Here is a 60948-nt window from a genome sequence, read left to right on the forward strand (position 1 = left end):
TTGCCTGTCAGCCAGCCAGCCCAGGTGGAGATGATGCAGCCTGAAGCTGGGCCCTCTGGACTCAGAACTGCCCAAGGCAATCTGCAGTTTCCTCAATTGAAGCTCAGCAGTCTTTCACCACCTATGCTGCAACCACTTGGGAAGCATCTCATTGAAGCACTAGGATAGGCAAAGGCACATGGAAGACAAGCACTAAGGGAATGCAGAAGGTGGTTCGTTTAATTGTGCATGCATCACATAATGATTCAAGTTGAATTGGCATTTTCCAGGGTTTTTATTTTTGTGTTATCAGAAAAAGGATGATATAATGGTCAGTGATAGAGGAAAGGCAAAAATATCAGACAGTTGGTGAATGGGAAGGTGTGGTTGAGATTACTGGTGTCGCTCATGATTAATCTGATCATGTAGAGCCCAGGCAGAAAGGGTCCTCTATGTTGTAGCCTTCCTACTTCTTCCTCCACTTCCTTGTGATGTTGCTCTTCAGCTTCTCGCCTGATTGGTGGTGGCATGGGCTGTTCCCTCATAATGCCTGGGTGGTGCAGAATACAGTATATGACCATTAACCTCGACACCTGTTCAGCTGAATACTGCAGGGTGCATCCAGAGCAGTCCAGGCTATGGCAGCGTGCTAGAGGGCATTGATGGTGTGCTCTATAATGTTCTTGGATGCAGTATGGCTCTCCTGTAAACCTGTTGTACATGTGTGTCTGGGTTCTGGAACGGCATCACGATCCATGTCACCAGTGGATAATCCATGTCACCCAATAGCCAGCCATTGACTTGCTATGGTGGATCAAATACAGCTGGGACAGAGAACTGCTACACAATGAAGAAATTGTGACTACTGCTCTGAAAACAGGCATTTACCTATATGATGCGTTCCCTATGGTCAAACACCAGCGCACTTTAAGGGCAGTATTTAATGGGCCGTTTAAGATGGCAATTGTGGGTGGGGGGACCGTCCATCCAGAAATCCGGCACGTGACGTTGTTTCCACATTTTGTCAGTGGCGGGAAAGCACCAAGGCAGCATTGCCGTCCCGATGTGACGCAAAGCTATTTTAAATTGCTGAGCAGTTGTTTTTAATGCATTTACATCTAATTATCCTTGATTTAATGGTTGGCTCTTGATTTAGTGGATGGCGGGCGGCACGCCCATACTTTCAGCTTTACGACCGTTGAAACTTGGCAAGAGGCTTCATTGCTGCAATGGGGAGACAGCCCTGAGCATTGCTGCATAGGGGAAGAGGGGGTTTCGGAGGTCACTGTCGAACTGTGTTGCTGTGTGCTCTGCAAGGGGATTCATGATCTCTGGGGCTCAGCAAGGAGTTTAGGGTCTTGGGAGCTCTGCAAGGGGGCTCAGGGTCTCAGGGGCTCTGCAAAGGGATTCGAGGTCTCGGGACTTCCACAAGGGGTTGGCGTGGGTTTGGGGGGAGCTGTATTAGGTTGCCAAACTGCTGTGTAATATGTTTGGTCGCTCACGTTGCTGTAAGAGAGGGTCGGGTATCAGCAAAGTTGGGCACATCAGCGACTCCACCAGGAGATTTGTCAAAAGCTCAGTCGCCAAGGCAGGATCGCCTCTGCATCGACAGCACTCTGAAGGCCCACTGATCACCTGGCATGGGTGACCTACACCCTGTCTTTTTTGAACCCCGTGGCGTGATGCTGCGCCTCCAACGGAGGGAGGGCCAAGAAGCTACTGTGCCTGTCCATGAAGCTCCATGACGAGAGCAACAGCAGCCAGCCATGCCAAGAGAGTATAAGGGACTCATATGAGCTACCTACAAATGTCCAAGTGCCATTGTCAATGAAAACTACAGCTCTCCAAGGAGGCCATCACCGACTTATGCAACCTGCTGCAGGATGAGTTGCGATCTCTGGGATTTAGGGGTCACCCTATGCCAGTGACCTTGAAGATCACAGTGGCACTAAACCTCTACACATCTGGATCTTTCCAGGGATCCACTGGGGACATGCGTAGGGTATCCCAGGCAGCAGCCCACCGCTGCATCAAGGAGGTGACCAATGTCCTTTATAAGAGGGCTGGCAACTGTGTGCAGGAAATACCAACCCTGACAGTCAGACCAAGGGGACCAGCAAATTCGAGACCATTGCTGAATTCTCCAAGGTGCAAGGTGTGATAGATTGTACGCATTTGACCATCAAGGCTCTAATGGACCAGCCAGCTGACTTCACCACGATGTTGCCTGGTCTGGAGGGCATTAGCTATGAGGAGAGGTTGGATAAACTCGGATTGTTTTCACTGGAACGACGGAGGTGGAGGGGCGACATGATGGAGGTTTACAAAGTTATGAGCGGCATGGACAGAGTGGATAGTCAGAAGCTTTTTCCCAGGGTGGAAGAGTCAGTTACTAGGGGACATAGGTTTAAGGTGAGAGGGGCAAAGTTTAGAGGGGATGTGCGAGGCAAGTTCTTTACACAGAGGGTAAAGAGTGCCTGGAACTTGCTGCCGGGGGAGTTGGTGGAAGCAGGTACGATAATGACGTTTAAGAGGCATCTTGACAACTACATGAATAGGATGGGAATAGAGGGATACGGTCGCCGGAAGTGCAGAAGGTTTTAGTTTAGACAGGCATCAAGATCGGCGCAGGCTTGGAGGGCCAAATGGTCTGTTCCTGTGCTGTACTGTTCTTTGTTCTTTGTTCTACAGGAAACGCTTCCATTGAATCAACATTCAATTGATCTGCAATGATCGAAAGCACTTCCTGCAGGTGTGTGCCTGCTTTTCAGGGAGTGGCCACAATACCTACATAATTGAACAGCTTTTCAGGCCCCCCACTCACCTACAGGGATGGATTCTCAGTGACAAAGGCTACCCATTGAAGACTTAGCTTCTCATGCCAGTGAGGAATGCTCACAATGCAACGAAGGGGAGGTACAACAATTGCCACAGTTCCACCCAAACGATCATCAAGCAGGCCATTGGGCTGCTGAAGATGAGATTCTGGTACCTAGATCAATCCAGTGGAGCCCTGCAGTATGCCCCAGTGAGGGTCTCATGTATCATGGTGGTCTGCGGTGCTCTGCACAATCTAGCACTGCAGAGGGGGAAGGTCTTCCATGACGATGAGATGCCTAAGCAACACTCCTCCACCGACGAGGAGGATGCGGAGGAGGAAGAGGGGCAAGCAGCACTGGATGTTGAAGACCTTGCGCCTGAGGCCAGGCAGATTGAGAGACGTGCCAAGGCAGCAAGGGTCAATCTCATAATTATTCACTTCCAGCCACCCTGATGTCCACTCAGAGAATCCAATAAAGACTCACCTCAATGCATGTAATCTGTCGCCTCCTTTCCATCTGTGCTCCCCGACTTGTGCCCAGCTGCAGTCTGCACTGGTGCCCATGGGAGAACATATGTTAATGAGGTCCGTGGTAACATTGGGATTGTACTAAGGGGGAAGGGGGAAGTCAGCAGCTCACATTAAAGGCATAATAGAACATGCCTCTCAGACAATGATTCTTAATGATTTGCACAAGAGAACTTCTAATGAATCAATACGTTACATATTCCTACATCCATGAGTCCCCGAGTGTGGCTGGGTGGTTTTCTTAATACATTTGCAGGTGCTCCAATGTGATCCCTGCGACAGCAGCTGTGCTGGAGGCAGGCTGCTGATCAGGCTGCCCCTTGCCCTGTGATGACTTCGGTTGCCGTCCTCTGGCTGCTTGAGGTCTGGAGGGCCCCGGCTCCCTGAAGGTTTCCTGCACTGGTGCAGAAATTTCCTCAGGTGTCGTGGCTGCTGCAGATGGGCTCACTGGTGGAGGGACTGAGGGACCAGTGTCCATAATCGAAATGCCCTGAGGGGAGCCCCCAGATGCAGCCTCTCCTGCTCCCTTTCAAGGCTCACGAACCTTCATGCTCACCAGAGAAGGAACAGGAGAAGTTTCCAGGCTCCTGTTCCTTCTCCCACCTTGCCACTGCTGTGTTGAATTCATGGCCAGGCGATGGTATGCAGGTCTGCGTGCATCTGTGGGATCTGGCTTTTCAGGAGGGTCGCCAACCTCTCAATGAAGGAAGCCATGCACTCAAATGCCTGAGATATGGCAGCAGTCGTATCAAGAATGGATTCCTCCATCGTCCACTCAAGGCTGCGCATGGTCTTTGGCATCTCTGTCAGAGGTTGCCTTATCTCTCTCGGTAACTCCAACATGCCCTGTGATGTAGACACCAGAGGCTCGTCATAAGCCTGGGGCTCAGCATGTGCCTGGCCACCCACAGTCCTCCAACTGTCAGAGGTCTCGGCTGTCTCAGCATTTGCCAGCTGCTCAGGTGTGTGTACAATCCTCTCACCAGCTTGTGACCCTGATTCTAAAGCCGAGGGGTTACACACCAAGGTGAACGTGTCAGCGCTGCTGGGAGTTGCTGGAAAGTCATGGGGAGAATGCATCCTCTGTGTGGTCCTCCTCCTCAGAGGTGGGCGTCTGTCCCCCTGCAGCTGCAATCTCCTGTGTTTGCCAACCTGCATGGGAGAACACAACTGTGTGTGAGTTAGTCTGTGTAGATCTCGTCATGCCAATCATACGTGCTGTGAGTCTCTAAAAGTGATGAGTATGTCGACAGAAGCCTATCCTCACTCTCTTGCGCAGACAGTCCAATCTCTCCGTCTGAGATTGTGTGGCCTCCCTGGAACCCCACCAATTCCAAGGCCTCTTTCTCGGCGGTGGTGAGAGGATACAGGGAGGATACAGGGAGGACACACAGTGTCAGGGGAGTTAATGGGGGTGAGCTATGAAGGAAGGTGGCCTGTGGCTGAGATGCAGCCATGCATCTGTCAGGATAAGGTAATACCCTAGCCCCTCTGCCATCACTGTGGTAGTGCCACCCTCCCCTTGTCACACACCATCCCACATAGTCACATGCAATCCCTAAAACAGAGAGTGGTATGGAGCACTCACCTCGGCCGAATGTCTTTAATGCATCGGTGCAGACTCGATGGGCCGAAGGGCGTCTTCTGCACTGTATTATTCTGTGATTCTGTGATCTGTGAATGCAGGAAGTTGTTGACCTTCTTCCTGCACTGTGCCCAGTTCCAGTGGGTGACCCCACAGCTGCTCACCTCCTCTGCGATCTCTATCCAGGCTTACTTGGTCAGGCAGGAGGACCTTTACTTGCCATTGCTGGGTAAGAGAACCTCCTGCCTTTCACTTTTAGCCAGGAGGAGAATTTGTAGGGAGGCATCGCTGAACCGTGGGGTCACCCTTTGTCTTGCCTCAGCCATCCTGTGCTGTCCTCCTTGGAGGGTTGTGGGATCCAGGCACTAGTCCAGCAACGTTTTCAGCTGCACAAAGTTGATAATGACTCTGGCAGGAGTGAATGCAGGGCTGGCAGGCTTTTAAATATGGGGCCAGCACATGCTCCAGAGACAACTGACGCATCCCGCCCCCATCAAGTGATTCGGGGGGGCAGGTGGTGGGCCTTGTCTCTATACAAAATGACCACCCGCCGCATGATCGCGGTGGGTTGGGCCCCCACCTGACAGATGGGAATGGCATCCATTTCCGAGCCCACTGCCAATCCTGGTGGTGGGCTCATTTAATTCAGACCTAAGGGAGCAGAATCCCCCTCGGTTCATGAAAATGGCCAAGTTGACATGAGGTGCAAGAAAATGTGCCTGCAGTCAATGTGCCTGCCCCCCCGAATCACTCCTGCACCATGGGGAAGCCTGCAATCCAAGCAAAACCTCAATGCTCACTCCCCAGCAAGAAGGCATGAAATTAATTCTCTGTATACTAAGAGTGTGCAGAAAAAGAGGGGCCTGGGGGTGCACATACATCAATCTTTGAAGATGGCAGGACATAGTGAGAGAATAGTTAACAAAGCATATGGGATTTTGGGCTTCATAAGTAAAGGCATAGTGTACAAAAGCAGAGAGATTATGCTGAACCTTTATAAAGCTCTGGTTAGGCCCCAACTGGCATATTGTGTTCTGGTCACCATACTTTAGGAAGGATGCAAGGGTGCAGAGGAGATTTACCATAATGCTTCCAGGGATACAGTATATTATTTACAAGGTTAGGTTGGAAAAGCTGGGGTTGTTCTCTCTGGAGCAAAGGAGATTGAGGCGGGTATTTGATGGAGGTGTACAAGATTATGACGGGCTTAGATAAATTAGACAACAAGGAAAATCTGTTCCCATTAACTGATGGTACAAGAATTAGAGGACACAGATTGACGGTTTTGGGCAAGAGATGCAGGTGGAATGTGAGGAAGAGTGGTAATGACTTGGAACACTCTGCCCATGAGGATGGTAGAAGCGGAGATAATCAATGATTTCAAAAGGAAATTGGATGGACATTTGAAGAAAATAAACTTGCAGGGCTACAGGGATTGAGCAGGGGAGTAGGGCTGACTGGATTGCTCTGCAGAGAGTCGGCATGGACTAGACGGGCTAAATGGCCTCCTCCTATACTGTAATTAACTCTATGATAAGGAGCCTTAATAACCTCTCTTTTAGAGCAGTGTACTGCAAACTGGAATCTTCCTGACAAAGTGGAAAATTGCCCAGGATGTCTGTGAGAACAGAATTTTTAAGAACAAATTAATATGGGGACATTTAAGATGAAATAATTAATCAATCATGTATTGCTAACAAGCTAGCTTCGGAGCTGCAGAGACAGCTTATCAGAAATTCACAGTAGCCTATTCAGTGCTGTAGGACAGCTTATGAGTAGAAATAGACTAACCAGCTAACGCTAGCAGGACAGCTGCAGATGTTGAAGACTAACCCTTTTGTATGATAATCAACCCAACATTCCCAGGAAGATAGGGGAATAAGAAACTGCTTGAGGGAGAGGTGACAAGGCAGTGCCTCAATCAGACCTTAACACCAAGAAACTGCAGAGTTTGTAAACCAATTGGGAACATAAGGGGGGGTGTCACTGATTTGTAAGAATAACTATAATAAGGCTTGATTTGGCGTGAAGAGTTCAGTTCGGTTCGGGGGGTGGGGGGGGTTAGTTCAGGGTTAGTTTAGTGTGTGTGGTGCTTTAGTTTTGGGTAGTTCAGTGTTAGTTCAGTGTATCTGTTGCTTTTAGTTTTAGTTCAGTTCATTGTTAAGTTTTCTGAAGATGTAACAATTAAGTACTGCAATAAAGTTTCTTAAAGCTGCAGTCAGAGTTCGTCTCTTTTTGGTGTAAGCGATGAGAACAGGAAAATTGAGATCCAACAATGTCCTATCCACTAAAAGGACAAATCCAATCAGGCCAGTTACTGCCCCATCAGTCTATTTTCAATCATCAACAAAGTAATGGAAGGTGTTATCGACAGTGCTATCAAGCAGCACTTACTCAGCGATGATCAGCTTGGGCTCAGCCATGGCCACTCAGCTCCTGATCTCATTACAGCCTTGATCCAAACACGTTCAAAAGAGCTGAATTCCAGAGGTGAGGTGAGGTGAGAGTGACTGCACTTGACATCAAAACAGCATTTGACTGAATGTGGGATCAAGGAGCTCTGGCAAAATTGAAGTCAACAGTAATCAGGAGGAAAAGATCTCCACTGGCTGGAGTCATACTGAGCACAAAGGAAGATGTTTGTCGTTGTTGGAGGCCTATCAATTCCGCTCCAGGACATCACTGCCGCAGTAGTGTAGTGTGCTAGAAATAACTATCTTCAGCTGCTTCATCAATGACCTTCCTTCCAACATAAGGTCAGAAGTGGGATGTTTGCTGATGATTGTACAGCGTTCAGTTTCATACACAAATCCTCAGATACTAAAGCAGTCTGTGTCCATATGCAGCAAGACCTGGACAACATTCAGGCTTGGGCTAATAAATAGCAAGTGACATTTACGCTACACAAGTGTCAGGCAATGACCATCTCCAAAAGAAAGAGTATATAACCACCACTCCTTGACATTCAACAGCATTACCAGTGTTGAATCCCCCACAATCAACATCCTGGGGGTTACCACTGACCAGAAAGTTAACTGGACCAGCCACATAAATACTGTGGCTACAAGAGCAGGTCAGAGGTTGGGTCTTCTGCAGTGAGTGATTCCCATCCTGACTTCCCAAAGCTTTTCCTTCGTCTACATAACACACGTCAGGTGTGTTGTGGAATACCGTCCAATTGGCTGGATGAATGCAGCTCCAACAACACCCAAGTAGCTTGACACCATCCAGAACAAAGCAGCCAACTTGATTGGCATCTCATCCACTACCTTAAACATTCACTGTTCCCACCACTAGCACACTGTGGCTATAGGGTGTATCATCTACAGATGTACGGCTTTTTCAACAGCACCACCCAAACTCATAACCTCTACTGCCTAGACTGACAAGCGCAGCTGATGCATGGGAACACCACCACCTGCAAGTTCCCTTCTAAGTACACGCCATCCTGACTTGGAAATATATCGCTATTCCTTCACTGTCATGGGGGTCAAAAACCTGGAACTCCCTTCCTAATAGCATTGTGGGTGTACCTTCACCACATGAACTGCAGCAGTTCATGAAGGTGGCTCACCACCACCTTCTCAAGGGCAATTAGGGATGGAAAATAATTACTGACCTTGCCAGTGATGCCCAAATCCCATAAATGAATTAAAAAAAGCTGCAAGATAATTATTTCTCCAGCAGAAGCCTGAAAGGAAATTATGAACCACTGTCTCCTTGATAACCACAGGCAATGCTGTCCGTGACCTGCTTTGAGGCTGCAGCAGTTGACAGATTTCAGTCATAACCTCTTTCGTGAAGCGAAGACAGCCCATGCTCTTCTGCTCACTGAAGTTGAAATAATAGAATTACTCACTGAAAAGCCTCAGCAGATATGATCTATTCTGAGTGCTCTTCTCACCCTCCTCCCTCCTCTAGAAGCTTGTCCTGTTCTACGTGTCCTCACTTTACTCTCCCAGTCATGCTACATTTCCAGAGGAATCCCTATCAGACCCATGTCTGGAAGCAACTTCTTTCAACACAATACTTTATATGACTGAAAAAGTACTTCAGCACTAGCCAAACCACTCCCTGCAGACTATTGAAACTTTAGCCAAGTATAGGAAACCTCCAAACATGCGTACAGTTGCAACAGCAATCAGAAGACATAATCAAGCAACTAACTTGTAAGTACCTCATGGTCGCTTTAAATAGCACTGGTGGGGTAGTGATGGTCGTTCATTTTAATGTGTGTATCTGTATGAGGTTAAGATAGGGTGTTGGCTGAAATCTGGAGTTTGAAATGATAGCAGTGATTTCAAATCAGCGTAGCAGACTGATTCATGTCATAGCCTTGCTGCTCTGCATGTTGCTGGTGGTCATTAGGCACACACATGTGAGCTCCTTTACCAAGATGGTATCCCGCATACTCCTGTTAGAAGTGTGCATGTGCATCTTGAACCCCATCTTTGGTTGTATAGCTCCTAAAAAATGGGCACAACATAGCCCAATTTAGGCACTATAAGGCTGATTAATTGGCAACATTAAAATAGAAGGGCATCTCTATTAACTCCATTATATTGAGAAGACTATTAGTATCTATAGAACAATAAATTTTGGTATCAATGTTTACCATTTGACTGGATTCCTTTACAAATTGTAGCTTTGTTCACATCAGCTGCTGGGATCCATTGTCTTTGCAGCGCTACTCCATATTTCAGTACCTCACAGCCTCTGCATCTCACTGCTGGAGATTTATTTGATATCAAGCAAGTATCGCAAGTCCATATCGCTGATGAATTGGGAGAGTTTTTCTCATCACAGGGTAAACTGTTCTCTGGTGTGTGGACTAGCCTTTTACTGCAGTGAGAATAAAGCAAAATCCTTGGGTTTGTTTTTGAGTTGGACTTCATCCAGGTTGCAAAATGCTTACGCTTTTTTCTGGTCTGAATTGCTCTAAATGGGGAGATGGTATATCTGTTCTTTTGTTTTACACAGTTGTTGTTGGATTTTTGGAATCTTTGTGAGCACTTGGGTACTAAAAAAAAAAGAAAATTATTGTTTTGAAACATTCTCCACTCAAAAGTAGTAGTGTTTAATCATAGACGTTAATAGGTTTTTAATATGGTCACTGTCAAGACCGTGCCCTGACTCCAAACAAAGTCAGTCGGACCAGCAGATTGTAGGTCCAACAAGAAAAGAAAGACTTGCATTTATATAACCCCTTTTACATCTTCAGGATGTCCCAAAGTGCTTTATAGCAGATTCAAGTGCCAAGGTGTGAACCATACTAAACTTTTAAAAGCTGTTAGAAAACTAAAGCAAAATGGGAACACTCAAAACACCTCTCTAGTGTCAGTATGAATCCAAAAACTCAAGATTGTGCTCAACTTTAAAATCAGCTCAAGAATATGGAAACATAAAAACATGGTTAACTTTAAATCACCACAATGGCCCTGATGTTTATGGGCAGGCAGGGAGGGGGCAGGAGAGGCTGAAAACAGTCAAAGGACCTGGAAAGGCCGGAGATGTGGAGGCCTTGCCAAACTTATAAAATCATAGAATGATACAGCACTGATGGAGGCTGTTTGCCTATTGTGTCTGTGCCATCTCTTTGATAGAGCTATCCAATTAATCCCACACCCCCTGCTCTTACCCCATAGCTCTGTAATTTTTCTTCCTTCAAGTATTTATCTAAATCAATCTTTTCTTATGTTGTCTCTGGTTCATTTACCAATCACTTTCAATCTGTGTCTTTTGGTGATTGATACATCTGCTACTGGAAATAGTTTTTCCTTATTTACTCTTATCAAAACCATTCATGATTTTGAACACCTCTATTAAACCTCCCCTAACCTTCTCTGCTCCAAGGACAACAACCACTGTTTCTCCAAATAACTGAAGTCCCTCATCCCGAGTAACATTCTTGTAAATTTCTTCTGCATCCTCTCCAAGCCCTTGGCATTCTTACTTAAAGTGTAATAAAAGCAAAATACTGCGGATGCTGGAAATCTGAAATAAATCCGAAGAAGGGTCACTGACCCGAAACGTTAACTCTGCTTCTCTTTCCACAGATGCTGCCAGACCTGCTGAGTGGTTCCAGCATTTCTTGTTTTTATTTCTTACTTAAAGTGTGGTGCCTGGAGTTGAACACAATACTGGAGTTTTTCCAGCACTTTCTGTTTTTATGTTAGTTAAGTGTCCCACCTCTCCATGGCAGGACACTCCGATATCCACCACCATAAACAAGGATGCGCAATGGTTGGGGATGTATTCCCCATATTTAAACCTGTAACCTGCCCCACTCATCATGGGTGGAGGGGTGTTTAAAATTGAGCACAGTATTAATATCAATTTAGCTACAAGTCCCATAAAGAGTTTGATCCTTTTCTGCAACTAGTAAACATTTGCTTGTGATTCGAGCTACCATTTGCTGATTGTGACCCACCTCACCTCCTCAGGATTGTAATCAGACTGAAAGCCTCAAGAAATAACCAAAATTGACCACGAGGATACCCACAATTCTGAAGTGCAAAATATTAACCATTACGAGTTGTTTAAGGAATGATTTCAGCCAAACAATTCAGGCTTGAAAGGTAATTACAAAAATATAAAGCCTTGGAATACACAAAACACACATAAAAATACAAATACTTAATGAAATGGACAGATTAATAAACTCCTTTGGAAATGTGTAAAAATAAAAGGAATGGAGTGATAAAACATATACAGTCCATCTAGCTTGGCCCAATGAGGTCCGTACATTGGATCTAACCAGAGCATTTTCATTTGTCTCCTGCCTCCATCGCAAGTAGCTGTTAATAGATGTTCTATAAAAACCTGTTACCTTTTGAAAGGTAACAGTGGAGTTGCAGACAAATTGATATAGCTGCTATTCCACACCATAACTGATCCTGCTGACCAGTCTACACTTTAAAAAGTAATCTACCTTGTAATAAACTTCTGATACAGTTGGAATGCATTAAAGACACCAATGATTCATCTGTGGGGCAAGAAGGTCCATACAAAAGAACATTCCATGCCATTATCTCCATTTAGTTTGAGGATTAGCTTGCAACTTATAATCACACTGACTTTTCAAAAAGTTGTTAAATAAAGTTTACCTTCTTGGTAAGATGTTGGAACAAATACAGTACCCACAGATTGGCCATCTTTCTGTTAAAGAAGGAGAGACAGAATTAAATGACTGGCCTTCTGTCAGATCCGGGCTACTTCAGCCGTCAAAATCCATCTTCACCACATCAGCTATGCTCTTCACATCTGACTAATATTCCGTGACATTGAACATTTAGTCCAATACCAATAGGATTCCTGCTTACTTCACCAAGTTCATCTCTAGTCTAGGATCTCATTTTATCATTTGCCTCAATATTAAATACATAAATATTTCTTCAAAGGTAATTTTTAAATGAAACCTGCTACTCCTTAAAATATAGTAGCAGGACTCTTGATAAAAACAAATACATGAATATTTTACAACATTTTTAATTCATTTAAAAATGCTACTCTTTTCCATTTTAAAAAGGATCTATGCATCCATTTTAGACGTATATTTCTTACCTTTTAAAACTGTTAATGCATTTGATTGTTTTTATCAACACGTCCTGAACAGCAGGTTTTCATTTCAACCTTTTCTCTGGAATAAACCTTCAGGTAGTATTATGCATATTAAAGCAAACAGTAAAATGAGACCAAAGTTACTTTTAAATATTTACACGCAATGCCCCACAATATCCATAAAGAAGCACTGGCTTGGCTCTGCCCCGCAGAAATAACACTCAACCCAGCCTGGGAGTGCTCCCAACTGCACCAATATGACATATTCAATTTACACATCATCTAACCACATGGATTCATTGAGTTTTTTGTTGAAGTTCATTTTTGGAATGTGAGCAATGCTAGCAAAGTTGGCATTTATTGTTCATCTTTAGTTGTCCTTGAAAATGTGGTGATGGGCCTTCTTCTCGAACAGCTGCAATCCATGTGGTGAAGGTACTCCCACACTGCTGCTGTTATGTGGGGAGTTCCATGATTTTGACTCAGCGCTGATGAAAAAATATGACCAGGTCAGGATCAGTGGCAAGGATGGGGCACTTGGAGGTGATGGTGTCCCCATGCACCTGCTGCCCCTGTCCTTCTAGATGATGGAGGTTGCGGATTTGGGAGGTACTGCTAAAGAAAGTTTGGTGAGTTGCTGCAGTGCATTTTTTTTATTCATTCATGGGATGTGGGCGACGCTGGCCAGGCCAGCATTTATTGCCCATCCCTAATTGCCATTGATTAGGGATGGGCAATAAATGCTGGCCTGGCCAACGTCGCCCACATCCATGAATGAATTTAAAAAAACGTAATACACACTGCAGCCACAGAGAATCAGTGGTGGCAGGATTTGATGTTTAAGCTGGTGGATGGGATTGCAATCAAGTATACAACTTAGTCTTGGAGTGTTTTTGCATGTCCACCCATCCAGGCAAGTGGAGAATACTCCATCATACTCCTGAATGATGTTGTGTAAGTGGTCGAAAGGCTTTGGGGAAACAGGAGGTGAGACACTTACTACAAAATACCCAGCCTCTAACCTGCTCTAATAACCACAGCGTTTACGTGGCTGTTCCAGTGAAATTGCTCTGGTTTCTGCCAATTACAACAGAATTAGAAGCAGTTTTGTGTTTTTGAACTTCAGTCCATTAAGATAACTATACCTTTGAAGGATGAGTTGTGTAAAATCTTCAGATTTAAACAATATGAGATTTGAAACATCTGTACCCAAACTAGAATTTATAAGTAAAAAAGCTTTACGTAGATTAAAAGTCTGTTTGTAATTTTTCCTTTTTCTCTCTCCAAGTCACTGCCTTCTTAACTGGTGTATGTTCTGTGGGAAAAGGTGATTCTCCGACACTTTGCCCAACTTCATCGGTCGGGGCTTAGAGTATAATAATTGACAAGTCATGCTGCAGCTGTACAGAACTTTAGTTAGGCCACACTTAGAATATTGCGTGCAATTCTGGTCGCCACACTACCAGAAGGACGTGGAGGCTTTGGAGAGGGTACAGAAGAGGTTTACCAGGATGTTGCCTGATCTGGAGGGCATTAGCTATGAGGAGAGGTTGGATAAACTCGGATTGTTTTCACTGGAACGACGTAGGTGGAGGGGCGACATGATAGAGGTTTACAAAGTTATGAGAGGCATGGACAGAGTGGATAGTCAGAAGCTTTTTCCCAGGGTCGGGAGAGTCAGTTACTAGGGGGCATAGGTTTAAGGGGCGAGGGGCAAAGTTTAGAGGGGATGTGCGAAGCAAGTTCTTTACACAGAAGGTGGTAAGTGCCTGGAACTTGCTGCCGGGGGAGGTGGTGGAAGCAGGTACGATAGCGACGTTTAAGAGGCATCTTGGCAAATACATGAATAGGATGGGAATAGAGGGATACGGTCCCCAGAAGTGCAGAAGGTTTTAGTTTAGGCAGGCATCAAGATCGGCGCAGGCTTGGAGGGCTGAATGGCCTGTTCCTGTGCTGTACTGTTCTTTGTTCTTTGTACACTTTATTCCTGTGTGACGGGATGCTCGACAGCCAGTACCAGCCAGCTATGGAACTGTAGAGGGCAGCACAGTTCTGCCTGATCCTGTCCTCACTTGACAGCCCTCAGCATTCACATCCCTTTGGTTGCCTGTCCTGCGATAAGTGGGAATCCTGACTTATTTTCCTGTTGTGACCAATTGTGGTAGCATTTCTGTTGCACTTGCTGAGACTAGCTAACTCAGCACAGACTGTTGATTGAACATGGGACCTGTCTGGCCTTTCTTGCTCAAAACCAGACTGCTTGATTTAAATCTGAGCCATCAGGATAGTTATTAACATACTATTCAATACATGGGAGGAACTAGTTTTTCTAACCGAAATGCATATTTTGCAAATATCAGTTATTAGCTCATGTTTTGGAACACAGATGCATGTTCCACCATTGAAGTGAGCAAAGTAAAGGTGACACAGTCGAATACTGATTCAGCTTCTATTGTCTCGTATACCTGCATGTAGTATAGGATTTCACCATCCTCTACGCCCCATGCTGAGAAGTGACCAGCACTCATCCGATTTGGTACAAGCCTGCACTTTATCTCGTCCAGACAGCCTGTATTGGGAGTGTGTACACATGATACCCTGGAACAAGGGATTGAAAGATTCAGTCCTCTGTAAAATATTTCCAGCCAAAATTAGTGTAATTATTGTAGCATATCACAAGGCTATTGACAATAATGAATGACAAGAAATGTGACAGTCGATACTTCATCCCATGCAAAATGCAATATAAAAATCTTTTGTACGGTAAACCTCAATACAAGAATACCTGGTCATATTAGTAGCATTAGATTCATGACATTAATACACTCTGCAATAAAGATGCACTTAAAAGTGACGTTAAACAGAGTTAAAACAACGACAGCTTCATCAGTAGTTGACAAAACATGCATATAAACAGGTGAGCAGAGAACAGTAAAAACCAGGACATTGAGAGGGGTGGAAATGTGATTTTCCAATACTGTTACAGACAATTACAGTGCTGATATTGATTCCAGAGTGACATACCACCAGATAAAGTATAAAATTCAATGATTCTAATGTACAGAGCATCCTTATTCAGCGATTCACCACATTCTGATGAAATAAATAGATTTCAAGTAATATAAAATTAAAACAATGTAATTGGACATAATTAAAATAAATGTTCTCAACAAGCTAATCATGCAAATGGTTGCATATCTCGTAGAAAAATGAACATGTACTTTATAAGCGTTATCTTTCAAAAGCTATTAATATTTAAATGTTACTCAAAATGAGAATTGAAAGGCAGTACCAAACCTTGTAGGTGGGATTTCATTGGTCGGTGTTTCAGCCAAACGTTTGCGCTGCACCTGGTCAGTTAAAACACAAGTGGTGGATGTTGGATCCTGGAATTAGACACAAGTGGAATGAATTTTCTCTGCATTGCTGTGGATTTCCAGTCCAGGAAAAAAAATAATTGAAGTAAAATCAAAGAAAACCCAAAGAGGATAACTAAGAGTAGGGCCAATTAAAGACGAAAAAGGTAACTTGTGTGTGGAGGCAGAAGACGTGGGCATGGTTCTTCAGGAATGCTGAAGGCTGTTTTCATAAAGGAGGGGGATGAAGCAGACATTGTAGTTAAGAAGGAGGAGTGTGAAATATTGGATGGGACAAACATAGTGAGGGAGGAAATGTTAGCATCCTTCAAATCACCAGGCCTGGATGAAATGTATCCCAGGCTGCTAAGGGAGGAAAGGGAAGAAATAGTAGAAACTCTGACCATAATTTTCCAATCCTTTCTGGCAACTGGTGTGGTGCCGGGATACTGGAGGACTGCTAATGTTGTACCATTGTTTATAAAGGGAGAAAGGGATAGCCTGAGTAATTGCAGGCCAGTCAGCCTAAACTCGGTGGCAGACAAATTATTGGAAAAAGTTCTGACAGGCAGTATAAATCGTCATTTAGAAAGGCACAGATTGATCAAGGTGAGTCAGCATGGATATGTTAAGGGAAACCTAACTTGGTTGAATTTTTTAAGAAGGTAACTAGGAGGGTCGATGAGGGTAGCGCATTTGATGTAGTCTACATGGATTTTAGCAAGACCTTTGGTAAAGTTCCACATGGCAGACTGGTCAGAAAATTAAAAGCTCCTGGAATCCAAGGGAAAGTGGCAAGTCAGATCCAAAATTGGCTCAGCGGCAGGAAGAAAAAGGTTATGATTGACTGGTGTTTTTGTGACTGGAAGGCTGTTTCTGCAGGGCTCAGTACTGGGTCCCTTGCTGTTCATGGTATATATCAATGATTTAGACATAAATGTAAGGGGTGTGAATAAGAAGTTTGCAGGTGATATGAAAATTGGCCCTCTGGTTGAGAGTGAAGAAGAAAGCTGAAGATGGCAAGAAGATATCAAGAGACTAGTCAGGTGGGCCGAAAAGTGGCAAATGGAATGCAATCTGGAGAAGTATGAGCTAATGCATTTGGGAAGGACAAACAAGGCAACAGAATACACAATAAATAATAGGATACTGAGAATTGTAGAGGAACAGAAGGACCTTGGAGTGCATGTCCACAGATCCCTGACGGTAGCAGGACAGGTAGATAAGGTGGTCAAGAAGGCATATGGGATACTTGCCTTTATTGTTTGAGGCCTAGAGTATAAGATTTCTATGCTAAGACCGGGGAGGTTATGCTAAAATTGTATAAAATAATAGTTAGACCACAGGTAGAGTACTGCATACTGTTTTGATCATGGCATTAGAGGAAGGATCTAATCACACCAAAGGAATTGCCAGGACTGGAAAACTTTAGCTATGAGAAAAGATTGGATATACAACAAACAAAGAACAGTACAGCACAGGAACAGGCCATTCGGCCCTCCAAGCCTGCGCCGATCTTGATGCCTGCCTAAACTAAAACCTTCTGCACTTCCGGGGTCCGTATCCCTCTATTCCCATCCTATTCATGTATTTGTCAAGATGTCTCTTAAACGTCTCTATAGTACCTGCTTCCACCACCTCCCCCGGCAACAAGTTCCAGGCACTCACCACCCTCTGTGTAAAGAACTTGCTTTGCACATCCCCTCTAAACTTTGCCCCTCGCACCTTAAACCTATGCCCCCTAGTAACTGACTCTTCCACCCTGGGAAAAAGCTTCTGACTATCCACTCTGTCCATGCCGCTCATAACTTTGTAAACCTCTATCATGTCGCCCCTCCACCTCCGTCGTTCCAGTGAAAACAATCTGTGTTTATCCAACCTCTCCTCATAGCTAATGCCCTCCAGATCAGGCAACATCCTGGTAAACCTCTTCTGTACCCTCTCCAAAGCCTCCACGTCCTTCTGGTAGTGTGGCGACCAGAATTGCACACAATATTCTAAGTGTGGCCTGACTAAAGTTCTGTACAGCTGCAGCATGACTTGTCTATTTTTATACTCTAAGCCCCGACCGATGAAGGCAAGCATGCCGTATGCCTTCTTGACTACCTTATCCACCTGCGTTGCCACATTCAGTGACCTGTGGACCTGTACGCCCAGATCTCTCTGCCTGTCAATACTTCTAAGGGTTCTGCCATTTACTGTATACTTCCCACCTGCATTAGACCTTCCAAAATGCATTACCTCACACTTGTCTGGATTAAACTCCATCTGCCATTTCTCCGCCCAAGTCTCCAACCGATCTATATCCTGCTGTATCCTCTGACAATCCTCATCACTGTCCGCAACTCCACCAACCTTTGTGTCGTCCGCAAACTTACTAATCAGACCAGCTACATTTTCCTCCAAATCATTTATATATACTACAAACAGCAAAGGTCCCAGCACTGATACCTGCGGAACAACCCTAGAGGTCCTGTCTTTTAACTTTCTACCTAACTCCCTAAACTCCCCCTGCAGGACCTCATCACTCTTCCTGCCTATGACGTTGGTACCAATGTGTACTACAATGTGAACAACCTCTGGCTGTTCACCCTCCCCCTTCAGAATGCCTCCTGTCTGTTCAGAGACATCCTTGACCCTGGCACCAGGGAGGCAACATACCATCCTGGAGTCTCTTTCACATCCACAGAAGTGCCTATCTGTGCCCCTGACTATAGAGTCCCCTATAACTATTGCTCTTCTGCGCTTTGTCCCTCCCTGCTGAACAACAGTGCCAGCCGTGGTGCCACTGCTCTGGCTGCTGCTGTTTTCCCCTGATAGGCCATCCCCCCCAACAGTATCCAAAACGGTATACTTGTTAAAGAGGGGGATAGCCACAGGGGATTCCTGCACTGACTGCCTGCCCCTTCTAGCGGTCACCCATCTATCTGCCTGCACCTTGGGTGTAATCACTTCTCTAAAACTCCTGTCTATGACACTTTCTGCCACCTGCATGCTCCTAAGTGCCTCCAGTTGCCGCTCCAACCGATCCATGCGGTCTGTGAGGAGCTACAACTGGGTACACTTCCTGCAGATGTAGTCGTCCGGAATGCTGGCAGCGTCACGGACCTCCCACATCTCACAGGTGAAGCACTTCACCCCTCTAACTGACATTTCTAGCACTAATTAATTAATTAATATAAAATAAATACTTATTAAATCCTTACTAAATTGTTATAATTAACTATATGGTCCCTAGTGCTAGATTCCTACTATAAATATTAAATGGTAACTAAATACAGTAATCTCCTCCCTCTGGTTTAGTTATTCTACTTATTAATTAGTTAATTAGGGTTTTAATCAATTTTTACCAATGTTTTATTTTCAAATTCAGTACAAATTCCCTGCCAGCCAATCAGGTCACAGCTTTCCTGTGATGTCACTTTTCAGTTTTTTTTTTACCAGAGGTAAGTTTTTTATACTTACCGGTCCGGAACTCTGCCCTCCGAGTCTTCTCCGTGAATGTCGGATATGCTGGAGTTGTTTTCTTTGGAGCAGAAGAGGCTGAGGAGTGATTTAATTCAGGTGTATAAAATCATGAGGGGCCTAGATAAAGTGGATGGGAAGGACCCATTTCCCTTAGCAGAGAGGTCAACAACTGGGGTCATAGATTTCAAGTAATTGGTATCAGAATAAGAGGGGAGTTGAGGAGTAATACTTTCACCGAGAGGGTGTTGGGGTCTGAAACTCACTGCCTGAAAGGGTGGTAGCGGCAGAAACCCTCATCGCATTTAAAAAAAACACTTGGATATATACTTGAGGTACCATAACCTAAAGGGCTAGGGATTCGGCTGGATAGCTCTTTCTGGGCTGGCATGGACACAATGGGCTGAATGGCTGCCTTCTATGTTGTACATCTTTCTATGTTTCTTGCACTGCTATGTCAGAATTTCAGAATGGATTTGAGAGGAATATCCCTACATAGTGCAGTATGAAAACTGAGTTCATTGTCTCCCTAAGACAAAATTATTTGGAGGGAAGATTCCTCTATTGGTGAGGGATGGAACACACGTTCACACTGAACCAGGCTTCCATCCGGTCTGCACATGATATGCTCACAGGTCCGGTACAGCAAAGCTAAAAGAATAATTTTAACCCTTAACCTCACAACAGTACCCCAGATTGTGCAAGTGCAGCATTTCCATTTCAGATTCTATATCCCTGTGGTTTTCAAGTTGGCCAACTTGATGCTTTGGGCTCTCATTCACCAGGAATCATGTTGAGACTGTGCAAATGAATTTCAGGTAGAATGCAGCGCAAGAAGTTTCTCATCCCATCAATCAGGATTGGGAGGGCTGTGGGTCGGTCTATCTGCGACACCCAATCAATTGTTACTGTTGGCCTTCATTTACACTGAATAGGTAAGTTGCCAGCACTAATCGTGGTGTTTATAAACAGCTCAATAATTGGGAGGGTGGGAAATCTGGCAGGCAGAAGAGGGGGGTTTTGACGCTTGGGCAACTCTCAACCTCCATACATTCGCCCAGGCATGCGCCATGGAGAGGTCACTTCATAGTTGCCTCGCAGCGACTGACACCACTGACCACCTCCAGGTGCTTACCCATTGTCTCTCGAGACAAGGAGGCCAAAGAAGAAGAAGAAGAAGAAGATGATCTTAATAGGCCTACTGCAGCAGCTCAAAGGGGAGGGCTGGAAGTGCCAGGAAGTGAAATCGAGCAGCAGTTTACAGCAGCAGGAAAGTTTTTGCAAAACCAACAACAACAAGGAGGTGACAGATTGGAAGCTGTTAAGACTCAAAAAGTATAAGTGACCTCAGTAAAAATAAATGCCAGGCTGACTTTGAGCTTTCCCTGACTGTAGCCAAGGCTCCTTCCCCAGACGTGAACCACCCATGTGTGTGTATTGAGGAACTTGTGATAGTAATGTGGACAAGGATGAAAGTGGCACCCATGGTCCTGAAGCAATTTGCACATATAACTGAGATTTTCGCTCATTTCTGGCAGAAGTGTTAGCTGCCTATGTCAAGGTCCTGCGAAAATTGGAATGGGCAGACCTCCAATGACAAGTTGGCAGCACAGTTTGTTGTGCAATTTTGATTCAGCTACCACGCAAGCCAGAAGTTTACATCTCCATCCTGAGAGGGGGCTGGGAAGGCGGGTGGGTGGGGGGGGGGTGGTGTGTGGTGATGGGTGGCGGGTAAAATAGAGTGTGAGGCAGGGGGTGCTGTTCCTGTCACCTACCCACCTCCATTGCTGTTTTACCAGCGACAGGGGAGGTGCAGATGGCTCACCCAACCCTGGCCAATTGAGGTCCTTAAGTTGCCAATTAATTGTCACTTAAGAGCCTCCTCCTGCTGCCACAGGGATGGGAAATTCCCCACCTGCAGATGCTGCCCAGTGCCCCTGTGCCTCACAGAGGGCCCACCCCCAGCAGCATGGACCACTCCTGCTAAAACTACGCCCTGCCCTACAGTCCGACCATCACCCCTGCTCGCCGGGGCCCAGCTAATTGTCCCCGGCGAGGCCTGATCTCCACTTACCTTTTTGAAGGAAAGCACCCATTGTCCTCTTCTTGCTGCGTGCAGTCCCAGCAGTGGCCATCTCGCCCGGTGGCGCTGCTGGGACTGAGGAGCTGTCAGCCCTTTGATTAGCCAGCAGCTCTTGGAGGCGGGACCTCCTGCCTCAGAGGGACAAAAACCACAACCAAGGCTAATTAAGGTCAAAAATTGCCGCATGGGTTCCAGGCCCAGCGGAGGCGGGCTGCCCAACATTTCGGCCAGTGGGCGGGGCCACTGCCTCAACATAAAAGTCTAGCCATTGTTTCTGCCTAAAACCAAGGCAGTCGAGGGAAATCAGCCCCAATATATTTATACAGCTGCTACCACCCAATGCCTGAAAGAGCCTGGGGTATGGGAATGTACTGGACGAATCCACAGAAAGTGCAAGTAGGTTTGACATTGAAGCCTTTTGAACAACCAGGATGTTTCATCCTTCCCTGCACCATACTGCCATCACTCCTACAGTTCAAAGCCCTTTTGTATGTCCTAAATCCTAACCCTAATCCTAATACTGGCTACATCCACAGAACTTCTCCAGCTTACCTGCACAGGCATTTCCTTTGTCAGCCCCTCTTCCTGTGGTTCACATTCTTTAACTTCCACCATCTTCTGAACTGCAGAGGTCACTGGGATTGGCAGGTCTTGAAAATTAGCCCCAACTGAAAGCAACTGCTGGGAGCGTGTAACTGGGTCAGCTTTAAATTTTTCTTGAAAGACAAAAAAAGACAGGAAACATACAGTGAGACCTGTACACACATACACCTGCAATAAAAATGCAGACATTTATTGACAGTCCCAAATAACTTACATTGTAACAAATTCAAGCTGCACCTTGAAACAGTAACACTCTCCAATTACAAACTATGGACACCCTTTAATTCTCCAAGTCCCTTTACAACTTAAAACGCAAGATATGCAGGTCAGCGCAAGGTGACAGCAGGTGAAAAAAAATGGTGTCCTTTACCCAGCATCATTAGCAACACAGCACCCTCCCTATCTCTGGGATAAAGCGGTTTCTCTGCCGCCATGGATGTTGCATAAAGAACTCCCCATTTGACAAAAGCTGGTAACTGCACCACACATCACCATACCTCATTCCACCAATATGTCAGGTACTGATGAGCTTCTAATAGCCCCTACCCATGCCTCGCTCTTCAAGCATTAAGAGCTGCAGCACAATGGGCGAGGGGTTGGGGGGTGTGGCGGTGGGGGTGGGGGTCCTGGACAGAGATCAGTGTGTCATTCATCCCTCCAATTTGGCTGGGATCTTCCAGGCACTTTGGCCCAATAGCACCACATGCAGGCTGCCAACGCAGCAGATCCCAGGATTATGAAATCCCTCCGTCAATGGAAAAGGAGCCTGGGATGGCAATGGTCTTGGAAACCCAATGACCAAAAAATGAACTGAAATCACTCTTGCTGGCAGGCTACAGATTTAGCAACAATCCCAGGTGAGGAGAAAGAGAGAGAAAGAACACTCCAGGAGATAAAGCCAATGGCCATATATTTGGATTTTTTTTGTGAGCATCACTGCAAGACAAACATTTATTTCTCATCCCTAATTACCTTTGAGAAGGTGGGTTATGAGCTGCCTTCTTGAACAACTGCAGTCTGTGTGGTGTAGGTACACCCACACAGTGCTGTTAGGTAGGGAGTTCCAGGACTTTGACCCACTGATGATGAAGGAACGGCAATATATTTCCAAGTCAGGCGAACACTGGCAACATATACAGAACTTACTCCAGATTACCTGCACATGCATTTCCTTTGTCTGCAGCTCTTCCTATGGTTCACATTCTTTACCTTCCTCTGTCTGTTGAACGGCACAAGTCACTGGGATTGACAGATCTTCAAAATTAACCCCAAGTGAAAGCAACAGCTGGGAATGTAAACTAGCAGCAGATTTAAGGTTGGTTTGAAGTTTTCCTTAAAGGAGAAAAAAGGCAGAAAATTATATTCACTTTAATATTATGTGACCTGTGAAGGAACATTGGAAATACTTCAGCTGCACAGTAATGCCTGCACACAAAATAAATCCCAACATTCCAATAAACAGATTCAAGAATCTGTACTGATAAGTTGAAAGCTGGAAAAATCTGCACTGATTCAATAATGTGTGTTCTTTTACTCCCTAAAAATCCATCACTATGAGACTCTACATTGGCCCTGCATATGCCAAAACTTCCTGAGAACCTTATTAGCATATACCAGAATGGAAAAGCCAGTAGCAATCAACGTAAACAATCAGGCTGAGGAAAACAAGGAATTTATGTCATATTCCTTGTTTAAGTCTCTCTTCATGCACAAAAAATATTCTGAAATCATAATTTATGCATATTAGATACAGTGGGGGCAAATTGGGCCACATTGCACCCATTTTTTAGGTGCCACACAAGGATTGAAATTGGGACCCATAATGCTTCTGATGGGAAATACGCAGGATGCATCTTGGAAAAGGGGTTTCTGGGCACGCACCGACCAATTACCAGCAGCATAGAGCAGCGAGATGATGAGCAAATCAGTAATTTGATGCCAGCACTGTGATTTTTGAATGCTACACTCAAGGCAATACTATCTTCACGTTGCACAGCTGAACCTAATGTTAAACAGAATGAAGGACTGCCATCAGCACGACATAATGTTAAACAGAATGACAGACTCCCATCAGGACTAGATAATGTTACACAGAATGACAGACTCCCATCAGCACTATATAATGTTAAACAGAAAAGAGGACTCCCATCAGCACTACATAATACTAAACAGAATGAAGGACACCCATCAGCAGTACGAAATGTGAAACAGAATGAAGGACTCCTGTCAGCATTATATAATGTTAAACAGAATGAAGGACTCCCTTCAAATCTACATATAGATAAACAGAATGACAGACTCCCATCAGCACTATATAATGTTAAACAGAAGGAAGGACTCCCATCAGCACTATATAATGTTAAACAGAAGGAAGGACTCCCATCAGCACTATATAATGTTAAACAGAATGACGGACTCCCATCAGCACTATATATTGTTAAACAGAATGAAGGACTCCCATCAGCACTACATAATGTTAAACAGAATGACAGACTCCCATCAGGACTAGATAATGTTACACAGAATGACAGACTCCCATCAGCACTATATAATGTTAAACAGAATGAAGGACTCCCATCAGCACTACATATTGTTAAACAGAATGAAGGACTCCCATTAGCACTACATAATGTTAAACAGAATGAAGGACTCCCATCAGCACAACATATTGTTAAACAGAATGAAGGACTCCCATTAGCACTATATAATGTTAAACAGAATGAAGGACTCCCATTAGCACTCCATAATGTCAAACAGAATGACAGACTCCCATCAGCACTATATAATGTTAAACAGAATGAAGGACTCCCATCAGCACTATATATTGTTAAACAGAATGAAGGACTCCCATCAGCACTACATAATGTCAAACAGAATGACAGACTCCCATCAGCACTATATATTGTTAAACAGAATGAAGGACTCCCATTAGCACTCCATAATGTCAAACAGAATGACAGACTCCCATCAGCACTATATAATGTTAAACAGAATGAAGGACTCCCATCAGCACTATATATTGTTAAACAGAATGAAGGACTCCCATCAGCACTACATAATGTCAAACAGAATGAAAGACTCCCATCAGCACTATATAATGTTAAACAGAATGAAGGACTCCCATCAGCACAACATATTGTTAAACAGAATGAAGGACTCCCATCAGCACTATATAATGTTAGACAGAATGAAGGACTCCCATCAGCACTATATAATGTTAAACAGAATGAAGGACTCCCATCAGCACTATATAATGTTAAACAGAATGACGGACTCCCATCAGCACTACATAATGTTAAACAGAATGAAGGACTCCCATCAGCACTATATAATGTTAAACAGAATGAAGGACTCCCATTAGCACTATATAATGTTAAACAGAATGAAGGACTCCCATCAGCACTATATAATGTTAAACAGAATGAAGGACTCCCATTAGCACTATATAATGTTAAACAGAATGAAGGACTCCCATTAGCACTATATAATGTTAAACAGAATGAAGGACTCCCATTAGCACTATATAATGTTAAACAGAATGAAGGACTCCCATTAGCACTATATAATGTTAAACAGAATGAAGGACTCCCATCAGCACTATATAATGTTAAACAGAATGAAAGACTCCCATCAGCACTATATAATGTTAGACAGAATGAAGGACTCCCATTAGCACTATATAATGTTAAACAGAATGAAGGACTCCCATTAGCACTATATAATGTTAAACAGAATGAAGGACTCCCATCAGCACTATATAATGTTAAACAGAATGAAAGACTCCCATCAGCACTATATAATGTTAGACAGAATGAAGGACTCCCATTAGCACTATATAATGTTAAACAGAATGAAAGACTCCCATCAGCACTACATATTGTTAAACAGAATGAAGGACTCCCATCAGCACTATATAATGTTAAACAGAATGAAGGACTCCCATCAGCACTATATAATGTTAAACAGAATGAAGGACTCCCATCAGCACTATATAATGTTAAACAGAATGAAGGACTCCCATTAGCACTATATAATGTTAAACAGAATGAAGGACTCCCATTAGCACTATATAATGTTAAACAGAATGAAGGACTCCCATTAGCACTATATAATGTTAAACAGAATGAAGGACTCCCATCAGCACTATATAATGTTAAACAGAATGAAAGACTCCCATCAGCACTATATAATGTTAGACAGAATGAAGGACTCCCATTAGCACTATATAATGTTAAACAGAATGAAGGACTCCCATCAGCACTATATAATGTTAAACAGAATGAAAGACTCCCATCAGCACTATATAATGTTAGACAGAATGAAGGACTCCCATTAGCACTATATAATGTTAAACAGAATGAAGGACTCCCATTAGCACTATATAATGTTAAACAGAATGAAGGACTCCCATTAGCACTATATAATGTTAAACAGAATGAAGGACTCCCATCAGCACTATATAATGTTAAACAGAATGAAAGACTCCCATCAGCACTATATAATGTTAGACAGAATGAAGGACTCCCATTAGCACTATATAATGTTAAACAGAATGAAGGACTCCCATTAGCACTATATAATGTTAAACAGAATGAAGGACTCCCATCAGCACTATATAATGTTAAACAGAATGAAAGACTCCCATCAGCACTATATAATGTTAGACAGAATGAAGGACTCCCATTAGCACTATATAATGTTAAACAGAATGAAAGACTCCCATCAGCACTACATATTGTTAAACAGAATGAAGGACTCCCATCAGCACTATATAATGTTAAACAGAATGAAGGACTCCCATCAGCACTATATAATGTTAAACAGAATGAAGGACTCCCATCAGCACTATATAATGTTAAACAGAATGAAGGACTCCCATTAGCACTATATAATGTTAAACAGAATGAAGGACTCCCATTAGCACTATATAATGTTAAACAGAATGAAAGACTCCCATCAGCACTATATAATGTTAGACAGAATGAAAGACTCCCATCAGCACTACATAATGTTAAACAGAATGACGGACTCCCATCAGCACTATATATTGTTAAACAGAATGACGGACTCCCATCAGCACTATATATTGTTAAACAGAATGAAGGACTCCCATCAGCACTATATAATGTTAGACAGAATGAAGGACTCCCATTAGCACTATATAATGTTAAACAGAATGAAGGACTCCCATTAGCACTACATAATGTTAAACAGAATGAAGGACTCCCATTAGCACTATATAATGTTAAACAGAATGAAGGACTCCCATTAGCACTATATAATGTTAAACAGAATGAAAGACTCCCATCAGCACTATATAATGTTAAACAGAATGAAGGACTCCCATTAGCACTATATAATGTTAAACAGAATGAAGGACTCCCATTAGCACTATATAATGTTAAACAGAATGAAGGACTCCCATTAGCACTACATAATGTTAAACAGAATGAAGGACTCCCATTAGCACTATATAATGTGAAACAGAATGAAAGACTCCCATTAGCACTACATAATGTTAAACAGAATGAAGGACTCCCATTAGCACTATATAATGTTAAACAGAATGAAGGACTCCCATTAGCACTATATAATGTTAAACAGAATGAAGGACTCCCATTAGCACTACATAATGTTAAACAGAATGAAGGACTCCCATTAGCACTATATAATGTGAAACAGAATGAAGGACTCCCATTAGCACTATATAATGTTAAACAGAATGAAAGACTCCCATCAGCACTATATAATGTTAGACAGAATGAAAGACTCCCATCAGCACTACATAATGTTAAACAGAATGAAGGACTCCCATCAGCACTATATAATGTTAAACAGATTGAAGGTCTCCCATTAGCACTATATAATGTTAAACAGAATGAAAGACTCCCATTAGCACTATATAATGTTAAACAGAATGAAGGACTCCCATCAGCACTATATAATGTTAGACAGAATGAAGGACTCCCATCAGCACTATATAATGTTAAACAGAATGAAGGACTCCCATTAGCACTATATAATGTTAAACAGAATGAAGGACTCCCATCAGCACTATATAATGTTAGACAGAATGAAGGACTCCCATCAGCACTATATAATGTTAAACAGAATGAAGGACTCCCGTCAGCACTATATAATGTTAAACAGAATGAAGGACTCCCATTAGCACTATATAATGTTAAACAGAATGAAGGACTCCCATTAGCACTATATAATGTTAAACAGAATGAAGGACTCCCATCAGCACTACATATTGTTAAACAGAATGAAGGACTCCCATTAGCACTATATAATGTTAGACAGAATGAAGGACTCCCATCAGCACTATATAATGTTAAACAGAATGAAGGACTCCCATTAGCACTATATAATGTTAAACAGAATGAAGGACTCCCATCAGCACTATATAATGTTAGACAGAATGAAGGACTCCCATCAGCACTATATAATGTTAAACAGAATGAAGGACTCCCATTAGCACTATATAATGTTAAACAGAATGAAAGACTCCCATCAGCACTATATAATGTTAGACAGAATGAAGGACTCCCATCAGCACTATATAATGTTAAACAGAATGAAGGACTCCCGTCAGCACTATATAATGTTAAACAGAATGAAGGACTCCCATTAGCACTACATAATGTTAAACAGAATGAAGGACTCCCATTAGCACTATATAATGTTAAACAGAATGAAGGACTCCCATTAGCACTATATAATGTTAAACAGAATGAAGGACTCCCATTAGCACTATATAATGTTAAACAGAATGAAAGACTCCCATTAGCACTATATAATGTTAAACAGAATGAAGGACTCCCATCAGCACTATATAATGTTAGACAGAATGAAGGACTCCCATCAGCACTATATAATGTTAAACAGAATGAAGGACTCCCATTAGCACTATATAATGTTAAACAGAATGAAAGACTCCCATCAGCACTATATAATGTTAGACAGAATGAAGGACTCCCATCAGCACTATATAATGTTAAACAGAATGAAGGACTCCCGTCAGCACTATATAATATTAAACAGAATGAAGGACTCCCATTAGCACTACATAATGTTAAACAGAATGAAGGACTCCCATTAGCACTATATAATGTTAAACAGAATGAAGGACTCCCATTAGCACTATATAATGTTAAACAGAATGAAGGACTCCCATCAGCACTACATATTGTTAAACAGAATGAAGGACTCCCATTAGCACTATTTAATGTTAGACAGAATGAAGGACTCCCATCAGCACTATATAATGTTAAACAGAATGAAGGACTCCCATCAGCACTACATAATGTTAAACAGAATGAAGGACTCCCATCAGCACTATATAATGTTAAACAGAATGAAGGACTCCCATCAGCACTATATAATGTTAAACAGAATGAAGGACTCCCATTAGCACTATATAATGTTAAACAGAATGAAGGACTCCCATTAGCACTATATAATGTTAAACAGAATGAAGGACTCCCATTAGCACTATATAATGTTAAACAGAATGAAGGACTCCCATTAGCACTATATAATGTTAAACAGAATGAAGGACTCCCATTAGCACTATATAATGTTAAACAGAATGAAGGACTCCCATTAGCACTATATAATGTTAAACAGAATGAAGGACTCCCATTAGCACTATATAATGTTAAACAGAATGAAGGACTCCCATTAGCACTATATAATGTTAAACAGAATGAAGGACTCCCATCAGCACTATATAATGTTAAACAGAATGAAGGACTCCCGTTAGCACTATATAATGTTAAACAGAATGAAGGACTCCCATTAGCACTATATAATGTTAAACAGAATGAAGGACTCCCATTAGCACTATATAATGTTAAACAGAATGAAGGACTCCCATTAGCACTATATAATGTTAAACAGAATGAAGGACTCCCATTAGCACTATATAATGTTAAACAGAATGAAGGACTCCCATTAGCACTACATAATGTTAAACAGAATGAAGGACTCCCATTAGCACTATATAATGTTAAACAGAATGAAGGACTCCCATTAGCACTATATAATGTTAAACAGAATGAAGGACTCCCATTAGCACTATATAATGTTAAACAGAATGAAGGACTCCCATTAGCACTATATAATGTTAAACAGAATGAAGGACTCCCATTAGCACTATATAATGTTAAACAGAATGAAAGACTCCCATCAGCACTATATAATGTTAGACAGAATGAAAGACTCCCATCAGCACTACATAATGTTAAACAGAATGACGGACTCCCATCAGCACTATATATTGTTAAACAGAATGAAGGACTCCCGTCAGCACTATATAATGTTAAACAGAATGAAGGACTCCCATCAGCACTACATAATGTTAAACAGAATGACGGACTCCCATCAGCACTATATAATGTTAAACAGAATGAAGGACTCCCATTAGCACTATATAATGTTAGACAGAATGAAGGACTCCCATCAGCACTACGTAAAGTGAAACAGAGCGAAGGACTCCCGTGAGCACTATACAATGTTAAACAGAATGAAGAACTCCCTTCAAAACTACATATTGTTAAACAGAATGAAGGACTCCAATCAGCACTATATAATGTTAAACAGAATGAAGGACTCCCATTAAAAAGAATGAAGAACTCCTGTCAGCACTATATAATGTTAAACAGAATGAAGGACTCCCATCAGCACTACATAATGTTAAACAGAATGACGGCCTCCCATCAGCACTATATAATGTTAAACAGAATGAAGGACTCCCATTAGCTCGACATAATGTTAAACAGAATGAAGGACTCCCATTAGCACTATATAATGTTAAACAGAATGAAGGACTCCCATTAGCACTATATAATGTTAAACAGAATGAAGGACTCCCATTAGCACTATATAATGTTAAACAGAATGAAGGACTCCCATTAGCACTATATAATGTTAAACAGAATGAAGGACTCCCATTAGCACTATATAATGTTAAACAGAATGAAGGACTCCCATTAGCACTATATAATGTTAAACAGAATGAAGGACTCCCATTAGCACTATATAATGTTAAACAGAATGAAAGACTCCCATCAGCACTATATAATGTTAGACAGAATGAAAGACTCCCATCAGCACTACATAATGTTAAACAGAATGACGGACTCCCATCAGCACTATATATTGTTAAACAGAATGAAGGACTCCCGTCAGCACTATATAATGTTAAACAGAATGAAGGACTCCCATCAGCACTACATAATGTTAAACAGAATGACGGACTCCCATCAGCACTATATAATGTTAAACAGAATGAAGGACTCCCATTAGCACTATATAATGTTAGACAGAATGAAGGACTCCCATCAGCACTACGTAAAGTGAAACAGAGCGAAGGACTCCCGTGAGCACTATACAATGTTAAACAGAATGAAGAACTCCCTTCAAAACTACATATTGTTAAACAGAATGAAGGACTCCAATCAGCACTATATAATGTTAAACAGAATGAAGGACTCCCATTAAAAAGAATGAAGAACTCCTGTCAGCACTATATAATGTTAAACAGAACGAAGAACTCCCAGTAGCACTATATAATGTTAAACAGAATGACGGCCTTCCATCAGCACTATATAATGTTAAACAGAATGAAGGACTCCCGTCAGCACTATATAATGTTAAACAGAATGAAGGACTCCCATTAGCACTATATAATGTTAAACAGAATGAAGGACTCCCGTCAGCACTACATAATGTTAAACAGAATGAAGGACTCCCATTAGCACTACATAATGTAAAACAGAATGAAGGACTCCCATCAGCACTATATAATGTTAAACAGAATGAAGGACTCCCATCAGCACTGTATAATGTTAAACAGAATGAAGGACTCCCATTAGCTCGACATAATGTTAAACAGAATGAAGGACTCCCGTCAGCACTATATAATGTTAAACAGAATGAAGGACTCCCATCAGCACTATATAATGTTAAACAGAATGAAGGACTCCCATCAGCACTATATAATGTTAAACAGATTGAAGGTCTCCCATCAGCACTATATCATGTTGAACAGAATGAAGGACTCCCATCAGCACTATATAATGTTAAACAGAATGAAGGACTCCCATCAGCACTATATCATGTTAAACAGAATGAAGGTCTCCCATCAGCACTATATAATGTTAAACAGATTGAAGGACTCCCATCAGCACTACATATTGTTAAACAGAATGAAGGACTCCCGTCAGCACTATGTAATGTTAAACAGAATGAAGGACTGCCATCAGCACTACATAAAGTGATCATGAAGTACTTACAGGTTGGTTGCTTGATTTGTTTTTCTGGCTGCTGGTGCAATTGCATGTGGTTTTCGAGCTTTCCTGTGTTGAAGTATGTTTTTGGTTGTATAAAATCTTCTGAAACAAGTTGCTTCCAGACATGGGTGGCCTAATAGAGCCTCCTCTGGGAATTGAGCATGGCTGGGAAGGAGAGGCTACACACTGTAGAACCTGCTGCTGGGCAAGTCATAGAGTCAGAGTTATACAGCACAGAAACAGGCCCATTGGCCCATCATGCCTATGCTGGCCATCAAGCACCTGTCTATTCTAATCCCATTTTCCATTACTTGGCCCGTAGCCTTGTATGCTTTGGCATTTCAATTGCTCATCTAAATACTTCTTAAATGTTGTGAGGGTTCCTGCCTCTACCACCTCTTCAGGCAGTGCGTTCCAGATTCCAACCACCCTCTGGGTGAAAAAAATTAGCACAAATCCCCTCTGAACCTCCTGCAGCTTACCTTAAATCTTAAAGGTGAGGGAGGGGGCTTGGGGATTGAGGAGATTAGCTTTTAACCAGAGGCCACATCCGCTGTGAATCTTCAAGGAGAAAATCACTTACCTCGACTTGACTGAGGAACGAAGCATGAGAAGTCTACTCGTGCTATTGGGGAGGGTTTAAACTAACTAAGCAGGGATGCGGGAACCAGGAGTTAATATTAGTGAGGAAAAACAGGTGCACAGAGAATTGGGAGAGATAGTTCGCACTAGACTAGGAAATAGTACGGTATTAGGTGGGGTCAGAGTAAGAGGGAATGAAATAAGGTGTAAATTAAGTTTATTATGCATGTATGTGAATCCACATGTGTGGTAAATGAGGCTGGTGAGCTGCAGGTGAAGGTAGCCACTTGGAAATATGATTTGGCAATAATGGAGACCTGATTCAAAAAGAGCAGGACTGGGTACTAAATATTCCTGCACACAAGGTGTTCAGGAAAGTCAGGGTAGGAAAGAAAGGAGATGGGGTATCAGTACTGATTAAGGAGAACATTATGGTGCTGGAGAGAGAGGATGTCAAGGACAGAATCTATTTGGTTAGAGCTAAGAAACAATTGAAGTACCATTACACTAATAGCTGTATGCTATCGGCCACTGTCTAGTGGAAAAGATATAGAGGGGAAAATTTGCAAGGAAATTACAGAGATGTGTAAGAATTATGGAGTAGTTATAATGGGGGAACGTTAATTATCCTAATATAGACTGGGATAGTAATAGTATAAAGGGAAGAGAGGGATAAGAATTTCTGAAGTGTGTTCAAGAAAATTTTCTGAATCAGTTTCTGGCCCAACGAGGTAAGAAGCATTAAAATAAAAGCAAAATACTGCAGATGCTGGAAATCTGAAATAAAAACAAAAAGTGCCGGAAATACTCAGCAGATCTGGCAGCACCAGTGGAGAGAGAAACAGAGTTAATGTTTCAGGTCAGTGACCTTTCATCAGAACGGACAAAGGTTAGAAATGTAATAAGTTTTAAGCAAATAAAGCAGGGATGGGGCAAAAGAGAACAAAAGTGAAGGTGTTGATAGGATCGAGGGTCACAGAGAATAAATGGCAAGCTGGTCATGGGACAAATGCAAAGAGTGTGTTAATGGTGTCATGAAAGAAAAAGTGTTAGTGCAGAGAGGATATTAAATGACAGAATAATGAAAGCCTTAGCCAAAAACACAAACATGAAAAAAACAGTGGTAGGAAGCTCTGCTGGATCTGGTTTTGGGGAATGAGGTGGGTCAAGTGGATCAAGTGTCAGTCGGGGAACATTTAGAGGGCAATTGTATCATACGGTTTAGGTTTGTTATGGGAAAGGACAAGGAGCAATCCAGAGTTAAAATAATTAATTGGGGGAGAGCCAACTTCAATGGGGTGAGAACAGATCTGGCCCAGGTAAATTGGAATCAAAAATTGGCCAGCAAAACTGTAACCGAATAATGGGCTGCCTTCAAAGAGGAGATAACTCGGGTACAGTTGAGGTACATTCCCACAAGCGGAAAAGATAGTACAAACAAATCCCGGGATAGCACAATGATAGAGAATAAGATAATGCAGAAAAAGGGTGAAAATCGTAGAAGTAAGGTGGATAATACAATTGAGAACCAGACTGAATATAGAAAGTTAAGAGGGGAAGCGAAAATAGAAATAAGAGAAGCAAAGAGAGAGAGGAGAAGAGACTGGCAGCTAACATAAAAGGGAATCCAAAAGTCTTCTATCAGCATATAAGTAGTAAAAGGGTGGGAAAAGGAAGAGTGGGGTTGATTAGGGTCCAAAAAGGGGATTTATGCATGAAGGCAGGGGGCATGGCTGAAATACTAAGTGAGTACTTTGTATCGGTCTTTATCAAGGAATCAGATCATAGTCCAAGTCATGGTGAAAGAGGTGATAGTTGAGATACTGGATGGGCTAAAAAGTGATAAAGAAGAGGGACCGGATTGGCTGGCTGTGCTTAAAGTTGATAAGTCACCAGGGACAGATGAGATGCATCCATGGATACTGTGGGAAGTAGGGGTGGAAATTACCGAGGTACTGGTCATAATCTTTCAATCCTCCTTAGATACAGGGGTAGTGCCAGAAGACTGGAGAATTGCAAATGTTACACCTTTGTTCAAAAAAGGGTGTAAGGATAAGTCCAGCATCTACAGACCAGTCAGTTTAACCTCAGTGGTGGGAATGTTTTAAAAATGATAATTCGGACAAAATGAACAGCCACTTGGACAAACGCAGGTTAATTTGGGAAAGCCAATACAGATTTGTTAAGGGAAAATCGTGTTTAACTAACTTGCTTGAGTTTTTTGATGAGGTAACAGAGAATGTCGCTGAGGGTCATGCAGTTGATGTGGTGTACATAGACTTCCAAAAGGCATTTGATGAAGTGCCACATAACAGGCTTGTCAGCAAAGTTAGAGCCCATGGAATAAAATGGACAGTAGCAACATGGATACAAAGTTGGCTGAGTGTCAGGAAACAGAGAGTTGTGGTGAACAGTTGTTTTTTGGACTAGATGACATACACAGTGAGAATCCCCAGGGGTCCGTGTTAGGACTCCTGCTTTTTTTATCTGTATTAATGACCTACACGGACAAACAGGGCACAATTTCAAAATTTGTGGATGACACAAAACTTGGAAGCATTGTGAACTGTGAGGAGGATAGTGATAAAATTCAAAAAAGTTAAACAAGTTGGTGGCTTGGGCATGCATGTGGCAGATGAAATTTGATGGAGAGAAGTGTGAAGTGATGCATATTGGTAGGAAGAACAAGGAGAGATAATATAAAATAAAGGGGACATTCCTAAAGGGGGTGCAGGGGCAGAGGGACCTGGCGGTATATGTGCACAAATCATTGAAGGTTGTAGGGCAGGTTGAGAAAGCAGTTATTAAAGCATATGGGATCCTGGGCTTTATAAACAGGGGCATAGAGTACACAAGCAACGAAGTTATGATGAAATAAAAGCAAAATACTGAGGATGCTGGAAATCTTTAAAAGAAACAAAGGCCGGAATTTTACGCCGCCCCAGCGGGTCGGATGGTGGCGTGGGGGTGGCGTAAAATTGAGCGGCAGGCTCTGGGAGGCCTATCCTCCCGCTTCCACCTCCAGACAAGTTCACGGCATCGGGTGGGGGGGGTGGGAAACGGCCCGCCTGCCCAAGGCCAATCAAGACCCTTAAGTGGCCACTTAACGGCCACTTAAGGGCCCTCACCTGCCTCCAAGGGTATTTTACCCATGGCAAGCAGGTGTGCTGGGGACGTGAAAGGCCGCTCAGCGATAGCTGCCGGCCTTTCCACACCCCGGGGTGGGGCATGGCAATCAGGCACAATTGAGGACTGCCCCGCTTCCCAAACCACCCCCGGGACCCAAGAAACCCCCCCTCCCCCCAAATGACCACCCCAGCCTCACCAGTGAAGGACCGATCCCCCTGGTGAGGCATGCCCCTACTTACCTTCCCTCCTCAATCCATGGCGTCGGCTGGGCTGCAGTCCCAGCAGTGGCCACCGCTCCCAGTGGCGCTGCTGGGACTAAGAGCTGCCGGCCCGCTGATTGGCCAGCAGCTCACTAGGTGGGACCTGCTCCCTTAAGGGTGGAAGTCCCGCCTCAGGACAATTAAAGCCTGGAGACCAGTAAAATACAGGACTGATCCCCGGGTGAGACGGAAGCGGGTTTGCCACCGACTTTCATGTTGGAGTCCAGCTCCCATCCATCCACCGTAAAATTCCGGTCAAAGTCCTGGCAATACTCAGCAGAACATGAAAGGTCATTGACCTGAAACGTTAACTCTGTTTCTCTCTCCACAGATGCTGCCAGACCTGTCGAGTATTTCCAGCACTTTCTGAAGTTATGATGAACCTATATAAAACCCTGGTTCAGCCTCAACTGGAATATTGTGCTCAATTCTGAGCATCACACTTTAGGAAGCATATGAAGGCATTAGAGAGAGTGCAGAAAAGATTCACGAGAATGATTTCAGGGATGAGGAACTGCAGTTATGTGGATAGATTGGAGAAGCTGGGGCTGTTCTCCTTGGAGAAGAGAAGATTAAGCAGAAATTTGATGAAGGCTTTCAAAATCATGAAGGGTCTGTACAGAGTGGATAGGGAGAAAGTGTTCCTGTTGGTGGAAGGATCGAGAACCAGACAATACCAATTTAAGGTGATTGGCAAAAGCAGCAACGGTGACATGAGGAAAAACTTTTTTACACAGCGAGTGGTTAGAACCTGGAATGCTCTGCCTGAGATTGTGATGAAGGCAGATTCAATCAAGGCCTTCAAAGAGAACTGGATGATTATCTGAAGCGAAAAGATTTACGAACTACAGACGAAAGGCAAAGCAGTGCAACCAGATGAGTTCCAGAGAGCCGGCATGGACACGACTGGCCAAAGGGCCTCCTTCTGTGTGGTAACCATTTTAAGCCTTCCCTTTACAGAAGGGGGTCTGACTTAAATCTGTTAATTGCTGCAGCCCCAAAGCAAGAAAGGACAGTACTACCTGTGGCTGTCAAGGTGACCGTGACTGGTCTAGCCATCCACCGTCAGATCTGGCCGGACCACCTAAAATGCTATTGGGTCCTGCTCTCGTCTGCTCAAACTGTCAACTACTCCAGGATCATCTTGGATTGCAAAGAAAATCCCCAGCTTCTTTTCTCTGCTGCAAACCGTCTTCTTAAACCCCTCTCCCTTGTCTGCTCCACCCTCACATCCAACAATAAATGTAAGGAGCTGATGAACGTCTTTGTCACTAAGATTGAGACCATCTGATCAGTTGCCTCTGCCACTTCCCACCCTTCCACTACCCCACTGGGCCAAACTTCCTCTGAAGCTTCCCCCTGCACTCACCCTGAACTCGCAGCTTTCTCTAGTTTCTCTCCTATCTCCTTTCATGCCCTTTCCAAGCTCATCTTGTCCATGAGACCCACCTCCTGCTCTCTTAACCCTATTCCCATTAAACTGCAGACTACCCAACTTCCTCACCTGGGCCCATGTTAACCTATATTGTTAATGGTTCCCTCTTTTCAGGTGTTGTCCTGCTCTCCTTTAAATCTATCGTCATCACGCCTCTTCCTGAAAAACCAACCTTTTACCCCACTGTCCTTCCAAGCTGCTGTCCCATCAACAACCTCCCTTTCCTCTCAAGTCCTTGAACTTGTTGTCGTCTCTCAAATCCGTGCCCATCTTTCCTGGAACTCCATGTTTGAATCCCTCAGATCAGGTTTCTGCCCCTGCCACAGTAACAAAACAACACTTATTAAAGTCACAAATGACCTATGTGACTGTGAGAAAGGTAAACTTTCCCTCCTTGTTCTTCTCGACCTGGCTGCAGGAACCAGGATTCACAAGCTTCTGTCATTCTCAACAATTCTCCTCCAGCTGACTTAATGTTGTCCCTATTTAGGCCACATCCCCATAGGAAGTACTTAATCAGGATTGTTAAAGGGGGCTAAATACAGTATCCATCTTAGCAACTAAACTTCACAAACATACTCCAGACCATCTGTGAGCAATGCTATAGGAGATCAGCTGGTATAAACTTACATTCATCACAGTATGGAGCACTACTGCTGGAAATCAAAAGAACTTACCACTTTGTCAACTCAACCCATGTCATTGCTATCTCTTAAATTGCATTAAAGATTTTCTGTATTGCCAGCAAGTTCACGCTTAAATTTTCACTTTTTCAGGTAATTTAAAAAACATTTTTTAAAGAATCGTGTGGCTGTCACTGAAAGACAACTAATAGAATGAGCATAAACAAAATTGTGGCCAAGTATTTTATCAATGTAAATCTTTCTCTGTGCACAGATATTCCTGAATTTAATCTTATTCTTAATTTTTTTAAATTCACAAATTCAACAATACTAGAGTTTAAGGATCGAAAGAATTTGACCCCTACTGAATCCCTTTAATAGAGCATTGTTATCCAGGTGTTCACAGACAGCTAATGACCACTTCAGTGATTGCGTCTTCAGTGCACAGCAGGAGTATCAGTGGAGTAGCTGAAACTAAATTAGAGGAGGACAGAACAGAACATCAATTGTTCCTGTCCCAGTAATGGCTACTTAGATCCGTTATCCCACCAATCTCAGTTTTTGATTTGCAGAAGTCTGAAGCGACAATAGAGTTGAGTTCATTTAAAACCATGCAGTTGTGGCACAGTGCCAGTCCAACACTACCCCTGGCTGGCATTGTTTAGGTTTTGCTTAAAATCACATTCCAAAATAAAAAATATCATAAAAAGGGGGTAATTTTCATCATACAATACTTGGGACTCGTGATGCACAAACAAGGCGTATTTTCTTTAATCTTGCAATCAGTTCATATTCGTTTGGTTGTGCTTGAACTTTTTCTAAGATACAACACTTGTCTCTAAATGTTAAGGCTAAATCTATTCATTATTACTTACAATTTCTGGTGTTGAGCATTTCAGTAAGTCATATATGCCTTTTACTGCAGCGTTGTATAAGCCAAACTTTGGAATTTTAGCCGTTCAGACTGTAATCTACAAAATAGCAACAAGTGAATGCATTTGGTCATATTCATTTTTTACTATTAGCAGAAACAAAAGTATTCAGAGCTTTTATAATTAATAAAAGAGAATTAACACAGATACGGGGTAATATCCATTCCAACTTAGTGTGCCAAAGATTTTCTGAGGTTTAGTGGAGTCAGTCACTCCTGTAAGGGGTCTGAGATGGTTTACAATGGGAGGGGAAGGCTGGTGATCAAAGAAAATCATTCTGTTCCCTAGACTATATATTCACAGACAAGAGATTTGATTTTGCCAAATAGTCTTGTTGCAATATGCTAGGGAAACTTAAACTTCAATCACTTTAAAAAAAAAACTAATTCTCCTATGGTGTTGTACACAGGGAATCAAGAATAAATGTTGTGTTCATGTCAAAGAGAGCTGGAAAGTGGAAAATAATCGGAGCAGGGCTGAGGTGCGATTATGCAGATAGAAGGTTAGAATAGGGAAGGTGCAACAAGGTGGGGAAGGTAGAGTGAGGTGGAGCAAGGTAGAGGCTGACATGGGAGGAAGAAAAGGAAGAGCAGGGCTAATGGGTAGATTATGTTGAGAGGCCAGTGGATGAGAGTTACATATTTATAGGGTGGGTGGAAAGAGAGCTTTGAAAAGTCACCATGGAATGTTAAACCTAGTTTGGAGATAAGGAGCAGCTGTGTTATTGGAACCAGCGACAAAAATGGAACAGAAGAGGAGAGGAATAGAAGGATAGCAAAGTCAAAAAGAAAAATGTATCTAAGAAAACTGCATTAAATGAAGATGGAATATTCACAAATTTAAAGGATCCTTATACAGAACTGGGAAAAAATGCACCAAAGAAAGAAAATTAAGCATAAATCTGTTAAATAAACTGGGAAAACATGACAAAATATAGCTAAATAAAGATGTGCATTTAACAAATTGAAGGAGTCCTAATGCATCAGCATCATTTTGTAAAATTTGAAGATTCACTGCAAAAAAAACTAGGCTGTCCAGGGGGCCAATTAGTGAGAACGGAGAGAAGCAGAAGTGACAATTGGGTTTTGCCTCTAGTTATTTTAGCTCTATCAGAGACAGCAGTTGGGCTACATTACTACAAGGCCAGGGAAGTGGAACAGCCAGCCAAGAAGAGTTGCTAATCAGCAACATGCAGACTGGCCCAGTGGCTGAAGCAGCCATTTAACAAGTGCTGGTGGGAAGAGTTGCACAGCACTAATGGCAATACTGCTGTTAAACAGAAGGCAACAGGCAAAGAACAAAAGATGGGGAGGGTAAACATGCATTTCTGTGCGCTTCCATGTTCCCGTAAAACAGTCCTGCCTTGACCATGATGCATGTTTTTCTCTGGGAAATGCACATCTATGGGATCACCCCATATCTAAAGTTGTTACTGCAGTTAGAATTGACATGAAGAGCTTAAATTCAGTTAACTGAGTCACACAAGGTTAGCTGACAGAACACAGCACTCACAGTACCACCTACGGGCACAATATCATTAGAATGCTACAACAATTCACCATTTTAGTATATAATAGATACTATATGCCCTCATATTAATAAGATTTACCCGAATTCAAACTCACACTGCATTTTCATTGTAACACTAAGTTTCATTACATTTTAAAATGAGAGGTTGGAGAAATAGCAGGAAACACCAATCCAGAGCAAGAAGCACAAATATTCATTTTTTTACTGAAATTTATCCAATGCCAAAGATGGGCATCATGGTCATTAGCAAGTCGCAAATGAAGGTGGGATTAATATTTTTAATTTAATGTTGCTTGAGCTTCAGGATTTTGCTTCAGCAAAATTAGGTGTGCTCATCCCTGTAAAGAGTCTCTTCTGTGGGGGGAAAAAAGTCACTGCACAAACACAAATTGTGGTTAAATAGCAAAGCTGGCAGTATTCATTTATCAGCAATATCACCAACCAACCTTCATAATACCAGCTGCATTACATTTAGTACAGCAGTTAGCAATAGAAAAAATACATCTACAATGGTAATTGGCTGCTTACAGGGAGAAGAGTCTGAGAAACAGGCAGCTCCATTTCGTTCACTCCTTGACTGGTCTTTTGGACTGGATCTATTTTGAAAATTTTAAAGAAAAATAAGATGACATTCTTCATGCTATATATTAAGTAATTAAAGCATTAGTGTTACTCACAATTGTATATAGAAGGGTAATTATCCACAAACATTTGCTGTGTTGCGTATGAGTTTAACACAATTGTGGAGTGGCCCGTGGAATGAACATGTTTTATTTCTTCACTCAGAGGGTCATGAATCTTTTGCAATTCTCTACCCCAGAGGGTTGTGAAGGCTCAGACATTGAGTATGTTCAAGACAGAGATTGATAGGTTTCTAGATATTAAAGATATCAAGGGATCTGGGAATAGTGCGGGAAAATGGCATTGAGGCAGAATATCAGCTATGATCTAGTTGAATGGTGGAGCAGGCTCGGGGGCCAAATGGCCTACTCCTGCTCCTATGTTCTGATGACTACGCTTTTCTTATACCATACTATCTTATGTTATATTAATAGCATTTACATAAAAAAGGTTAAGGTACATCTTATTGAAAAGAACAAGGGACAGTTAGTCAATTGTACCAAAGAAATTAGAATTTGGAATTCTATTCCAAAAACCATTGCCAAAGCAGAGCCTAAAAATTCTTCCAAAAGAGAATTCTACAGTTACTTGACAAAAATATTAAATGGTATGGGGAGCAAACAGGAGAGTGAGATTAGATTAAGTAGCTGCTTTCTATGGAGATCACACCAGCATAGACTTGATGGGCTGAATGACCTGTTCTTGGATGTCATGCTCATGCAATACGAACTTATGAAGTATAAATATGAAGTAAATCCAAAACGGACAGTTACCTGTAAACCAAAATGTAGTTGAGAGGTCATAGAATCATATAGTCATACAGCACAGAAACAGGCCCTTCAGCCCATCAAGTCTGTGCCAGCCATGAAGCCATCTATTCTAATTCCATTTTCCAGCACATGGCCCATAGCCTTGTTAGCTATGGCGTTTCAAGTGCTCATCTAAATACTTCTTGAATGTTGTGAGGGTTCCTGCCTCTACCACCCCTTCAGGTAGTGTGTTCCAGTCAGGTAGTGTGTTCCAAGTGACATTTTCTTTCCTACCAATACACATGGAACTGCAAGAACCCCGAGCTAATTTTCCTGTCTGAGCAAGTCTTGGCAAAGTCATTAAAATGTAAATGACCTCTCTGGACATATCTTTGACAAGTCATTAAAATGCAAACGTCTCTTCCTAATGGTTGTATTTCTCCAACTAATTTAAAAAACTGTGTTCTCAATACTGTTGCAGACTCTTTGACTCCAAATTTGAAATCCAGTAAACAGGTGTGAACAGCTCTATTTTATCAAGATGGTGGGCTGAATTTTACCAGCCCTCCAACGTCGAGGGTCATGGCGGAGGGCCTTTAAAATTCTTTCGGGAGAGCCCGGCCTCAATCCCTGACACTGAAAAGGCTTCACCGCATTTTATCAGTGGCAACGAAACCTCAGTGTGGCACCCCTGCAACAGAGCGGCGGGGTCTTCATTTTAATATTGAAATTAATTTTAAAACATGCAAATAAATGTACCTGGTCCCGACGGCTGTCCATGCTGATATTCTGGCCACCGGCCGAAACTCCTGCACCTTTGGATTTCCGCACGGACAACCGTAGCGTGACACTGGTGGGGGTGGGGGAGCAGTGAAATTCTCAGGACCGGGAGGCGGGGAGCGGGGGGCTGCAGAGTGATGAAAATGGATTCAATTGGCTGAGGAGATGGTGATAAGGGGTTGAAGGGCAAAGAGTGCAAAGTTTGGGGTTGAAAGGTCGTGACCAGCAAAAATGGTTTTTCAGGGTGAAAGGGAAATAAATATATAGTTTTGTCATTGCAGGGGTGGAAAAGGGGCTTTGATGTGTAATGAACTGATTTTATTCAAGGAAAAGGTGATGGTGGCTTTAAAAATACAAACAAGCTGTCAGACCTGGAAGCACTTTAAAAATGGCGCCTGCGCGGTGGCACCGGATGCTGTTGCCAAGGATGGAGCGGCTGCCCCCCCTACATTATCAGGGGTGGCCATCCCGGCCTCTCCATTTAAGTGAGGCACTGCGTGAAATATCGTGGGGGCTCAGCAACGATGGATCCGCGCAGGCAGACCAACAACTTCAGAGAGCGCCAACGCAATTTGCGGCGCCCTCAAAATTCAGCCTGGTATGTAGATGAGTGACACCTGGACTCCATTGTCTGACAACGGTCTAACCATCGGAAAATATTTACGAGGGCAATGGGAAGCGATGCTCTGGTCACATAACAGAAACTAGGAGCTGAATTTTACAGCCACCACCACCACCACCCCCCCCACCCCGATGTCAGGGTTCATGGCGGGGACAGGGCCAGAAAATGCCTCCAGCAAAGGCCCACCATGAGCCTCAATGCCAAGAAGGCCCGGCCCAATATTGCCGGCGGCAAGGCCTCATGGTGGCACCCCCACTGCTCAGCGACGGGAGCAAAATTTGCATATTTTAATTCATTAAAATAAATGAATTGATTACTTCCCCGCTTCCGCCATCCATCCCGGTTCGATATTGGTGCTGGTGGCCAGCATTCCTGCGCCTTCTGTTCCCCATCCAGGGATTCGAGGTGGAACACTGGTGGGGAGGAGGGAGCAGGTAGGTTTTCAGTGCGGTGGGGGGAGCAGGGTCAAACTAATCTGATTGGTGTAGGGGATGATGGGAAGGGGTGAAGTTAAAAGTTTATGATCTTTGGAGGGGGGGAGGTCAATGGGGAAGGGGAAGTGTTTTGTGGGAAGAGGGCAAGTAATGCAGTACATGGTTATTGGGGTATGGGAGAGGGGCTAATTAAATGTTTGTAAAATTTTTCCTCTCCTTTTTCTTTAAATATTTAAAATAAACGGAGGGGCTCAAAGCCCTTTAAAATGGCGTCAGCGCCTGGCATCATCAGGGTGGGGGCAAGGGAAAAGCCTGCCCCAGCTATTTAAATGAGCCAAAGCATTTAATATCATAGCGACACCGTGACGTGTGGTCCACATGGGAGGACCACCATAGTTTACGTCTGCCACCGATCTCGGCAGTGGACTTGTAAAATGCAGCCCTAGGTTTCTAATAAAGGGTTTTAATAAAGAATATTCTGAGCAGACAGAGAGGGAAAAAACATCTATGCCAACAAAGAGAAAAGACCCTGCCTAAGATGACGAGCTTTAAGCCACATGTAGGCAGACACTTGAATTGGTTCTGAACTCTCCACCCAAGGAACCATACCAGGGCTCCACCATTGAAGCTTGACTGGAGTATAACAAGAGAAATCTGCTACTACGAATATAAAACAATAGCGAATCCATCCTCCCAAAACCTCCAGGGCTTTTTTTCAACAGATAAAAAAAGGATACAGGGCTGCATCGTTTCAAGTCTTCACCCCAGGAAAAAGCAAGGTTAACAAAGAACTCTTGAAATCATAAGACCTAAATGCATGCTACTTTTATCATGGCAATCTTTTCTTGAGTGTTTGTGTGTCTGTATGAGTGTGAGAATGGGTGTAGTTGCATACATTCAGGTGTTGAACAACAAATATTTATCTTTCTTTTAAAACTTACGAGAAAACCTATCATTTGTCTGTTCCTGACAATTAAAGCACTCAGGAGCTAAAACATTTTTTTTAAACATGATGTCTTGGGTCAGTCGAGAAGTGAAAAGGGGGAGACATCCCTATCATCTCTCCCCTGTCCGTATCTTGGGTTATAATATCATATGATTTTCCTGATGCCATACAGGAAAATTATAGTATATGTATAAAAATGTATATACACACATACATCACGTCATGTTCCAGCCCCAATGTCATTCATATTGCTCTGTCAAAAGGAATACGGTAGGCTTTTTTTTAAAAAGCCCATTTTACGTTGCACATATAGTTAAATCTAAGTCAATTGAATTTATGTTCTAATTTTTCCAAGGTGAAAATTCTTTCTTGAGAACTGCATGACATGAATTAGAGCACCACTAGGGTATGTATATAGGCTGGAACCTGGCTCAGACAATAAGATAAAGGGCTCCTCTCTGTTAATTGGAAGGGTTTTCTATAATGCAGTTCTGAACCATCTTAACACAGTTTCTAGTCAATAGTACCTACAGCACAAACAGGCCATCTATCTCGGTGAAACCACAATGATGTTGAAATTAGAAAGATCATTTAAGTAGTGCTCTTTTGCAGCAATATTGTTCGGGCAAAGTTGTGGTATACCTGACCTGGGATTGCTTGATGCCGACACTGTGAATGAAATGGGAAGGTGTTTGATTCATCAGAAGTACCATTTTCCACCTCGACTACATTCACTAGAATATATGTACATTGACAAAATCTTCCCATTTGATAAACTACCTTGCAAAACAATCCATTTGTTAAGTAAGCAGAGGTAAAAATGATGACATGATTGACAATGGGATGACATAATCTTGATTATGCCTCATGAAAAGTGTATCACTGTACCTCAATCATGGCATTTATATACTCAAAAATGTATAAAAAAAGACATTCAGTATTTTACTGCATAAAATCATTTGTACAGCCAAATTCTGTAACCGCAATACCTCAATTAAATGACCTTTCACTACAATGCTATCTGAGCATTGTCTGCTTTTCTTTTTCAATAAGACAGCAAATAAAAGTCCTAAACAGAGCCAGATTAGACAGTGTTTTCAATAGTTCGGATGTGTTGTGAAGTGGTTCTAGTTCACATCTAGGCAGAAGCTCATTACTGTAATCTTTCATCATCCCTATGGATTGTCTGTCTAATATTTTGAAGCTGACTCCATAGTGGTAACAGTTATGATTTATATTTAAGCATAAGTAAGAACTTATACACACAGTAAAAAGGGAGTTCTGATGAAATGTCATTGACCTGAAACGTTAACTCTGGGAGGAATTTTATGCTGTCCGCCCAGCGGATCTGGTGGTGTGCAGGGTGATATAATTAGGCGGGAGGTGTTTTTTATCGGATTCCCGATGGCAGGATATTTCAGAGGAATTAAGTTGGCAGCAGGGTTTGCGGTCTTCCGGGGTTCACCAGTGTGGTGGCAGATTGCAGCTTTGCATTCATTTAAATCACATTAGTACTCATTATGATATGCATAATAATTTAGTCCTAACTGCCAGATTAAGTGAACGGTGAGCAATATTCCCGTATCACCCAGTTCACGAATGTATCAACGTATCTTGCAGTAGTCGGATTTGTGCAGTTGAGTCTCAGGTCCATGCTCTTCTCTCTTTAACTCATCTGCTAAACTAACGCCACCATTGGAATGGATGTTTGCCTCCAGGCTCGGCACCAGCAAGGGTGAATCATCTCAGGGGATGGCGCCAAAGACATGGGCGGGGCTACATAGAGGAGCAGGGGAGGGTGTTCGGGGACGGAAGGTGGGGCAATCGGATGTATCAAAGAGCAGGGGAGGGTGTAGTGGAACGTCCAGGTTATTGAATGGTTGATGTTGATGGTGAAGATGCATTTTGTTGGCTGCGGGGGTGATGGGTGGATTAGATCAGTACTGTGTGAAGATATTTGGCAAGAGCCTAAAGGCCCTTGTTGAGTGCTGTCAACGTCGGGTACCTATGGGGAAAATTGAGGGTACTGGCTTGCAGAGGGAACAGTCACAGTCAATGGGGGCAAATGGATTCTGTAGGGGGGGGAAGTGTATTCAACAGCTTCATATGGAGAGGAACAGGACTCGGTAACAACGGTCAGTTCGGTGTAAGGAGGTTCAAGGTTAAGAGTTGGCATGTTGATAGTAATGGGAGTAGAAACAGGGGGAGGGATGCCATAAATACATTGATAATTACACTGTGCATGTTAATGGGGGGAGGCTCAATGGTAACGGAGGGAGGGTCAGAAGTGATGAGTTCAAGCTGGATGGTTGCAGGAGGAGGTTGGAAGGTGGGGAGACTTGCCCTGAATTCCACGCGCACCATTTTCTCCAACGATAATGGAAACCACGTGGACACTCAAGGATTACAAGGAGAGTGGGAGGAGGCAAATGACAGTGGGTGCAATTTGAAGACAGATATAAGTGAGCTGTTCATTGCCTTAATGTTTCAGCTCAGTGTCAACAGAGGGCTGAATCACCACACTGCTTATTTATTGTTCAGAAAAGATGCAGCGAAATGGGTCTCATACACCACAGAAGAGCAAAGGGAGAGACCAAGGTGGGCTCTTTTCCCTCAACTCATGGTGCCTGAGCACCAACAATAGGCAGAACAGGAAGGTGAGGATGCTCTAAATGATAACATGTAGAAACGTCCTTATCGAAGGCGGGCACTGGCACAGCATTGCATCCTCAGACAAGGTCAAATTACCTATAAATGTCAGAGAGGCAATGCCAGAGATGCCTAAGGATGCCACATGAAATGGTCACAGAAATTTGTAGGATGCTGCAGCATGACCTGCAGCCACTTGGCTTCGGTGGGAATCCCATGCCAGTTGCTCTCAAGGTGACAGCTGCACTTAATTTTTTTTCCAGCAGTTCCTTCCAGAGATCCACGGGTGACATATGTGGCATCTCGCAGTCTGCAACCCACAGGTGTATCAAAGAGGTGACCAATGACCTTTTTCGATGTGCCAATGATTTCATCTACTTACCTGTAGATGAGGACACCCAGACAGCAAGATCGGTGGTCTTCAGCACCATTGCTGGTTTCCTTGGAGTGCAAGGAGTGATCGACTGTACTCATGTGGCCATTGGAGCTCCCTGAGACCAGCCTGCTGTCTTTGTCAATTGCAAAGGCTTCCACGCTTTAAACATACAACTGGTTTGTGACAACAGCAGAAGAATCATGTATGTTTACACATGTTTCCCAGGGAGCTGTCATGACTCATACATTTTGAGGAACTCCCAGCTGCCAACAGATTTTGAGGAACCAGCTGAAGTGGATGGATGGATTCCAGGTGACAAGGGTTACCCCCTTTGTACATGTCATCCCCAAAGTGCTGCTGAAGAGAGGTTCAATGCTGCACACACATCCACCAGAGCCATTATTGGACATGGCATTGGCATGCTGAAAATGTGATTCCGCTGCCTTAACCAGTCTGTAGGGGCTCTTCAGTACATGCCACAGAGGGTGTCACGAATAATCATTGTCTGCTGTGCCTTGCACAACCTTGCAATTAGACACAGCAACATTCTGCAGGTGGAGGAACAGGAGGAACACCAGTTTTCCTCAGATGAAGATGACTATAAAGAGGGTGAGGAGGAGGACAACAATGACAACGATGCCGTCATTGATATGAGAGCCATGGGGAGAAATACAAGGGACATCAAGGAGAACCTCATTTATGCATGTTTCAGCCAACAAGAAGCCACATCATCAAGGAACGTTGGGAGGAGAAACATAACAATTCCCCACAGAAATTCTCTTTTGCATGAGGTCTTATTCATTGCTGCAACATTAAGGAAGCCTTGTTGCACTTTCATGTGATTGGCATTTGAAATAATCTATACGCTACAATGAATGCAACTACACACCACTGCAAGCAGCATTATTTTATGACCATAGAAAACAAAAGTAAGGCATAACAGTATTGGAAAAAGTTATTAATCATCAATAGGAAAACAGCCATCATTGAAGAGTGAAGGCTCAAATTCCTATGGGATACAGACACTGCACATTTCCTCAGATGCTTTGCAAACATCATTGTGTTCCTGCCATTGGCCTCCAAAAACATCTTTATATCCATCTGAAACTGAGCAAAACATTTCCGAAAGTGGATCAAATTTTGCATGAAATAAAAATAAATTAGTAATCTTTTCAATTGTCACAATTTGTACAGCACACATGCCACCTTCATGTTCAAAACTCATTCAATTTTATTTTTTTTCCTCTCACGATGTTTAGGTGCTGCCCTGACAATAGCAGCTGATATGGAGGCAGTCAACTCACTGCGCTGCCCTATTGCTATGGATGATTGTGGTGGATGTCCTCTGGAGGAACAGGGCCGTGATGGCTCCATTCTACGGGGGGCCGGAAGCAATGGTGCTTGAGTTTCCCCCATGTGCTCGCCTGCTGGAGGTAAGGGGGGGGGGGGTCAAATTTGGGGGGAGAATGAGACACCACTTACCCTGGGAGTGCCCTGAGAAGAAGGTCCCGAGGCAGCTGGCTTCCCTGAAGTGAAGGAGCACCCGGAGGTAGGTCCAGATTCCTTGCCCACCTCGCACTTAGACTCTGCTGCATGGAGACGTCGCATATGACCTCAGGCATCTCCGTCATATTTTCCACATGGCTTTGCTGCACATCCAGCAGACTTCTCGTAACAACAAACAGTGGATCATCATGAGCGTGGGGCTGAGCAGGGGCCTGGTCCCCAGCAGTCCTCTGATTGTCAGGGGACCTGGCTGGCACCTGCTCCCTCAGTTGCTGGGACATGTTTGTGTCATGCACACCAGCTTGTGACCCAGATTCTAATCTTAAACCCTCCATGGACCGTGTGGATGTATCTGTGCTGACCGAGATGGAAGAAGAGGTAGGTGACGGTGCACCCTCTGTGGCATTTGCTTTTTCTTCCTCCCCAGAGGAGGATTCTTGCGCCACATGGCGTTCTGTGACTTGAGTGCAGGTACCTGTAGTAAAAGGAATGCTGCTTATCCTTGAGCCTGCAAGTACAGAATGTTTTATGTCTGTGGTGATCATGGTGCTTGGGGCAGTGACGAAAGGTTCCACCAATAAAAGGCCGCCCCCGCCATATGATCCCACATGTCCCCATGCCCATCGCTACATGGCTAATTTAAATACAAAATCAACAACTTCCAGTTCCACCATCAGGAATGCCACGGCACTCATAAGATTCCACCATCTGTTTCTCTCTCCACAGATGCTGCCAGACCTGCTGAATATTTCCAATATTTTCTGTTTTTATTTCAGATTTCCAACATCTGCAGTATTTTGCTTTTATTACATGAGAAGTCCTATATCTGTTGACTTCTTCTGCAAACATCATTTTCTGGAAACTGGTCAGCTCAACAGATGAGACTTGCAACCAATTAATGACGCCCAATGGTGCAGTGGTCCTTCACATGATGGAAAATAACTGAAGGAGGTCCAAGGAAGATGGACAGCACCAGGGTAGGCTTTCTCAAATAAAGGGGTCAGCGTATGGTTGGACATTTTGGCCTAAGACAAATACCAATTGGACAATAAGCCAATGTCAGTATGATGTCTTGTCCCTCCCTAAAATTAAGGTATAAAAGAAATTAATACAGAAACTTTGGTTTTGTAACTGGAGGGGAAGGAGTGGCTTGGTCAGTCACTAGGAAACCACAATCAACCTGAAGTTTACTGCTCTCGGGTGATTGCATGTATTTCACTTGCTTCGTATTTCAGGAATAAGGAATTATCAGTGTAAAGTAATCCATAGCATTGTATTGCATGATTTTTAGATATCTACAGAAACTCAATAAAATTTGATGTCTGACTTAGTGCTTTGAGTGTATTCCATTATTCCTGTAATTCTCATGTCCAAACCAGAATAACAGGACACAAGTCATAGAATCATAGAAAGTTTACAGCACAGAAACAGGCCACTCAGCCCATCGTGTCTGCGTCCTACATAACCCCTGATCTTTGTTTTTAGCCTTTCTCCAAGGTTCCCTTGTTGCTGCATTTTGAAATTACTATTTAAAACTTGGAGAACTCACATGTCATGGGAGATTAAAGCAACAGCTAATATTAAATCTATCTGGCCTGTCAGTTTTCATTTGTAATCTTTCTTTTACCCCTTCCCACCACTGCTGGCTAGTTTTTCTCCCAGCTGCTACTGCACTTTCCTCCCCCACTCCAACTTACCAATGCAGATGTATATTTACCCTTCATTGTTCATCAATGGCTGCTCTACAACAGATGAAATGGTTATTTACCTCAGTATCTACACCACACCCAATACACCATCAAATATAACCCCTCCAATTTTACTCCTATTTCTTCCCCTTTCATTTTTGACTGTCAGTATTAGCATATGTTAAGTCAACCACTCGAGAAACCATTTATATTAGTTTAACATTTAGAATGATCATTTCACTACCGCTGCCATTTCTATATAGACTATGTAGCTGCAACATCCCCAGCGGCCAACATCCCCAGCTTTTACACACTACTGAGTCAGCGGCGCTTGAGATGGCTTGGCCATGTGAGCCGCATGGAAGATGGCAGGATCCCCAAAGACACATTGTACAGCGAGCTCGCCACTGGTATCAGACCCATCGGCCGTCCATGTCTCCGCTTTAAAGACGTCTGCAAACGCGACATGAAATCCTGTGACATTGATCACAAGTCGTGGGAGTCAGTTGCCAGCGTTCGCCAGAGCTGGCGGGCAGCCATAAAGACGGGGCTAAAGTGTGGCGAGTGGAAGAGACTTAGTAGTTGGCAGGAAAAAAGACAGAGGCGCAAGGGGAGAGCCAACTGTGTAACAGCCCCGACAAACAAATTTCTCTGCAGCACCTGTGGAAGAGCCTGTCACTCTAGAATTGGCCTTTATAGCCACTCCAGGTGCTGCTTCACAAATCACTGACCACCTCCAGGCGCGTATCCATTGTCTCTCGAGATAAGGAGGCCAAAGGGATGTAGCTGCAGCAGCTGGGCTAAAACAGGAGTGACAGCATCCTGTGACCAAAATCAAATGTCATTAGCTATTTCTAAGGAACAACCAGTGATTTTTTTTCATATACAAACTAAACAGTGGATTTTATGCATCTCATTCCATATTATCCAAGTGAATTCAACGTTGGTGTTAAATGTCAATCACTGATGTCTAAGTTAATCTTGATGCACAAGAACACAATTCCTGACATCTCCCAGAGGTTGAGTCAAAAGCTCCAGTGGTGGAGTCACAGCCAGTGGGCCGAATTTTGTGCGGCCGTTTGAAGTGGAAATAGTGGCCTGTGGCGGGGAACAGAGAATCACGTCAGATGTGTCTGCCCAGAAATCTGTTGTCATGATATCAGTTCCAGATTTAGTCAGCGGCGGGAAAGCACCAAGGTGGAATTGACGCCCCGATGCGACGGGGATGTATTTTAAATTGTAGAACACTTACTTTCAATACCTTAACATCTCTTTCATGACGAGACTGAATTTTACAGACCCCACATCGTTGGGGATCGAGGCTGGGCAGGGGACCGGAAAAGGCCTCCGGGAGAGGCCCACCACGGACCTTGACGCAGGGAAGGCCAGGCCCCATATTGCCGCCGCGGCGAGGCCTTGTGGCGGCCCTCCCGCCACTCGGCAATGGGAGCCCAATTGAAATATGTAAGATAATTTAAATAAATGAATTAATTACCATCGCACTCCCGCCATCCATCCCAAAGCACAATTGGTGCCGGTTGTCGGCACTCCCGTGCCTCCGAATCCCCGTCCAGGGATCCGAGGCGGAACACTGGTGGGGAGGGGGGAAGCAGGTATGTTTTTCAGTGGGGAGTGGTGGAACAGGGTCAAACTCATCTCATTGGTGTAGGGGATGGAGGGAAGGGTTACAGCACACAGTTCATGAGCTTTGGGGGTGGGAAAGGTCAGGTGCACAAGGTAAGTATTTTGAGGGGGGGGGAAGGGCAAGGAATTAATTTTATGATTATTGAGAGGGTAGGAGAGGGTCAAGATCAATTTATTTAATTTTTTTAAAAACAATCTAGCTTTAAATATTTAAATTGAAATGTCGGGCACAAAGCCCTTTAAAAATGGCGGTAGCGCCTGCGCAAAGACGGCTGATGCCATTGCTGGGGACGGACAGCCCGCCCCCTCCACATCATCGGGGTGGGTGGTTATTTAAATGAGCCGTCGCACTTAATATCACGGTGGCTCCGCGACGTGCAGCCTGCATGGGTGGACTGCCATTGTTTACGTCTGCCGCTGTAATTTCAGCCCACAATTTAATAGGGGGGTTTAGGATTAAGTGGACAGCAGGCGGCAGTCACTTGCCTTCGGGCTCATGACCGTTGAAAGGTGGTGGCACCAAGGCAAGGCTTTAGTGTCGTGACGGGGAGGCAGCCATGACCATCACTGCATAGGGGAAGATGGGGTTATGAAGGCCATTTTCAGACTGTAGAGCTGTGCGCTCTGCAAGGGGGGCGGGGGGAGTCAGCGTCTTGGGGGCTCTGCAAAGGGACAGTCAGAGTCTCGGGGGCTCTGCAAGGGTGGAGGGCCTTGGGTTTGGGTGGCTGTATCCAGTGAACAAACTGTTGGTTGAGAGGTGTGTCTGCCAAAACTGCTGAGAGAGAGGGTTGGCCAGCAGCAAGGGTGGGCAGTGAGGGCCATCAGGGACTCTCTGCGATTGTCTCTGCACTGACAGCACTCTGTAAGCCCACTGGTTACCTGGCATGGGTCTGTTGTAGGGTATTCCCAATGGCAGAGGCACCTGCAATAAATATCATACTGTTTAAATGTTATTTGAGTAACCAGTAACGTATAATCTTAGTGAACAATGAAGAAGTTGCAAGGCATCATGGGGCTTAGCCAACTTGACCACATTCCACACAGGAGCTGAGTAACATAAATTCAAACAAAGACTCATTAAAGCAGATGTCCTTGTGGAATGCTGACAAAGGTACCAGCCTGTAATGAAGTCAAGATAAGATGGTATGTGTACATGAGAACCAAGGATAATGGATAAGAGGGAATGGAAAACATCATGAGTAATCCCCTATCTGTCTATGGACCAGTTGTGCAGTCCCTCCATGCCCAGCAACCACTTCGATTGGCTCCAATAATCAATGTATATGATCTATAATCATTGTGATTGGACCATGTCCAGCCAAGGATGGGCTGAGTAACCGTTTGAAAATGTATAAGTATTGATGATTTTCCTTTGTTCAGTGGAGAGGCATCTGGACAGCCCAGTGACCTGCTCCCCGCTGGCGTAACTAAATAAACTGTTTGACATTGGAGCAGACCTGAGTGTCGAGTGATTCTTCTAGATTCATTCCCGCTAACAATTGGCATAGTCGGCAGGATCAGGTATAAGTCAACTCTTCTGTGACCCCGATATCCCAATCACCCAGCCTGAGCCTGAATTAAGAGGACTGAGTCCCACGTGACGGCCAGGATCAAGTGGGCGAAGGGAACAAAGGGGCCAAGGGGGAATTGGCTGGAGCCTGATCCCGAACGTAAGAACAGGATTCGGCGGTCGTTTGATGCCATCAGGAATACCGGGTGAGTATCTTTGAAGCTTATCCCGGGGCCGGGTGGTGTTTCACGACCGACGAATGCCAAGTTTGTGAACAGAATCTGACCAATGGTCAAACGGTGGTAGGTAGCTCGTTAAGAGATGTAGGCACTGTCGAGAAGGGTTTGGAATATATGTATGCGTATATATATCATAAGCCTGTTGTATGAAATACGGACAGACTTGTGACCCGACAGTTAGCCAGGAGACGGTCTACTACAAGTTGCGCTAGGTTAAAAGCGGACCTCTGAGAGTAGATTCTAACGGTTCTAATCCTACCCAAGTATGGCCAGTGAAAAGATAGAGCTCGAGTGGGGACCGGAGGGGTCCATTACCTGCCACCTGGCAGAGAAACACAAAATGTTAATAGGAAAGATGATTGACTCAGTTTGGAATCCCCACGAGCCTGCCGCAAAACAAAGGGAGTGGTGACAAAAAGAAGAAACGCATTCACCAAGCTTATGGCAGAGTGACATAAAAGACTATGTTTTAGAGTAAAAACAAGTTACTGTGTCTTTGATTCGAATGTGTGAATGTTAGAAGTGTCCACGAATGAATTGTATGCCCCTGGGATGTACAACTTGTGTTCTGTACAACTTGTGTTCTGTAGAACTGACTGTCGTTAACTCTTTGTTGTCTGGCTTTAATGTTGAAATCATGAGTCTATTAAGTTGTTTGGAATTGAATGAGTGTGAAAAGTGATTGTTGAGTGTGTTCATTCCTATTTAAGATTGTGCACCCAGGAATGGGATATAAACTTGAATTATATTTTACGTTAAAGTTTTATTTTTTTAAAGTTGGTTTTGCAACTGTGCAAAGGCAATGAACAATTTTCGAAGAGATAAGCTTCAGCCTTGAAGGTCTGAAGATGACTGGCAGAAATCCAATTTGAACTTTAAAACATTGCTTTAATTGGAAACTCTGCTATTGTTTTATTTTGCAGTCTAAACTTGAAGACATGTTTTACTGACTGTTTTTAAGTAGCAAATGCCAAACGATTGAATATTGTTTTAAGGGAGAGAAGGATAAGCAAAGGAGATAATGGGAAAGATTAAAGTTTGTGGAAGGAGCTGGCGTTAAGTCTTTTGTTGTAAGAATATTAAATAATTTTTTTCTTTAGTTTTTGGTTTTATTACAGTCATTTGAAAAGGCGCCTGAAGAAAGAAGAAAAATGACGTAACTTACCTATCTTTAAAAAAAACCACGTGCTATTCTGTTCCGTGTGTAGTTAATAAGTATTATAAGTTAATAAGTCTGAATTAAATTAATACTGTTAAGGTTAACTAACCTGTTAAGTTGAGGAAAACTTCAAATGCTCATTGGCGTGAACTGGAATTTGGAATCATCTTGGTCGTATAAAGTCCTTGGACTAGAAATCTCTTACAAAAGATGCTTAAAGTTTGGAAACAATTGGAGTTTAATCTAAAGTGCTGTCTTTCCTGATGGAGATGGTTTCCTTTGAAGTTGATAATGTTACTAAAGATTTTTTTTTGTTTGAAAATCCTAAGGATACCAAAAAAACATTTAAAATGGAGTTTGGTTCTTTTCGATAAGGAAAAAAAAGGGTTACGTAAAGCGACACAGCTGAGAATGCTTTGCTCCGCCCCCTTGGAGACAAGCAAAGAAATTAACCTCACTGCAGCTATCTTTATCAATGAGACAAAGTGCTTGAGAAGGAGAAATAGTTGCAAGCACTTCTGTCTTTAAAAGAAAATGCAATATCACCAAGTCTGGGCATAAGAAATTGGAATCGATAAACAAAATTAAATTGATATGAGTGGTTATTTAAAGCATTCAAAGGGAAATTTACTGTTATTTGAATTTGGAATAATCTGAGATGTCGAAAATCCAGTTTAATTTGGCAAGTTATTTAAGTGATTAAAATGTCATCTAAGGTAAAAAAAAACATAAACAAATATACAGTAATGCCTGGAATCAAACGGAAATGTTTGATTTCTGTTTTAAGGAATTATGAATATTAATTGTAAAGGTTCTCCAGGGCTCAAAATGAAATAGAATTATAATTAATGGGAATTGGCGATCAGATCTGGCTGATGCAAGAGCTAATAAAGGAATTCTGGGGATAAACAAATAGTGAAATTAGAATTCAAACAGCTAATTTCCAAGAAACCTCGAATTTTCCAGTGAAAGTCAGGAAAGTGTAGATAAGACTGGCAATTGATAGTTTTCTGTTGGCGATATGAGTTTTTAAGAGAGTTACATTTGAAAGTCTGGCCATTACCTGAGACATCAGGACCCTGCAGGGGGAGGTAAGCAAAAATCTCAGTCAGACACCACCAGTGCCCCCCTCTCCCCACCGCTGACATTTGATCTTTTGATAAGATCACCTAAGAGTTGAGAATATGTGGCATGACATTGGAATACCAGTGTAAGTGTGCAGATGTGATTTGTTACATGTAGAGCAACTGAAGTAATGACAGGAAGGGTGATGAGACTGCCAAGGTATGTCGTAGCAGGTAGTGAGGAAGAATCTCCCACGAGAGAAAGGGTTAAAAGATTTGTGAAGGAGCTGTACAGACAACTGCATGAGCTGAGGCAGGAGATTCTATAGACACAGATATGAAAGAGGAACAGACAAAGGTGCCTGTTGTGGGAGACAAAGTAATGGTAAAGGGAAGGGCCGATGGAAATACATGGTCCCAACCGAAAAAATATAATCAAGGGAATGATGGCTGAGCCTGAGATAGTGCCTATCATGGAGACCACCTGGTATGCCATATGATACCAGGAGTGGTGAAACACATTAGAGAATGGATTGTTCGGGGGACTGGGAGTGGTGATGATGTTAACCGGAGTCTGGGTGGTATTCAAATGGATCAACACTCAGGCACGAGCGCAGCGTGCTCAGATGCAAATCCGATGGCAGTACAGACACGGACTTGACGAGATAGAAATGGTACGATTATAAAAGACACAGCTATTAGCCCATAAACAATAGAACGTTTTCGGCCCATACAGGTGAGGAAATGAGTAGACCAGGAACTAACACCTGGTGACGACCAGGTCATTTTGTTTAAATCCCCAGATTAAAACACCTGAAGCGATGAAACCACAGGGGGAAGTTCGACTCTGGGAACTCTGAGATTAATACAAGCACAAGAGAATGCTGATGCAGCACTGAAGCTACAACAAACACAGGAGGAACGTAACTACATGAAATATGGGGCTTTGTATAATTTCACTCATGGTATATGGATCCCAGCAGCCAAGGACTGGAGTAGAGATAAAGCTTATTTTAATGCATGGTTACAAGTCCACGCGGGAAAAGATAAAGTATGTATACAGTGCTCCACTGATGCAACAAGAGTCAGCTGCATCCGACGAAGTGAAACAACAAAAAAACCTGATGTGTGCACGTTCGGAATATTGTGCGCACCACCTGTCGGACCTCAGCCCATGACTACCTATAGAAAGGGGGTGGGATTATGAGGGTATTATGAGGAGGTGGGTGATGTTTTCCTCCCCCTCCGACACCATGCCCCGTATTAACCACCACCCAACCCGAGAAATTACCATGCCCCACAATCACTAAAGGACCAGAGAATGGAATTGTGCTTTTTAACGAAGGTGAAATATTATATGATAATGTTAAACATGAAATTGTGCCTGTCCTGATCAATATCTCCGGAATGCCGGGATATTGTACAGAGCAGGCAAAAAATATGTATAGTGTATTAAGTAAGGTTGTAATGCAGCAGGCTGCCGATGCCATGGGTGCCGTCAGATTTCGAGGCCAGGATCAGCTTTATAGAACAAAAAGGGGGGTAGTTAACGATGTTGCTACCAGAGTCAATACTGGTACTTCCGTCATAAACTCATTGGACATACAAGGTCTAAATGAAAAGGTAGAACGACTTAAAGGAGTAATGAAGGAACTCTTAGAGAGAGCCGAGGAAAATCAGGCGGATCAGGCCAATCTAGGAGAATCGGGCATGGAAATACAATTAGATGGAATTACGATGTTAGAAGCCCATGCCAAGACCATCAATCACCTCATAGATAGAGAAAAGGAAGATGCCGGAAAGCTAAGGCAGGGACAACTCTGTCACGCTTATGGCTTGTGGATGGTGGGACAGACACGACACAACCTCAATCAGATCCAAAGGGGGGAGGTGCCCGATTGGATAGACAGCCCACATTTAGCTTGATTAGCAGAGAGTAAAGGGACACTGGACAATTGTACTCTGAAAGGACTCACCAGAGTATATCCAGTGATTCCAGACTGCGAATTGGGCAAAGATACCGGAGTGGGGGTAGTCCTGATGATCCCCACAGTAAAACGGGACTCAGGGTCATTTCCTCACTACCAATTGGAAAATATTGGGGTCGTACGGGGTAACACCTCCCTCCGTTACTATTTAACTGAAACCTCTGCCATACTCAGGAACAACACACTATATGAAATTTCCCTTACAGGATGCAAGCAGAGGAGAGACAGTGGGACAGGGAGAATTGGATGAATGTGGGTTTAACCGAACAGACGGTTGTGTCGTAGAAATCATACCTGCCCCCATGCATTTCGCAAGAACAGGATTATGAGGAACCAGAACCAGTCCTCATCCCACACCTGGCTGAGGTACTAAGGGTATTAAGGTGTGCCAATCCGTAAAACTCTACCACCAACTGCAGGCAAAAATCAAAAAGCTAGAGAAAGATACGGACACAGAACTGCAGAACCAGAGCTGGTGGAAGAAGATTTGGGATTGGGGAATGAATGTGAACATCCACCCCTGGATTCGGATAATTTTTCATGTGCTAGTTGGGGGACAGCTGATACTGGCTATAACATGGGGCATACTGGCCTGCCGATCATGCAGGTGATATGTGCAGCGAAGGAGGATAAAAACTAGAGCAAAGGCAAGGGAGACAATTCGTCTATCCAGGGGAATAAGTCATTTGGATCACATTAATGTGATATAGTACGACCGGAATTCCTGAAATCACGTGACTGGCCAGCACGTCCGAGGCAGGGAATACCGGGCGTGTTTAAAGGGTTAAAAAAATAAATAAATGGTGTCGGGTAAGGACACTGGGGTTAGTCTCCCTACCGAAAGGGGGGATTGTTGTAGGGTATTCCCAAGCGCAGAGGCACCTGCAGTAAATATCATACTGTTTAAATGTTATTTGAGTAACCAGTAACGTATAATCTTAGTGAACAATGAAGAAGTTGCAAGGCATCATGGGGCTTAGCCAACTTGACCACATTCCACACAGGAGCTGAGTAACATAAATTCAAACAAAGACTCATTAAAGCAGATGTCCTTGTGGAATGCTGACAAAGGTACCAGCCTGTAACGAAGTCAAGATAAGATGGTGTGCGGACATGAGAACCAAGGATAATGGATAAGAGGGAATGGAAAACATCATGAGTAATCCCTATCTGTCTATGGACCAGTTGTGCAGTCCCTCCATGCCCAGCAACTACTTCGATTGGCTCTAATAATCAATGTATATGATCTATAATCATTGTGATTGGACCATGTCCAGCCAAGGATGGGCTGAGTAACCGTTTGAAAATGTATAAGTATTGATGATTTTCCTTTGTTCAGTGGAGAGGCATCTGGACAGCCCAGTGACCTGCTCCCTGCTGGCGTAACTAAATAAACTGTTTAACATTGGAGCAGACCTGAGTGTCGAGTGATTCTTCAAGATTCATTCCCACTAACAGGTCTCATACACCCTGATTCTTGGAACCCACCACCCCCCCCCGGCGTGATGCGACACCTCCAATGGAGGGAGGGCCAAGAGGCAGCTGCGCCTGCTCGCAAAGCTCAACGATGAGAGCAGCAATAGCCGGCCATGCCAAGAAGAGCCCACCTGCGCCAGAGAGTGTACGGGACTCAAATCCACTACCTCCAAATGTCTGAACGGCATTGTCAGTGAAGACTACAGCTCTCCAAGAAGGCCGTCACTGACTTATGCATCTTGCTACAGGTCGAGTTGCAACCTATGGGATTCTGTGATCACCCTATGCCAGTGGCCCTGAAGATCACAGTGGCACTAAACATTCACACATCTAGATCATTCCAGGGGTCTACTGGGTACATGTATGAGGTCTCCCAGGCAGTGCCCACCGCTGCATCAAGGAGGTGACCAATACCCTATTCAAAAGGGCCAGTAACTGTGCATTACCAGACCAATACTGACAGTCAGGCAGAGAGGACCACTGAATTCGGTGCCAACACTGGATTCCCCCGTGCAAGGTATGATAAACTGCATGCATGTGGCCATCAAGGCTCCCACGGACCAGCCAGGTGCCTTCATCAACACGAAGGACTTTAATTCCATCAACTTTCAACTGGTCTGTGACCATCGAAAGCATTTCCTGCAGGTGTGTGCCCGCTTCCCAGGAAGCAGCCAAACTTCAACAGTCCCAGGTGCCACAGCTTGTCAGGCCCCCCGCTCACCTTCAGG

General features: G+C 43.4%; 1 protein-coding gene and 1 long non-coding RNA gene across 2 annotated transcripts; both read right to left on the reverse strand.

Moving 5' to 3' along the window:
- Positions 1–3952: 3952 nt before the first annotated feature.
- Positions 3953–32364, reverse strand: LOC137366989 (uncharacterized). Its single transcript, XM_068028490.1, has 10 exons — positions 32282–32364; positions 23137–23312; positions 21930–22093; positions 19295–19372; positions 15771–15859; positions 14939–15071; positions 12020–12071; positions 9529–9933; positions 9306–9379; positions 3953–4480 (listed from the first exon to the last, which is right to left on the reverse strand). The coding sequence occupies exons 3-10, from the start codon at positions 21990–21992 to the stop codon at positions 3953–3955; spliced, it is 1422 nt and encodes a 473-aa protein (XP_067884591.1). The 5' UTR covers positions 21993–22093; positions 23137–23312; positions 32282–32364.
- A 6829-nt stretch (positions 32365–39193) lies between these two features.
- Positions 39194–56048, reverse strand: LOC137352252 (uncharacterized). Its single transcript, XR_010969656.1, has 3 exons — positions 55802–56048; positions 41298–41365; positions 39194–39278 (listed from the first exon to the last, which is right to left on the reverse strand). It is a non-coding gene; the product is annotated as an uncharacterized lncRNA (long non-coding RNA).
- Positions 56049–60948: the final 4900 nt, after the last annotated feature.

Source organism: Heterodontus francisci, chromosome 3 (assembly GCF_036365525.1).
Source record: "Heterodontus francisci isolate sHetFra1 chromosome 3, sHetFra1.hap1, whole genome shotgun sequence".
NCBI classification, from domain to species: domain Eukaryota; kingdom Metazoa; phylum Chordata; class Chondrichthyes; order Heterodontiformes; family Heterodontidae; genus Heterodontus; species Heterodontus francisci.

Excerpts from the sequence above, each read along its gene's own strand:
- LOC137366989 (XM_068028490.1), bottom strand. The coding sequence starts at position 21,992 with ATGGTGGAAGTTAAAGAATGTGAACCACAGGAAGAGGGGCTGACAAAG. Across the intron at positions 19,373-21,929 it reads CAAAGGAAATGCCTGTGCAG|CCTCTTCTGCTCCAAAGAAA; the intron begins GTAAGCTGGAGA and ends ATCACTCCTCAG. Across the intron at positions 9,380-9,528 it reads TAAAGGAATCCAGTCAAATG|GAGCTATACAACCAAAGATG; the intron begins GTAAACATTGAT and ends CCCATTTTTTAG.